Below are 72,089 nucleotides of genomic sequence, written 5' to 3'. Positions count from 1 at the left end.
CTTTCTGTCAAAATTTGACGCATATCGTACGATTAGTTTTTGTTTGGCGTTTATACAAAGAAGTTGAAAAATTTTCGTGTGGCGATTTTTATAATAGATGAAAATTTAGAACAATTTGGTCGATTGTTGTGCGGTTTCGACGTTATATTCATAGATCCACACCTCATCACCAGTTATGATGCATTCGATGAATGTGAGGTCACTATCTGCGTTGGAAATCATCTCTTTGGCCACATCAACACGACGCTGTTTTTGAATGAAACTCAGCTTTTTTGGCACCAGCCGAGAAGCGACGCGTTTCAAACCCAAAACATCAGTTAAAATGTGTTCGGCTGATCCATAAAAGATGCCCAACAACACAGCCATCTCTCTAATCGGTACAGAACCATTTTGCAACACGATTTGCTTCGCCGATTCAATGTTTTCTTCAGTAACAGATGTTGTTGATGTGGCCAAAGAGATGATTTCCAACGCAGATAGTGACCCCACATTCATCGAATGCATCATAACTGGTGATGAGGTGTGGATCTATGAATATGACGTCGAAACCGCACCACAATCGACCAAATTGTTCTAAATTTTCATCTATTATAAGAATCGCCACACGAAAATTTTTCAACTTCTTTGTATGAACGCCAAACAAAAACTAATCGTACGATATGCGTCAAATTTTGACAGAAAGTTTATAAAAGTGTTGCCAACGTTGAGAGAATTAAAGTTTACCGATTGGATAAGCGCGGGAATTTTAAAAAGAAACTTCCGGTTCTTTTTTGATCATAAGGTATACAGTTTTACAGGTTTTCTCGGAGATGACTGAACCGATTTTGACAAACTTAGATTCAAATGAACAGTCTCGCGGTATTATACGTAGTTCCTGAATTTCATCCGGATCCGACTTCTGGTTCCGGAGTTATAGGCTAAAGTGTGTTCAATATTGTACACCGTCACTAACACCGACGAAATAAAAACCGTAAAAAATGTGTTCAACTGTTCTCAAAAGTACACAAATCAATAGCCATTATTAGTTCGCAACTGAACATACCTACTTCGGCTATCCTGGGTCCCGGTCTCCGGTTCCGGAAGTACCGGAAGAAGTGGTCATATATTCCATAATTTATCTCACTCACTTTTCTCAGCGATGGTTTGACCGATTTTCACCAACTTAGATTCAAATGAAAGGTCTTACGGTCATGTATGGAATTTCTGCATTTTATCCGGATTATTAATATATCATATATGAGAAAAGCATCGTTTCACCACTAGATGGATTAGAACATGTTTTACCTTTCTCATATAGAAAGGTTATGCAATCACTTGAAAAACCGACTAGTAAAAAATGGCTCGGAGGCCCAAGTGTCATATACCATTCCACTTAGTCGTCAAGCTGAGCAATGTCTGTGTGTGTATATGTGTCAAATAATCTTACTAGGTTTTCTTGGAGATGGCTTGATCGATTTTGACAAACTTAGATTCAAATTAAAGGTCTTTCGGTCTCTTACGGAGTTCCTGAATTTTATCCGGAACTGACTTCCGGTTCCGGAGTTATAGGGTAGAATGTGTTGAATATTGTACACCGTCACTTGAACTGGCGGAACAAAAACAGTAAAAAAAATTGTAAACTGGACTCAAAACCGTCAAACTTAGGGTCAAGTGAAAGGTCTTATGGTGTCACCAAAAATTACTGCATATTTTCGGATACAACAAACATTTAAATCGTCATTTAGAGTGCGATGGCAAAATTGTATAACATCTTCAAAATTTGAATAAAAACTAGTAGAGTTTGTACGTCAAGTTAGTTGGTTCCCGTACGAACCGACTTCAATTACACCGGTTCTCGGGTTCTGGTGGCGGAAGTGCATGTAATAGTGAACCCAGTTCGTTTTCTTAAGGATATCCTAACCAATCAGGGAATTGTATCATTCTCTATGTTATACTAGTTAATGCACAAACAATCCCTTGGTTTCTTTCAAAAATCTAAAAGAAATATTTTAAATAGAATACCACAGTATTATATATGAGAAAGGCATCATTACACACATGGTGGATTGAAACAGGTTTTTTAATATCATACAATGTAGATGAATGCAGGCCCGTGCGCAGGGGGGGGGGTGTTTGGGGGTATTAACACCCCCCCCATGAAGAATTTTTTTTAAATTAAGTTTCAGTACTATATTAAAGTGCAAATAACTTGATAATTCATATTTTTTTATCAATTTTTTATCAATTTATAAACTGACATAATTTGAAAGGCCCCCCCCCCCTTCCCCCATGGATGATTCCTGCGCACGGGCCTGGATGAATGAAACTATTCAGTTTTGTTTCTAAGATTTTTAGCCGCATCAAATTAATGAATGATTGAAAAAATCCCTCTGTCAGAAAACTTCATTCTGATAGTGCTTAAACCTGCTATAAATGGTATCGACCTTTGGGGTTAACCACAAAATTTGCTCTTTGTTGGACGGGAAACCTTCCGACCTGATTCGAATGGACGTGGTAAAGTTTAAGCATACATCCCACGTCCCAACTAGCTCATCTGTATCCGATTCTTCAATCCCGTGCCAGAACTGTACAGGCTCTGGAGGGGTCAAGTGCTCAAAAACATTTCTCTCGAAAAGTTTTTCTGTTGGCAAACATTGAATCCGTCACTTGGCTTCAGCAGTAAATTTATATGACACAGACACATGCCTAGCTCCGGCATGGTAAAATACTTTTCGGAATAGGCCTCAATAGAATGGATGGAAACACGTTCGTGCGCTACTGAATGAAGGTGGAAAAACATATCCAACACAAAAGCGACTGTGAATTTGTCATCTTTTGCACGGGGTGCAATGCTGCAAAAAACCTTTTGTGATTGTTGGTCCTATAGAGTATGCTTTTTTTGTTTAATGCTGATTTCAAAAACTGAAAGAAATAGAACAAAACGAGCTTCGGTACGGTGTAATAAGTAGTCCGTCCTTGTCGCTCATATGCCGGCCGAAGTAATGATCCTCCATTCAGGTTGCGAACCGTGCGGACCCCCGGGTTTCGTTTGCATTCCCGTTCATGCCAAGCGGTGAAGATATTGTGGAAATGCATTTCACCGTGATGCAAAGAGATGCACTTTTTAGCATTTTTTTGTTTGTTTGTTTCGTGTATAGCTTTAGTCTCATTTTTCAATATCCATCTACACTTCTGACGTTGAATATAACGGAGGAAAGGTACGTACAGTAAGGGAAGCGACCGACGAAATTCGGCCAACCGTTCTTAGCAATTTGACACGGACTAATTGTGCTGACGTTACGCTGACTGCAAAAGTCACAGAAGCAACAGTTTGATGACAAACTCAGTTACATCAACATAATCAACTTTTTATAAACTATGACTAATAACTTATTTATGTTAAAATGCTAAATAAAAATTCAGGTGCAGTTTTTGGGAGCTGTGTATGTTTCATGTATGGAGTTCTATATGTTTCAAATTTGAATGCACTTAAGCGTCGCCAAATGAGGGAATTTTTAACAACTGTTCCCATTATTAATCAATGTTGATGTTTTAGTTATGCTTCCTTAAAGCGAATCAATAACTAATTAGACCAATAACCAATAACTGATCAGACCACAGAGAACAGACATCCAAACTCATACAAACTTTTGTTAAGAAACCTGCGTAAAGTATACCAGTGAAAAATCATTCAAAGGATGTTTGACATAATTATCATCCTAAAAGAGCTCTACTTTAAGATTTAAAACGAATCATTTAAAAAATCTATCGTTTTTAAGAGACTACAGCATTTTTGTCCAGTATTTCTCCATCTTGATCTACACAGATCAAAATTCTAAAGATAAACATACTTTGTAAGTTTACATCTACTTATATGCACATATTTGGAGCAGGATATTGCGTATAAAGTTACATCATAGTTAATTTTTTAATATACTATATTTAGTAGTCTTATTCATTAAAAACTCAATGTATTCCGATAAAGTTTTACATCGATTATGGTTTAAGTTTTCAAATCAACTACTCTCTATTTCAAACTAGTATTGATTTTCATGTCGTGTAAATCTCATCATTTTTTCTATTTAGAGTACAATATTTTTTTTTTTCAATTATCAACAGCAACATTTCAAACCAGCTGTTCCAGAATGACAGCAATGAATGGATCAATTATTTTTACCAAATTTAACTAATAATTGAATAAGTGAAAATAATATGTAGCATCCAATAGAACTGTTCAATTGGTTTCATGATACCAATCGATTGGCGAAATTCGGCACAAACTCTGAAAAATAGCTTCATATCTGCCTTCCAGACTGATTGTAGTGAAAGCAACCGAGCATAGCAATTGGACTTCTACAGGAAGTTTGGGATGGACCAATTAACTGTGCGCCACTGTCTAGACACACAAAGCAGAATAAGTAACTTTGCAACATGAATAGAAGAATGCTCTGCAGATAATTGATAATGATGCAAATTGCATGATTCTCTGGGTGGTTTCCTCGCATCTGGGAGCAATTCGGTGAAGGTGGAGGGTATCTCTATAATCGAATAACAATCGACGTCATGCTCGTCTTTATTCTTTTGTGATGTTTCACTTGTTCGGGTGTATTTTATTCTCCGTCGAGCATCGTTTATTTTTATTATTGCTGCTTCTAACAGGGAAATCACTACCATTGTTAAGCTCGGTTTTAACTATGGGAGTCTGTAAGAGAAGAAAAGGTAAAGTGCATCTGCTGGATACTATTATATCTGTTTTTTTGACAATTAATTATTAATTCTAACCAATACTGTTCCTTCTAACTATATACAAATTTATTGACCTACAATAAAAAATAACACAGAAAATAGCTCACGACTTTAAACCCTGAAAGTTATTGTTTTTAAATGCTTGCGAGTTAATAAAGCGTATGGCACCAAATTACTATCAAGCGAGTAAAATTCCTTTACGCGGTCTCAAGGAAAAAAGTGCTTCAACATTGATTCTTAATATTAAAATGCATCTAAATATCGAAATAGCATGCTACAACGAAGCATGTCAGATATGTTTTTTGTTGAATTTAAAGAAATATTTAGTTCTCTAATCGGATAAGTAATCGCCATTCTCTTGATTTATTTAGTTAGGTATATAATGCTTATTATCTATATAAAAGATATGCATATATGTATGGTTTAAAACACCAGGGGTCTCCTGAGCTCTGATCAAAAGTGGGTTTCTCTAACAATTCTATTATCATTTTGTAGAGAAATACAAAAACGGAAACAAATCTTCCAATTTGCGCTTAAAACTAATTCAATTTATGAGTTATGTTGATTGATGGCCATACGAACTCTGTTCATCTATACAAGTTCTCGGCTCCGTAAGTAGCGATCAAAAGCTATAAACAGAACTTACCTAAATTTCTCAGATATGGCTAGACCGATTTACACAAATATAAAATCAAATGAAAGAACCTATGCATTCTTAGGTTTCTGATGAATTCAATTCCGACCCAACTTCCATTCTTGAAATGGCAGGGTGAATGCTGTTGAATTTTTTTAAAGCGGTCACTCACAGTTACGACGCTAAAAACGTGTTCAATCCATCTAGCAATGAGATTATTATCTATCCAAATATTGTCTACATCATATGTAGGGGTTATCACTATGAATTCAATGATAATGCAAAATTTCCAATATAATGTTTAACACGTCACAGTCGAAAAATAATATTACGAAAAAATCGACAACACAATGATATCCATATCTACTTGAATAGTTGACGGATTCTTACTACCTTCGACTCGTTGATATTGCGATAAGGTATCTAAATTTAAAACGAAGGTTAAGTCTTGAAGCTGTGTTGTGACAGAAATTGTCAACAAACTGCAAATTTTGGAATCAAAGTTTGTATAACTCGGAAAATAATCATCAGATCTAAAAACAAAAACAATAGCGTTTATACTTCTTGGAAGATCTTTCATTTGCAACTAGTTGGTCAAAATCGGTCCAGTCTTCACTGAGAATCGCGCATCTTTATTTTTAACACATATGCAAGCACACACATACACACACAGACATTTGCTCAGCACGTTTTCCAAAATTTGAGCGATCTCTAAGCCTAATTTTTAAATTTTTAAAAATAGTAAAGAGGAGAAAAAAGTGAAACTACATTTTGGAGCCTGCGATAAACAATGCTTCATACCTAGACACTAAACACTTTTTAAAGAGTTCATGTGTTTGGTTTGTTTTTTTGTAATAATATGGTCTATAAATTCTCCAAAGAAATAATTGGGGACAATTCCAATCGAAATTTCTCCTGGAGGCATTTAGGCTTCAAACTAAACCTCTAAAACGCAAACAGAAAACGCGTTTTGGAATAATTCAAATGAAAAAGTTATTGAATAAAAACTGCTTTTTAAGAAGTACCCTAACTTAGGATATGTAAACCGCTCTAGTATAAAAACGGTTGAAGATACACAACCAATATCTTCGACAAAGTTGCCTTAAATTGATTATTCTGAATTATTGTGGAAGAATGCATTGTTCTATCTCATCCAGATTTTGAAATAATTTTTTAATTCATTGTTTGTTTTAGGACCACCCTAAAACCACTATGGCCGAAAAACGCAGTTTATTAAGTGCCACTAATGTGATGAAGACTTCAAATCTCTAAAGCCAATAATAAAAGTTCATACTCAATATAATTCAGTATAAACAAAATTCCTTCCTTATCCTTATATTACATTTTGGTGGGGAAAGGGTTCCAATCAGCTTTTTACAGCCCTGTCCAAAATGTATTGCCCTCCCCGTTAATTTGTATCAGGCCGAATTAGCGCATGCGCGCCATATAAACGCCTCTTTCAATATGAGGAAATTATATTATTACCCAACAGTTTCTATTATTTATTCATGTTGGTTTTCTTACCTTTGGTCATAGTTTATATTCTGTTTTACCTTGATTCCAGTGTTGTATTCAATTGTGTTTCGTAAGTGTCTTTTATTGTCCTTCTATTTTATTTCCATTCCGTACTTTTGCTGATGTTATTTTATTCCCTGAAATGTAAAAGTTAGTTGTATGCAATGGTCTTTTTATTCATACCGATGTAATTTCATCACATTTCGCTTAATTTCCACTTCACATCGGTAATAAGGGCCGGTAGTATGAAAATGAAACATAAAAAAGAGCTCAGTTAAGCCCTACCGGCCTCTCCAACCCCGGATGTTGGAGCGTAATGGAATCAACATCTTATTCAAATCGTTTCATGCCTCACTCAATAAACTCAATAATTAAACTAAAAGTTATAACACATATTCATATTAAATTGTAACAATAATTAATCGTATCTGATGATGTTTGCAATACCGTCAAGCCCATCAACCACGGAGGGAATATAATTCAGTATAAACAAAATTGTGTCAAAATACAAAACATTGTATTGAACTCCAAAGATCTTTTTGTGAATCAATTGGATTGGGTGTAAAATTATTGGTTTTTTCACGAAAATATTCTCGAGAAAGCCAACTAACGATTAAACACGATGTTGTATTTTCTTTCATCGCAACACTTGCCTACCGCCAGTCGGCTACCAAATTTTTGAAGTAAAGGTGGGATCCATCACTGCAGGTGAGCTGGAAACAAAGGCTCACGGATTAGAAATTTAGTTTATATTCACAAAAGCATAATGATCTTTACTTTTTCTTCATTACAAGCCTAAAGTATACACTAGACCCGTCGATTCATCTTACCGAGTAGGAGACGCGAAACTTTGGAACGTTTTGTTGTTATGTTGCTCAGTTCTTCATTCACTCTTCATCTATCTCTTTACTACACTGTATCTATTGTTAAAATCGCTCCATCAGCGAATAGAAAAACATGCATTCTCAGGTTAATGGTTGTATTGATTAATATTGTTCGCTTTAATTCGTACTATCTACACGAGATATGTATAACGTACGGTGCAAATCAAAATAGGAACTTGCACACAATAGCACTCAGCCTCATTATCGATACCGCTGCTGACTGGAAAGACCAGTTGAAGCAGTAGTAGCGAGAAAAAAAATAATATGCTGATGATAGCCTACCGTGGTTTGCGGATCGGTGGTTGTTGTTATCAAACATTGGAATCAAATTAATTTATTACACAACCGTCGCTGTTTTTCAACCAAATTAGTGTAAATGAGTTTCGATGCCGTTATGGAATGGGTTGAATAATTAATCATTTGCCACAAACAAATTTTGTATTTCGTTTTTCCGTCTCACATATCTCGACCCAATAATAAACGAAATAATATTTATGATCAAAATAGCAATGAAATTTCAGTGCACTTGATTTCAATAAGATTACAAAAAAGTTCGACTTGATTAATCCAATGATTACTAAATCATGGATTATAACCGCGATGTGTTCCCAGAAGCAGGTTCTCGCGTCTGTCTGTCTCTTATTCTGTAAAAGGATGGATCAGAATATGATTGAGAAATATACAATCATAGTTGTTTGAAATTTCATTAGCATAAATTTATTTCCCCCCTGATCAACCCATGGCGTGTGTAATTAGCATTAAACCAATTACGCATATATTTTTATGCTTTAGGTTATACAAGTTGGAGTGCCAATAATTATTTATTGTTAATTACGCGAGTTGAGTTTTTTCAACCGAAAAATATTCAATAAACAATTGAATTAATCCTTTTCGAAAAAAACAGGACATTAATGAATGACAGATGTGAATGTTATTGAATCTAATTATTTTCCCCGGCGAATTAAAACGAAATCTTTTAATCATCCATATGAATTATAGTTGAAATAGTGTTATGACAAGTCGGTCTAAAAGTACCTGCTCTGCCAAAGAAAACAAAACTTCTTTTTCCAAAATTCGACTTTTCCACTGAAATCTACAGCAACTGTTTCAATGGCGTTTCAACATTTCTACTATTCTTTTGAAAAAAGATTTCTGCTTAGCCTCAACAAAATGCTTCAGTCTCTGCTATAACCTCATCGTTCGAGGAAAATCTATTTCCAGTAAGCTTCTATTTTTTAAATCAGAGAATAAAAAACAATCTCTGCGGGTTAAATCTTGCGAATATGGTGGATGAGGTAGCAATTCGCTTTTCAAGTCATGGAATTTAGCCATCGTAACGGTAAGTTGTTTTTGATCAACTGTGACATTGTTTTGATATCAATACGATGCCAGTTATCTAATTAAACTACTCCTTCAAATTTTTCAAAATGATCGAATGATTTTTGAGACGATTCCTGGAATAACCACCTCATTTGGATGACCATAACGTTGTGCATCATCGCTGTGTCCCAGTTTGTGTTCGCATCTCATACGATACAGTCGAAAATGGCTTACGGTTGAGACGACAGAAACAAAGATGATACTGGGCAGTGAACAATAGAGTATAAGAAATCGGCAAACACGATTTCCAAAAACCTGAAACTTGGCCTACAAGACCAAATTCAATTGTATTGATTTCAAACGCTACAAAGTTAGACCAGCAGCCAGTGGCGTATAAAAGAGGGGGGGGCGTGATCATTTCGTTCAAGAAAATATGTCGCAGTACGAAGAAATTATTTCCATCGAAAGTGAAGTATGGCGGAATTTTTCCCCAGTATTCGGAATGGTGTGCGAGTGTTAAGTATGCGACTGCATAAGGTGATTCCATGTTATGTAATTTGTAGTCACGGTGGAAGGCACTCTTGTAAAGCGCTGGTTAGCTATGAGAATCAGCTGATTACATGTCAGTTTTAGGAACAACCTGCTCACTACGGTAAGCCCTGCACTGATACTGCGATAAGGATATCTTCAACCAAAGGCAACCTTTCAGCACGGGTATCTAGCGAGTCCAGTACAGTAGTTGGTCCAACAACAAAAATATTGCAATAACCGAATAAGCTTCCCAAGCTAAAGCATCAACTGCAACCATTGTGAAACAAAACAAACCCACTTCAGTTAACATCGGTTCGGACGGATGTTCAAGAGACGCACCAAAACAATGACAACGAAAACACTAAAAACAACAGTAACGATGAGAGCATATTTACCATTCCAATGCACCGGCGAACAATTAAATTTCTTTAAAAGCGATTTGCAAAAACTCACAAGATATCGATCGAAATTTTTCGTAATAGGGGACTTAAATGCTAAGCATGTCCAGTGGAATTGTAGGCAAAATAACAGTAATGGTAAAATACTTCATAATCAACTCTCAGCTGGTTACTTCACTGTTCTTCATCCCAGTAATCCTACTTGTTTCTCTTTCGTGAAAAACCCGTCTACAATTGATCTGGTTCTAACAGATCAAAGTCATATTTGTAGTGAACCGATTACACATGCTGACTTTGACTCAGATCATCTTCCAGTAACATTCAGACTTTCCAACGAAGCTTTAATTAATCCAATTAGTTCTATATTCAACTATCATAGAGCTAATTGGTTGGATTACAGATCTCACATTGAAAATCATGTGGATCATGAAACTATTTTAGAAAATTCTGTGGATATCGACACAGCAATTGATAATTTGAATCATTATATTATCGAAGCTAGAAATCTTTCAGTTCCCAAAGCTCAAACTAAATTAAATTCTCCTATCATCGATGACAATCTTCAACTGCTCATTCGGTTGAAGAATGTTCGTCGACGACAATATCAACGTTCTCGTGATCCTGCTATGAAAAACATAGTTAAGGAGTTACAAAAAGAAATTAAACATAGATTTACTCTTTTGCGAAATGAAAATTTCGCTAAAGAAGTTGAACAAATTAAACCAATTAATTCTAAACCTTTCTGGAAACTTTCTAAGGTTCTTAAGAAACCTCAGAAACCAATTCCTGCTCTCAAGGAAGAAAATCAAATACTTCTTACAAATGGCGAACAAGCTCAAAAACTTGCTCAGCAGTTCGAGAGTGTCCATAATTGTAATTTGAACGTTGTGAGTCCTATTGAAAATGAAGTCTCACTGAAATATGATCATATTTGAACCCAAGTATTATTACAAGATAACATTATTGAGACGAATGTTGATGAAATTAAATCAAGTATTAGGAAACTTAAAAACATGAAGGCTCCTGGTAATGATGGAATTTTTAATATTCTTATTAAAAATCTTCCCGATGTTGCCTTGAGACTCCTGGTTAAAATTTTCAACAAGTGTTTTTCATTAGCTTACTTCCCAAAAAGATGGAAAAACGCTAAAGTAATTCCTATCCTCAAACCTGATAAAAAACCAACAGAAACATCAAGTTATCGACCAATCAGCTTACTTTCTTCTATCAGTAAACTTTTTGAAAAAATTACCTTGTTGAGAATGATGTCTCATATAAATGAGAATTCAATTTTTTCACCGGAGCAGTTTGGATTTCGTCATGAACATTCAACTACTCATCAACTTGTCAGAGCTACGAACATGATAAAAGCAAATAAATCTTCTGGGTTATCCACTGGAGTTGCTCTTCTAGACATAGAAAAAGCATTCGACAGTGTTTGGCACAAAGGATTAATAGCAAAAATGTCTGATTTCCAGTTTCCTATTTATTTGATCAAAATGATTAAAAATTATTTAATTGATCGTACTCTTCAGGTTAGCTATCGAAATTGTAAATCTGAATTGCTACCCGTACGAGCCGGTGTTCCGCAGGGTTCGAGCGTAGCTCCAATCTTGTATAATATTTTCACTTCTGATCTTCCAAATCTACCCGTTGGTTGTCAGAAATCTCTATTCTGTGACGACACAAGTCTTTTAGCCACAGGTAGAAATCTAAGAGTGATCTGCAGTCACCTACAAAGAAGTTTAAATATTTTCTGTGATTATCTGTCAAAATGGAAAATTAAACCAAATGCAGCAAAAACGCAATTAATTATCTTTGCTCACAAGCCAAGAGCTTCTTTTCTTAAACCAAACAATAATCACATTTTCAAATTGAATAGCTTGGAATTGACATGGTCTGATCAAGCTAAATACTTAGGTTTAACGTATGACAAAAAACTCACTTTCAAGGATCACATTGAAGAAATCCAGGCAAAGTGTAATAAATATATTAAATGTTTATATCCTCTTATAAACAGAAATTCTAAGCTTTGTCTAAAAAACAAATTGTTAATTTATAAACAAATTTTCAGACCAGCCATGCTTTATGCAGTACCAATTTGGTCAAGTTGTTGTTCCACCAGGAAGAAAACGCTTCAAAGGATTCAGAATAAAATTCTGAAAATGATTCTGAAGCGTCCTCCCTGGTTTAGTACAAATGAGTTACACAGACTCACAAATATAGAACCATTAGATGTAATGTCACATAATATTATAAGCAAATTCCGACAAAAATCGATGCAATCTTCAATTGAATCGATTCGCTCTCTGTATTAGTTAGTATATAAGTTCCTTTTCCCCATTACACAATACAAGTAGGTTTAGAATTTTCCCTACACAAAAATCTCAGAATTGCGGAAGCAAATGATGTCCTCATGGTATCAACCAAATCATATTTATAATAGGGCTGAAAAGTCACCACTTGTGGCCGAACACCCAATTTAAATCTTAATAATTTAATCTTAACTCATATTCCAATAAATAGTTATTTAAAAAAAAACGGTAACGATGACGACGACGGTAAAATAGATGAACAGGAGACTCACAAGCCAATGGCCCTTCTACCTATGGTGGATAGAAACGAAAGTAACTCTCCCCCGAGAAGAAGGGTTACAACAATATCAAGTAAAATCGTTTTATTTTGATAATATTTAAAACCAATGTTATATGATAAACCGATTCTGTTTAGCTTTTAGGACCTTGAGCCGCATAAAATAAATGCATCAAAATGTTTCTTTTATTAATAACACCATCTGTCTGTCAGATCGGGGACTTATTAACCAACGTTGTAATTAAATGTGTAACATAGAAAAAAAAGCTTTACATTATCCACTTAGTGGAGTGTTAATGTCTTTTGAAATTCAAGTAGTCTCATCGAAACGCTTTCTGTTCATGGAGCTATTTTTCGACACTAATTTAGGTACGTCATCACCTCAGAGAAAAACTAGAATAGGAAAAGTGCGACTGGTCGGAAACGTTATTTATACGATTTTACCTTCTGAATCAAAAGTGCGAGGTCTACAAGAAAATTTCGCGCATTGGAAAAACCTGCGATCTGTCGGTTATTTATGACTGTACAGAAACCCTTTAAAAAGCTAAAGTTTATCGATATTCGTTGAGTCATTTTAGAGAAAATTCGGCGTTTAGTAAAAAAGTGCGAAATGTCGTTTACGTCACTTATACCTTCCTATGGTGAGTGGGCTTGATGGTATTGCAAACATCATCAGATACTAACAATTAGCATTACAATTTAATAAAAATATATGTTACAACTTTTAGCTTCATAATTTAATTTAATGAATTAGATATGGAACGACTTGAATAAGAGGTTGATTGCACTACACTCCAACATCCGGGGTTGGAGAGAACGGTAGGGCTTAACTGAGTTTTGTGTTTTATTTCTTTTTCATACTACCGGCCTTTATAACAAAATTGGGTATCTTTCATCGCTGGTTACTATTTTTTACCACCTCTCAGACAATGTTCGAATTCCATCCCGAAAAATTGTCTCATCTTTTGAGGTGATCCAATCATTTCACAGTTTGGTTCAGGTACGTTGTAAGATACTATTCATGTTCAAAGTAATGAGGTGAAGGGATGAGATGCAAATAGGAGTTCAGATGAAATAAGGAGCCGATACCCTATGTCTAACCTCTTGAAACTATCGGCATTAGCTGTTACTGTTCAATATTCATTGTATCCAAAGCCATCTTTTAAAATATGAACCGAACTAATTTGTACTCCCAATACTATTTCCATTATTACCATTACTTTTATATAACGATACCGACCATCACAAGAAGTGCAAAGAAACACGAGTACACAATAAACAGATCTAATACAATGCCAAAACACAGTGACCCAGTGGGCACCATAGCCTAGGAACGTCTGTGTGTTGATTTAAAATTGAAGCTCATAGAAGCAAATCTAAGTGTCCAGGGTAGAATTGAAGCAAGGGTCTGATGCCACTGTGACAATTTCCAAAAATATATGTCGGTTACGTAACTTATACTATTATTTCTTCGGTACCGCATGTGTCCGCCATTTGAACTTTATTAATAACTCAATAGTATTTTTCATCCAAATTTAGGATTCTTAAAAACAAACCATCCATCTTCTTGAAAATTGAACGAATAGAAAAAAAGTGTTCCACTAGTTTATCTCCGGAACCGGAAGTGTTAGCTATTTGATCTTACAACTGAGTCCATAACCTAACAGTAGATTTGAAATGAGCCAAAGCTTGTAAAAATTGGTATTTCATCTCTGAGAAAATTGAACGCCTAAAATAATCTGAGACAGAAATCAACCTTCGTTAGGATGTGATACAAAGAAGGTTGAGAACAATTTGTTAGGAGATCCTGTAGATTATTAGTCTTTTTTTCTTTGTCTACATAAAATATGATTGCATATACCAGAATTGTTAGAATTTTAGGACCATAAGCGGTTGCAAATAATTTAATTACTAGGAAAGATATATTTACTTTCACGGCACGATCAAAATACAAACATATTAAAAAACAAAGGATGAATGAAAAAGCGAAAATGCAAGTGATATTTGAAAATCTCAAATAGGTATATTTATTTTCGCAAACTAAAACAGCTTATCATTCAATTTTGTTTAGCACTTCAAGTCAATCCCTGCATGTAAAATATTAAAATTGTTTAGAGAATTGGCTCAATTCTCGCTGTTATGATATGACACTGGAATGGAACTTCCTAAGATCATGTATTTCAATTTACAAACCCAAATGCAGTTTGAGCTACTATTTGGCTTACCTTACATTACCTGACAATATAATATGGGGTCAAGCAATTGGTAATACATTTTCGATGTTTTTCTAACAAATTATCAGTAACGAACATGTAGTTTTAGTTATTGTTAAATCATTCATCATTAATAAGGAACGATAATTAATATATGATATGAAATCATATATTCTTAGTGATCATTACTTTATTGTTGAAGTGTTATAGTTCTATTCTGAGATAAATGGGTTAAAAAAAAGTTTAAAATTATTGGATTCATATCGGTTATTTGAAAAGAATTGTTTCTTACATTTCTATCGGAAACTTCAAATCCATTTGATCAGTGAATTAACCACAAATGATTTTGTTAGATTCAATCCAACGTTCGGAGCACAGTGTAAATAGAAGCGGCACATGGCGTCGATGGCGGAGGGGTTGCTGGTTCAGGTCAAGTGTAGATACTCAACGCTCATCGACAGGCCAGCATTCTAGGTACCTATTTATTTTGCACTCGACCGCACATTCGCGACTTCCAATTAATCTAGGTCAGTTTTATTTGCTTGCCACTTGAGTAACAGTAATAAAATTAATGCAATAATAATCTCTACGTACTCACGACCTGATGTCCCGCCGGGCGGCATTAGCACAGCACTTAGGAGTGTGCCATCGGCACGGGCCGCGGCCCACGTCTGTCAGCGTTGCAGCGCAAAGCAGTTCCGGGCGTTTAACAAGTATTCTTGTTTCAACAGCGCTGGGATTGTGCATGGCAGCTCATGACTCTCATCTCGTAGCTCAATAGTTGCTCCGCAGTCTGTATGGATTGTCAATTCTGAAAGCACCCCATTCGCATTTAGGTTTGATGTGAGGTGAGCTATTTCGTGTTCGAGTAATACTGGAAAAGTTCAAGTAGTTTTCAGTACAATTTTCAACCGCTGTGAAGTGGAGCACGATCATTCTTTTTCACTCATAATTTATTATCTGGATGGTCTTATTTTAGCAAAAATAACTTAAACAATCATCTGATTGTTTGTTCAAGAGTGCTGAATTTTTTTAAAATTTTCAATACAGATAAAATACTTCCGATTAGTCGTTATTTGCTGACAAATAACATGGCGAATTGTCGAAAGATTATTGATTACAGTGGCAGAGGAAATGTGACCTCTTACTATTTGGAAGCTCAGTATTAGGTATTGGGTTTAGAATGGCTGTCTTCACAAGACATAGTTTTTACTGAAGAGTCTACTTTCGAACGGTTGATGTGACTGAGCTCTTCACTATATCGTATCATTAATAAAAATAAAACAATTGCCAGTGAGTCCACATGGCACATACACGAAAGTCAAACAAGCGATGATCGGATCGTCCAATGTTTGCTCCTAAAGTGGAAGAGTTATGTAGACTATTAGCCACTATTCACTGGAAGCGGCTGGAATCGCGTATTGTGACTGTTAGAGGGACGCTACAAGTTCGAAGGGGTGCGGCTGCAAACTACTTCTTTATTGTTTTAAATTTATTTGACCCGTACCAGTGGAAAGTGATGGGCAGAATTGTGTTATTTTGCTGGCGTGCTGAGTTTATTGTTTCCACTTTCTTTGTTGATGATTGTTTTCTTAATGATTCTGCAAATAGTCATCAAATTAGATTGTATTGTCAGCGGAATGACCACCAGCAAAAATCGGCACGGGAGGAAGCGGCGAGATAAACAGTTTGGTCCAATTTGACCAGTGATGTTATTTCTCTCTCTCTCTCCCTATCTTGATGATTGAATACTGTTGAATGTATATGTATGGTTTATTAATAGCGAATGTGCTGCATGATTGGGTTATTCAATGTTGTTAGTTCAATTAGTCGGAATGAGTTTTGGATAAATGGTGACAACTAGGGTAGTTTGATGTATTTAGATACGATGATCATGAAATCATAAATAATGTATATCAAAATTGGCCTTACTTGTTTGTTGAATTAACAAGAACTTGAATTAATTCGAAATGTTTTTGCCACAGTTCAGTGTTCCATTCTGAACAAGTGGTAGTGCGCTCAATCCGTCCGCGTCCCACGAAATTTAAAAATTTCCCGTAAGGTAATGTGTGTACTTTTCCTGATTTGATTTATTGTTGATAACTATATTTTTAATACTTTTTCAAGAGAATATTTCAAATCTGTGAAATATTTCTTTGATGACATTGTAAGAAACGCGCCAAAAAAGTCTTCATACCTTCCTACTAAACATATGGAAAGATTATTACTTTCTGGGTGACAATCTGCTGATTTTTCCATACGCGTTGGTCATACTGATGTAGAAACGGATAGACTTTTGCGTCGATTGGTAAAGCTGATGAAACCTGGATTCACAATGGATTAAAGCCGGTACGATTGCTCTGAAAAACCTTGGGATCAATCAGCCATGAGATTTTCATAGCATACTTTCCATGGAAAATTCGAATGAGGATAAAAACATCAACTGCTCATTAAAGGAGTGATTTATTTCTAAAATCGCTACGAAATTGCCTCACATGGAGCGCAACAAAATATGTTTTTACAAGACAATGCGTCGCTTGATAATCGCAACCATGGCTCCTACGTTTTAGACCACGATAGTTTCATAGTATAATTTATTCGGCCGATTTGGCTCTCTCGGGCTATCATCTTTACCCAAACCGCAGAAGATGTCTTATCAATTCAATAGTTAGTTCACACGAGAAGAACACATGTCGGTGGATTTGCAAAAAACTGACGAAACAGAAAAGAAAATTCGCAAAAAAATACCGCAGAGACAGGAGTCTAACCTGTAACTTTTCTATACCTTCCATCATACCCTGCCATATCATGCAGAAATTGATCTAGCTCAACAAAACAGCTGTATATGTTCGTTTGTGTACAGTCGTTACGCAGTTCAATCAGAAGTCTTGCCCATCAGAACTCCAGATAACGTTATCGTCAGTTTGGTTCAGCCTCTGCTCCTGAATAATGTCCCAGGTTGGCGGTTCAATGCATAGGGCACTGGCCTTACAAACCAGTTGTTTGAGCCCTGACCTGGAAGGATTAGTAATGTCAGTAGAATCGTAGCACCAGGCATGCAATGGTTCTGTACACTCTGAATCGGCTGCGAAGTCTGTTGAAACAGAAGGTCAAATTCCACTGCAGGAATGTGTGATATACCAAGGCTTTGTTTTTTATGTAGAATTTAAAAGAATTTTTCCTTATTTTGCATCGTCACACTAAATGATTATTTCCGGTATTTTTGTAGGCTAGTAAAGCTATATTAGTAAGTAACTAATATAGTCTACAAATTAAATTTAAGACCTAGAAATAATTTACCCTTTTTTGCATCGCCTTTCACATATAGAAAAGCTATGCAATCACTTGAAAACCCGACTAGTGTAAAATAGCCCAGAGGGCCAACTGTCATATACCATTCGACTCAGTTCATCGAGCTGAGCAATGTCTGTGTGTATGTGTCAAATAATCTCACTAGGTTTTCTCGTAGACGGCTGAATCGATTTTGACAAACTCAGATTCAAATGACAGGTCTCGTGGTCCAATACGGAATTCCTGAATTTCATCCGGATCCGAATTCCGGTTCCGGAGTTATAGGGTAAAGTGTGTTACATATTGTACACCGTCACTTAAACCAGCGAAACAAAAAACCGAAAAAAATTTATAAACTGGTCTCAAAACTACTCAAATTGATATTCATTATCAGTAGGCAACTAAACAAACCGATTTCGGCTATTATGGTTCCAGGTATCCGGTTTCGGAAGTTCCGGAAATAGTGGTCATATGTACCAAAATGGATCTCACTCACTTTTCTCAGTGATGGTTTAACCCATTTCCACCAACTTAGATTCAAATGAAAGGTCTTGTGGTCCCATACGGAAATTCCTGAATTTCATTCGGATCCGACGTCCAGTTCCGGAGTTATAAGGTAAAGTGTGTTCAATATTGTACACCGTCACTTAAACGGGCGAAACAAAAAACGTTAAAAAATGTCTAAACTGGTCTCAAAACTACACAAATTTATATTCATTATCAGTAGGCAACTAAACAAACCGATTCCGACTATCGTGGTACCGGAAGTAGTAGTCATATATACCAAAATGAATCTCACTCACTTTTCTCAGCGATGGTTTGACCGATTTCTAAAAACTTTAATTCAAACGATAGGTTCCAAACACGGTTCCATACGGAATTCCTGAATTTTATAAGGATCCGGCTTCCGGTTCCGGAGTTATAGGGTAAAGTGTGTTTAATATTGTACACCGTCATTTAAACTGGCGGAACAATAATCTTAAAACATGTTATAAACTGGACTCTAAACCCAATCTCAGGGTCAATTGAGGGTCTTATGGTTCTACCTAAAATGACTGCATATTTTCAGATGCAACAAACATTTAAATCGTCATTCAGAGTGCGTACTAGTAGAGTTTGTATGTCATGTTATTTGGTGGCCGTACGAACAGACTTTGATTATACCGGTTCTCGGGTTCCGGTGCCCGAAGTGCATATAATAGTGAACCCACTTCGTTTTCCCAAATCAAAGCACTGTTTTATTCTGTATGTTATGCACAAGCAATCTCTTGGTTTCTTTCAAAAATCGAAGAGAAAAATTTTGAATAGAATACCACAATATTATATGTACATGAGATAGGCATCATTACACCACTAGGTGGATCAAAACAGGTTTTTATTTTTGTTATCATTTTCATATACAGATTTTCAATGCAGAAATTGGATCCCACAATACAGATTTACAGATGTTTCTCCTGAAAAATATAGATTTAAATGTGGAAACGCTTCATGTAACACGAAATTGAACAAAGCACGTTGTGTGATTCGTTTGAAAGGCGGTGATGTTCTTCCGAACCGCCACGTAGCAGTTTTGCATCGTCATTTTGTATGATGGTTAGAAAGTTTTGATACTCATCGCCCTATAATTTCGGAACCCGAAGTCGGGTCTGGATGAAATTGCACAGTATCGTTTAAGATGATGAGATCTTTAATTTAAATCATAAATAGTGAAACGTTTTTGGAGTATTTCTTCACTATTAACCTAGGACTAGTAGTCATAAAGTAGTAGTCATCCGTAGGTCCATCAAATACTGTTGGAAACAAGGCCCAAGAACGATGGATATATATATATATATATATATATATATATATATATATATATATATATATATATATATATATATATATATATATATATATATATATATATTTATGAATATATTGGGTTAAAGCTAGTTCGGTCCGTTTTCGAAAGATTGCTGATTGCTCTGACTCTTATGAATATTGATCAATGAAAGCTGATGTCGATTTTTTCAAGAGGTTAGACATCTGTCATTAGTATTCAGTTCATAATGCTTAGAATTAAAAAAAACTGTTTTAATTCACCTAGTGGTGTAATGATGCCTTTCTCATATTATTTATATTTCCAAAAATATCACTAGAGGATTCTGTGAAGACATTTTTTTTTCAATCTTGAATAAAATAGGAAACTTTTTTTTGGGTATAAACTAACATAACCTTTTCAAATTGTGAACAGATATATCAAGTCCATAAGATTTTTTCTTTATTTTAAATCGTCGCACTGAATGATTAAACACATTTTACCCTATAGTACTGGAACCGGAAGTCGGACCCGGATGAAATTAAACAGCATCCCATAAGATTATAGGAACTTTTGTGAAAATCGATCAAATCATCTCTGAGAAAATTGGATGAGTCTCGTTTTAAACTTTTTAACCACTATTTCCGGTACTTCTGGAATCGGGAACTTGGAACCAGTATAGCTGAAGTCGGTTCGTTTAGTAAGTAACTAATATAGCCTACAAATTTAATCAGTTTTAAGTCAAATCTAGAATAATTTTACTGTTTTTTGCATCGTCGCTCTAAATGACGGTGTGAAATTCAATAGCAACCTGTGGAAATTCGAGATTTTTTTATTTTATGAGTGACAATATTTGATACGTACTCACACACAGACAAATACATTGCTCATCTCGATGAACTGTGTCAAATAATATAGAACACTTGACCCTCTGGGAAAATTTTCACTAGTTAATTTGAAGTTTTGATTTCATAAACTTTCTATATAATAAGTGTACTTTCATAGGAAAGCATCGTTATCATGATCTTGTAATAACACTAACAATTAGATACAAATTGAATAAAAGAATTAAAAGTTAACTTTTTCTTCACCTGAAAAATATTTAAATTTTCATATGGCAACCCTGTACGCTATACGAAATTGAACAAAGCACCCTGCGAACGGAGCAAAGCCCCACGTACCGTCGCGTACTAGTTTGCATCGTCGTTTTGAATGACGATTTGAATGTTTTGACCCTATAATTTCGGAACCGGAAGTTGGATGAGGATGAAATTACACAGTATATTTAAAGACAATGAGAGTTTTAATTTAAACCATGATTTGTGAAAATCGGTTTAACCATTGCTGAGAAATCGAAGTGAGTTCCGTTTTATGAGATTTTCTTAATTATTATCGGTGCTTTCGGAAGCGGAAACTGGAGACTAGTAGTCCCAAAGTAGTTTTATATATTCACTAAATAACAAGATCTGCCAACTAGATGAATTTAGCAGAAAGTTTTTAAAAAAAGTGCACCTCGTTTCGCTATCACTTGTGAAAAAATGTCATGAAATTGTAAATTTTCACTAATCGCACTTTAATACCGGAACCGGAAGTTGGATCTGGATCAACTTTTTGGGGACTTTTTAAAGACTTTTAAATCTATTTATTGGTTTCTTAGTTTGTGAAAATCGGTTAGGAAATGTCTTGGAAAATTGAGTGCGCATTTATTAATAAATTTGTTCATATTTCCCTATAATTCCAGAACCGGAAGTCAGATTCATTGAAATTCATGAAATTTATATAAGGACATAAGACCTTTCGTTTGAATCTAAGTTTGTGAAAATCGGTCACGTAATCTCTGAGAAACGTGTGTGACTATTTTTTTCCTTTTTTTGGTGCATATCACCCTGTAATTCCGGAACCGAAAGTCGTATCCAAATGAAACTCAGGAACTTTGTATGGGATTTAAACACTTTTTATTTGAATCTAAGTTTGCGAAAATCGTTTCAGCCGAATTGAGTGACATTATTTGTCACATACACACACATACATTTTTTGATCTCGACGAACTGAGTCGAATGGTATATGACACTCGGCCCTCCGGGCCTTGGTTGTAAAGTCGGCTTTCACAGCGATTGCATAGCCTTTCTATATGAGAAAGGCAAAACCTTGTTATTCACTGTGTTAATCATGAACATTTTTGTTTTAACTAAGTAGCATTTGCGAGTAGTTTTGGTTTCGTATTTTGATTGGAAGCAAAGTGCAGCTGAAACGCATCAAGTGCTTGTGGATGTTTATGGATGTTTATGGTGATAATCAGGTAGGGAATGGTTCCGACGTGGCAAAAATGAAGATTTCTGCGTTGGAGACAGGCCTCGCTCTAGACAACCAAAAAAAATCGAAGACAAACAATTGGAGGCATTACCCGACGATGATCCGAGTCAAACACAAGAGGAGCTTGCAGAATCTTTGGAAGTGACTCAACAAGCAGTTTCTGGACTTTTAAAACCCATGGGAATGATTCAAAATCAAGATAGTTTGGTGCCTCACCAAACTTCTCAATGGTAGAAATTAACATCATTTAGTTTGAAATAAGAGTTAAAATTTCAAAAACCATAACAAAATCTGCATGCGAAAATAGCAACGAAATATATAAATCTGTCGTTGTATCATCAGAGCAAGAAAACAATATTTATATGACACGAATTTTTTAGTAATTTCATATTCTAACGTCGAGAATAGTATAGTATAATAAGAATTTCTCTTATCTGTTTCTGATACTGTTCATTCAATTGTATTTCATTTAAAAATAGAACAATTGTGCTTAATGAAATTATCCTTATCATGCCTCATCAATAACGCCTCATCAATAACGAAATAAGATATTATAACTAATTTTGATGCTTAAGAAATACTTCAAGAAACTTCAAGATATGATGATAAAGTTTGTTATATATATATATATATATATATATATATATATATATATATATATATATATATATATATATATATATATATATATATATATATATATATATACATATATATATATATATATATATATATATGTATATATATATATATATATATATATATATATATATATATATATATATATATATATATATATATATATATATATATATATATATATATATATATATATATATATATATATATATATATATATACCACAAAAGGTTAATTTTATTTACGCGTCGACGTCGAGCTGCCCGATGCTACGTTCGTTCTACTCTCCATTTTGAATATAACTGTCTTGTTCGTCTCTCGAAAAGAGTTTAGTAACTTTGCACACCACAATTGTCCGGCAGCAACGGTCTAAATTAATATGAAAATTTATAATCTAATACTTGCATGGTAAATCATACAGTGAATCCAGCCGAGGGTAGAGAAAAAAATAATACGGTAGCCTGATTCTTCCTAAGCATAGATACCACGTGATTCAAATCAATGTTTCTCGGCATGACTCTCCAAAAGGGGGAATCAGAGAATCATCCATTCAAGCGTGCCAAATCGTATCAATCAAACGTCGACCGGAACCACAGCACTAAACAGTACAGGGCTTTCGAAATATCGTTTCGGTTTTCCATGGTCAAACACTCGAACAAAAAGGGCGTCCAATCACTCAAACATGAGAGCACCCGTAGCTAACTAAAATCTGTCGATGGTTGCGGAGTCTCTTACAGTGAAACGCACCGATCTCTTTACGAGTTGGTCGATTTTACACTTGGGCACACTACGAAACTGGCTTGTAGTCTTTCAAATGTCAATGCAAAAGTAATGCCCCTCGACTTGGTTCGTTACATTCTACACACCTTATATTGTTCATTATTAATTAAATAGCAGTTGCATTTTAATGTTCCATTACCTCTCGACATTTTTTTCGAAATTGCTACTCGCTCAGAGTTTAACGTATAAATTGAGTGGAACTAAGTAAATTGAAATTTTACCCTTGAATCTGGCACTCTTGATTAACAGCACATATTACAAACATTCAGTCTGTATTTTCTTCTTTCAAGTTAAATCACAAAGTTGTGCATTAGCTCTCTGGGTGGTTTCAATTTAATTTGGTTAGGTCATCTGTTATTTGTGACAAATTATTTTTATGCTTTAATTCGGTGACTTTATATACTTTTACTTCTTCGCGATCGCTTCCTAAGTGAGACGCAATCAAGAAGAGGCATTTGAAGTCCATCTGATTAGTAAATATGTACACTCAGATGAGGGTGCGGGGACAACATTCAGTATCTCATTGAGTCAATCAGGCGTATTAAGCTACTTCCCACATCAGTCTATCGGTCCTAGTATGACGTACCACGAAAATTGCTGCCAGAAGTTTCTCATCGTAACACTACTATCCGGTTTGACTAAATACTCCGGGCTTGTTTTCAATCGATTTGGTTGCAGTGTCAATGTCGGGTAATAGCCTCATGTTAATTTGATAATCTGGACGGTCATTAGATTCCAACAGATCATAGAAAACAGAAACATAAATTTCACTTTGTCCTGAGTCTTTGTGCAGTACACCTAAATTATTGAAGGTATAAACTACAGTGTATTTAAATCAATCTCAATACATAACATTGACTAACACTCGTCTTTCACTACACACACACACTCTTTGGAAATTAATTTAAATGTATTTAAATGTAGAAAAAGTTCTTCTTGCGCTTGCCTATGTCTTTATATGAGTAAACGTAAGCTGCTGAACGAATAAAGTTTACAATCACTCCGGGAGTCGAATTTTAAATTATTTCCACGATGGGCCGAAAGCACTAGGAATATAATCCTGAATAATCCTGATCGATATTTGATCAACTTTGTACGCAAATTGTGTGTTATATTCAACTAAAATTCCATCCCAAATTTAAATATTCTGTATAATTAGAACAATTTCCGCTGCTGGTTTTCGACCGATGCCAGTGGAATGTTTGAGTTCCGTCCCTAGTGGGTGGCCGACCGTGCCTTCGTTCACTTTAATTAAACGAAATATTACGTTTACAGGCCAAACAGGAAAAAAACAACATTCCATCCGAGAAAGCCTAAGGTTAGCCTCGTTGTCCCTTTTCCGGTGGTTTCCATTTGATTTTTCTCGCTGTTCCAAGCGATGGACCTAATTAGGATAAATTGAACTTGAAAGGTTGGTATGCCTTTTTTCAGTGGAAGTGATTATGGAATCACCCATTGTAAGGAGGGTTTAGTAACGGTTCTTCATTTAACCCAATGCAGTCAGTAATCCTGACGGTTGCCAAGGAAGTACTGAAATCGCCGAAAGGGAGCGTTTTTCACAATTAATTCAAAATGCTTTTCGTTCGCGCTACGTACTAACAGAATAGAGTGTGCCGATTCCGTCAATGTAAAAGAAATGCCAGTATACTCGGATTTATTTGTGAGTAACGTTGCTTGATAGGATTATTAGTTATTTCTGGAGTTTCAATTAATCTGGTCGTGTAGTATTTTCACCGAATGCTTTCTTGAGATAATCGATTTATATCACACTGAATAGTAAGGACTTATCCGACATGAAAATATATTTGATAAATTGCTTATAGTTTACATATGAAATGTCATTTTTGTACACCTCATAAAATTCTCTGATTTCATTAAAGTGATCATAAAGAAAGTGAGGAAATTTCATCCAAAATAAAGACAGCAACACAAAAAAGTTATTCAAAATATGAGCAATCATATTGGATTAGACATCGTTCAATTGGGATGACACTGACCCAAAATGTTTTATACAAACGAGTTCTTCTTACAGCCACTACAATAAGCACACTTACTGCCTCACAACAACGACAACCTAATGAAACTTCGCTTTTTCGTGATTCTCATATAGAAAGGTCATGCAATCACTGTGAAAATCGACTTTCGAACCGAGGCCCGGAGGGCCGAGTGTCGTGGACCATTTGACTCAGTTCGTCGAGTACGCAAAATGTCTGTATGTGTGTGTATGTGTATGTATGTTTATATGTAACATTTTTTGCACACACATTTCTCAGAGATGACTGAATCGATTTTCACAAATTAAGATTCAACTCTGAACTTTATTCGAATCCAATTTCCGGTTCCGGAATTACATGATGATATGTGCAAAAAAAATGAAAACAAGTGCACTAAGTTTTCTCACAGTTGGCTGAACCGATTCTCTCAAACTTAGACTCAAATAAAAGGTATAAACGTCTTATACAAAATTCCTGAATTTCATTTTGATCCAACTTCCGGTTCCGGAGTTACAGAATGATTAGTGAAAAAGTTACAATTTCAAATTATTTCATCACTTATCGCAGAGATGGCGTGACCGATTTTACCAAAATCCATTACAAAACTCCAAAGTTTTATCCGGATGCGACTTCCGGTTCTGGAATTATTGGGTAAAGTGTTTTAAAAATGCAATACCCTCACCTAAAGTAGCGAAACAAAAAACATAAAAGAATTCTAAACTAACCTCGTGACTATTCCAATCGGTAGCCATTATCAGTGGACAAATAAAATAAACCGATTCTGGCTATCCTGATTCCCGCTATCCGATTCCAGAAGCATCGGAAATTGTGGTCATATACTCCAAATGAATATAGGTTCAAATGAAAGGTCTCGTGGTCCCATATTGACTTCCTGGATTTCATGAATGAAAAAATTTATTAGAATTTTTTCTTGAAAGTAAAGTGAGTAATTTCTGTGACCGCCATCAAAATTTCGTCAGAATTATTTGCCTAATTAAGAAGAAAAAAGAACTTTTTTTTACGACGGCAATGTAAACTTTTGATTTTAAGACTCTTTATCGTTAAATTAACAGAATGAAAGTTTGTTTCCTTTTGCTTTGCAGAGAATAATGAAATTCTGTATCAGAGAATATGGAAAAATCTGTTTGCAAAAAATCACTATGAAGATAAGGAGGTATACTAAATTGCCAGAGTACTAAAATTTTTGAATACCTTTCATCACTTAGGACAGACATCCAAGCTAGTACAAACTTTTTCAAAAAAACTGTGCAAAGCATACAAGTAAAAATCCGTTAAAAATCATCGTTGCGCACTGCTTTACACGCATGAATTACCATTGTATACAAGCTCCAACACAAGAGCCCATAAGGGATTACTGGGCTGCTCGAAGCGCCTCTACAGGAGTATTAGTACTTGGTTATTGCTTTTATAAACAACCGTTAAACTTCTTACACAAATTGAAATCTCTATTTGGATGTCTGTTCTCTGTGCTTTCATTTGCAATTATACACAGAAAGAAATTATGATTTTTAAATGTGACATAATTCTACAAACGATACAATTCATAACTACTTAATTTTTTAAATGACGCAATATTCTACAATGATACAACGCTGTACGCGTACAACGATGAGGTTCGCCAATGGCTTTGGTAGCAGTAAACAGTGATGTTATTTTGCAAAGTACAACGATAAATGACCGTAGTACGGAAATCACCGTTGTATCATGATGCTCGCGTAATGCCACCTTGATTCAGGGTGACAGACATGTGATTTCATGGTGTACAGTGGAATCACATGTCTGTCATAAGCATAATAAATTTGATGGTTGTTTCAAAAAGCAATCACCAAGTTGCAATTCTCCTGTAGAGGCGCTTCGAGCAGCCCAGTAATCCCTTATGGGCCCTTGCATTCAGGCCTTTTTACTAGCTTGGATACCTGTTCTTTGTCCTATTAGGTTGTGAATCTAGCTCGAAGATCAAGTGGCCGTCTCTTCCGGTTCAATAGATATATTGGTATGAGTGACGCAACCGACAAAACGTCTCTGTCACTTTAGATTCTTAAGATAAAATTGTATATGGGACGTAACCGACAAAACGCGCTTATTCCTATCCACATTTATCAGAAAGTAACAAATAATCAACTTCAAATATTTTATTGCTGGTTCTTTTGGTTTCGTGTATGTTGTCGAATATGCGACGTGAACGTTGAGTCACACTCTCCTGAACTAACCGAAACTGTCTGAATGAATTTGTGTTAAAAATCAACCGAAACAAGAGAAAGAATTTTCGTTCGGTACGTCAGATAAGACATTGCACTCCGTTGCAAAACAAGAAGTGTTCTGTAAATAGCGGAAACTTTACGTCTGCTTAGCGGTTCAAATTGAACTGTCGAGTTTAGCACTAAGCAGTTCAATTTGAACTGCTCTGCACTGATGAGTCAAAGACGAAACGTAAAAATAATAAGAGAAAGACATTATCACGCCACTAGGGGGATTAAGGAGAGGTTTTCATATTTGTTTCTATTGATCGGTATATCTCCGAAAATATTCTGTGTAAGGACTTCAAAAATTTTTAAAAGATTGTTCCTCTTTAAATAAACTAGCTGAACCAATCTGAATGAGCTTGTGTCTAAAATTTGCAATCTTGAATAGCATTATCACGCCGCAAGGTAGATTATGGTACAGAGAACAGATATCTAAATAGAGATTTCGATTTGTTTAAAAAATTTAACGGTTGTTTTAAAAAGCAATCACCAAGTAATAATTCTCCTGTAGAAATGCTTCAAGTAACCCAGTAATCCCTTATGGGCGTTCGAGCATGTATACAATGGTAATTCATGCATGCAAAGCCATACGCACCGTGATTTTTACGGATTTTTCCTTGTATGCTTTACACAGATTTTTTGAAAAAGTTTGTACTAGCTTGGAGCTTCTCTGTGATTATGGGGAGCTTATCCTGTAAACCAACTCGTTTCTTCAATTCGAACGTGGATAAAAAATAAACAACACTCCAAAAAAAAATTGAATTTTACAGGTGACTTAATCCGTCATACGATGTAATTCATGAAAATTTTATTTGTTATCTCTTAATGTTAGATGAGCTTGAATTTTACTGGTTTCGACTGTAACTTGCGTTCTGCTCGCAGGTGCGACTGTATGAATTTAAATGCACCTTTTACCAGCCAAGCAGATGCATGCTTCTGTGGCTCAGTCGATTAACATACGTACTTGCGATTCAATGATTCTTGGTTCAAATCGCGGCGGTTGCTATCAGTATTCTTTTATTTTATTTATTTCAATGAATTTCATGTCATGGTGTTTTAGACACAACATTAAATGTTCTTCCACGTAAATTTGCGTGAGCTGCTACGCTCCATTTATGCGCATCTAATAAGATGTAAAATCACAGGGTTTTTTTTAAGTGTGAAACTATGGGTTACCTTTTTCTTCAATTTTTATGTCCTGATGGGCACATGGATTTTCTCTTATAAGCCCCAAACTAAACAACAGTCGACTTTATGGGTATTCAAAGTAAAGTAAAAGTTGTTTGCGCTCGGAGCTCTTAAAAGGAAATGGTGGCTTGTTTTTTTCGAAATAAACGGTATTGTTGCTTTAGAGGATCATAGGACCGTCAATTCTGATTAGTATACCACCTAACAAATGACCCTAAGTTTTTCGTGAAATAAGCAAAAAAAAACGCAAGACGCAAAATCATTCTTCGTCGCCATAATGCAAGCTCTCACACATCGCCTCAAACAACCAAATATTTGAGCCCCCAAAAGGTCGCATTGATGAACCACCCGCCCTATAGTCCTGACTTGGCACCTAACGACATTTATTTGTACTCTCCCGTGAAGAATAAACTGCATAGAGGAAGAAGCTGTTGAAGCCCTCAATCTCAACTAGATTGGAAAAAATGTTATGAAATTTTGTTCAAACGTATGCAAAAGTGTATTGAATATTTTGAAAAACAATAAAACCATTTCCTATCAAATACAATATTATATTAACTTTTAGGCTAAATACATTTAAGTAACAACCCTCGTATCATGCGATATTCAAAGAAAATCATGTCGAAGAATCCTTCAAAATTTTTTTGTTTTTTTTTGTAATAAAATTTTTATTCTGTCCTTTTTGTGTACAAGCTTTACGTGGCCGATTGGCTTACATTTTGGTTACTTAAAATTTTTTTTCTGCTATTGGTTTCGTTGTCATCCTTTTTCTAGGGGGAGATGAGTTTCCATTTCCATCCAACGAGGATCAGGGGTCACTTCGTCCGCGGCTTATCTCATCATCCATTGCTTCATCGTCGGTGTTGTGTGTGATTTCCGTTTTCTTTTCGTTGTCCTTGTTGATCGTAGTCTTGGGCTCGTTGAGAGTTGCTGTAGATGCGCCTTGTTGTTCATTGGTTTCAGTTGCTGGTTGGTTGGAGGGTAAGTTGTTAACTGCAGCTGGTGTACTTTGTTCTATAGAGGATACTGATGGTTTCGTTGAAGGGAATGCTTCATTGTTGTTGTAGCTGTCACAGGTGTACTGGAGTTACTTGGGGTTGGTGTGAAGGAAGCACCGTTGTCCTTTGGTGTAGTTGTCTCCTTGTCCAGTTTATCACATGGCTTACTGTAGTGAACAGCTTTTTGGCAATATTGACATGTGGCCATCTGATTGTCATAGATAACAAGTGATTTGCATGGAATTTTTGTATCTTGACCGAAAATCACATTAGAAGGTATTGGCCTCTTCAAGTATATGCGTAACAAACGTACGCCATTTAGAATACCGGGGAAAAAGTTCTTCCACTTTTCTTTTTCGATAGAGAGAATCTCTCCTTATTTAGACATAGTTTTGCGAATATTTGTATCGGTGACGATTGAGGGAAGATCATGCATACCCACTTCTATACACAGAAAGAAATAATGAAATTTACACGAGATGTAAATCAATAGTAACATGGAATAGACATAGGTTGAATCGAAATTTTGATTGAAAACCTTCATCGATGCAAAACTGAATTGAATTGCATTGAATTTTCAATGAATATAACTGTATCTTTCAATTAACGCTTATTTTGCGATTAAATTGTACTGAAACGTACAGAATTGTAAAGTAATTTTATGTTTAATTACCTGCTCCAAATATGTGCATGAAAATAGATGTAAATTCACAAAATATTTTTATCTGTGTAGAACTATCTTTCATATATACTGCAATGTTGTACTTAATGTTCAAGTGCTTCACATAGTGCACATTGTTATTGTCTTTTGCGAATTGAATTGCATCCAACTCTTTATAAAACTGGATATAAACAAAATTATTCGTCTTATTGCATTGAAGTAAATGCACACGTTTAATGTCAAGAAGCATTTGCTCCTTAAGGAAACCTTCAAGTTCTCGTATCGACGATCGAATGTTGCACTACCTGAAGTCAATAATAATTGTATTCCTTCGTAGCGGCGGTAGCTTTTGTTCGTGTGGTTCACTCATTTCGAGGTCGTTCTATTGTTCACTACACAATACTGTACTTGGATTCTTCCGTCCCGAACGTAAGCGGTTTTGTTATATCGACTGCCTTGGAAGAGATGTGAAAGCGAACTGAATCCTTCAGAAATGTTTATGATAATAAGAGTAATAGGAGAAATGGCTTCAATGTTTTCAATTTTTTTGTTCAATATTTATTGTGAGTTTAAAGTGCATAAAGTTATCCATTTTGAAGGTTACAGATTTCAGAATGATAATGAATCCTTGAAGTGAACTAAAACAGTCTGTTCAACTGAATTCAAAGGCGAACTAGACACAAAAAACTGTTTTTAATGAATGTAATATTCTATTATAATCCAAGAAAATACGGCATGCTTAAGTTTACGTCGTTACGTGTAATTTTTTTTTTCGAAGAGTGTATATGACCACCATACCATAAATTCAGCTTTGTGACTCTTGAATCTAAAACCTTGTACAGTTTTTGTGCCGCTCATCACGACGAATAGTTTCACTTGCATTGAGGTTCCGTTTCACATCGGTATCTACAACCAGTGACACTGAACATCCAGAATCTGACTTTCACGTCTCGATACGCCAAACAACGAGGTAATTGTTTTGTTTGTTTGCATTCAACGAGAGACTGTCGTGCAACGCTACTCCGAGAGACGGCTTGGTTTTCGAATGTAGGTCTGCGTTGATTGCGTTCGTTTTATTTATTTATTTTTTATTTTGTGTATAAAACCGCTCTCATCAGCTTGTTGCAGTTAGCTAGTTCCATGTCCATTTATCATCATCAATTTCGATGTCTGACCCCATTGGAGCAGATCTGCTAACACGGGTTTCTGCTCTCTGTTGTTCTTTGATTAGCAGAAAAAAACTCGCACACACTCGCACTGAGCCGAGTAATAAACAGTTGCAATGCAATAAAGTTTTGTAAGATAATGACTTTTTCGATTCACAGATCAGTTTTACAAGAATAAACCTGTTTTAATCCACCTAGTGATGTAATGATGCGCTTCTCATGTATAATATTGTGGTATTCTGTTTAAAATTTTTCTCTTCGATTTTTGAAAAAAAACAAGGGATTGCTTGTGCATGAACTAGTATAACATACAGAATGAAACAGTGCTTTGCTTGCGTCATCCTTAAGAAAACGAAGTGGGTCCACTATTATATGTACTTCCGGCACCGGAACCCAAGAACCGGTATACTCTTTGGCCACTATTTCCGGTGCTTCCGGAATCGGATACCGGGAACCATAATAGTAACTATCGATTCGTGCAGTTTTAAGACCAGTTTAGAACATTTTTGAAGTTTTTTGTTTCGCCGGTTTAAGTGACGGTGTACAATATTGAACACACTTTACCCTATAACTCCGGAACCGGAAGTCGGATACGGATGAAATTCAGGAATTACGTATGTGACTGAAAGACCTTTCATTTGAATCTAAGTTTGTGGAAATCGGTCAATCCATCGCTGAGAAAAGTGAGTGAGATCCATTTTGGTATAGATGACCACTATTTCCGGTGCTTCCGGAACCGGATACCGGGAACCAGGTTAGTCGATATCGGTTTGTTTAGTTGTCTATTGATGACTATCAATTTGTGTAGTTTTGAGAAGAGTTTGGAAAATTTTTTACGTGTTTTGTTTCGCCGGTTTAAGTGACGGTGTACAATATTGTACACACTTTACGCTATAACTCCAGAACCGGATGTCAGATCCGGATGAAATTCAGAAATTCCGTATGGGACTATGAGACCTTTCATTTGAATCTAAATTTATCAAAATCGGTTCAGCCATCTCCGGAAAACCTAGTGAGATTATTTGACACATACACACACATACATTGCTCAGCTCGATGAACTGAGTCGAATGGTACACCCTCCGGGCCAATTTTTACTTGTCGGGTTTTCAAGTATTTGCATATCCTTTCTATATGAGAAAGGCAAAAAATGTCCTGGCGATACACAAGCGAAACAAACATGAGATAGGGTAAGAATTTATTAATTGTCCCTCTTGGAAAATGTATATGTATTTCTATATTTATATTTAAAGAACAAAAAAATGTTAATGTTGAGAAACCTGTTGTTTCATGTTTTATGTAGACAAAATAAGCAATGGTACAATATGGTTAATGAAATGACAAAACAACGCAGACCAACTTTGTTATGAAAATGTCACGTTTGATCTAACGGTCAATAAGTCTCCTAACCACATCCACATTGAAGAATGGCATGCAAACCATTGTAATTTTATGTACATTGTAACAGACGAAACGAAATAGAAAACTTTTCTTTTTCGTAAAGTATCTCTCAGCGAGTACCGAATTCTTCAGATGTTTACTTCGAACTGAATGTTAACATAGAAAAACTGTTTTTGAAAATATGTTGAATATTGAAAATAGTTTCCACATTTTTTTTTTCTAACTTTTAAATGGAAGCTCTGCATTGGTGAAAAAGAAATGATTCCAGAGTACCAACCTACTGAACAACATTTTATTCGGATTAAATGCTTATTTGAATTCCAAATCGAAATGCTTATATCTTCCATGCTATTTTACATCAGGTGCAAGTTGCCATAGAAAATTTTTTACTGCTTTACCCTATCACAAGACTGTCAGAAAATTTATCACCTTACTGTCGTGTGCAACGATGATTTTTAAAGGATTTTCACTTGTATGCTTTACACAGCTTTTTAAAAAAGTTTGTACTAGCTTGGATGTCTGTTCTATGTAGTTATATTATATTATATCATGTTATATTGAATTATATTATGTTATATTATTTTATATCATATTATATTGTATTGTATAATATTATATTTTTTTATATTAATTTATATTATATTATATCATACTATATTGTATCACGATCAATTATATCGACAACGGAGAGGGGCAGGGAGTGCATCAGGGTATCTTACAAGTGCTTGACTGGATGATGGAGTGGATTGCCAACCTGAGTCACGTGGGGGAAGCTTTTTGTTTCTCCCTGAAGGTCTGAAATGAGTAAGACGCACTCTTCTAACAAACAAACCATTAGGCGGGTTTAAGCTGGTACAGCGAAATTCTTTATTATATGGCCGGATGTTCTTGCTGGAAGGTGCCGGGTCCTCAAAACCCCATTTGGTCTTCATAACAGCAATTATATGAAAGCTATCTGATAATCAAATTCGGATCTACTGTAAGTCTACCTGCATACACTGTGGCTTCACACAAACATACATACATACATACATACATACATACATACATACATACATACATACATACATACATACATACATACATACATACATACATACATACATACATACATACATACATACATACATACATACATACATACATACATACATACATACATACATACATACATACATACATACATACATACATACATACATACATACATACATACATACATACATACATACATACATACATACATACATACATACATACATACATACATACATACATACATACATACATACATACATACATACATACATACATACATACATACATACATACATACATACATACATACATACATACATACATACATACATACATACATACATACATACATACATACATACATACATACATACATACATACATACATACATACATACATACATACATACATACAGCAGGGACTAGTCCAAGGGCTTAACGACCCCTCCCCATGGCCACTGCGAGTTAGGGGGCCTGCCTAGGATGTGGTGGGGTTCGGCAGTGGGCTCTGTTGAACTTCTATAAAAAGCTGCATGTATCCGCAAGTAGGCCCTAGCAAAGCGACTGTGTACCGCTCAAAGCACACAAGCCCAGCAGGAGTGCCAACCGGCACATCAGGTTCGATACCAGTAAGACCCTGATTATTATATACTGGCCACGGCGAACAACAACGGACATGATGCGGATAACGGATCGGATGACGATGATGGGCTGACATTCGTGCTGTTCTGTTCCCTGAGTAAGGAAGGGTGATACCGACTTGAAACGGCGAGCGGGCCAACAGTACGTCTGCCTCCGTCCCGTTAAAACCTTGGCAGGCCTCCGGGTACGTTCAATACTCGCACCAATTAAGGTGGGTAGTAGGCCCAGTTGAGAGCACTCCTGGCTTACGCTGATCCGGCTCTGGACACGAACCCTATGAAGGTACGTGTTCAACCCTCGCTAGGCCTCCCTGCTCGCAAAGATAACCTAGGGATCATAAGCGACTACTACAACGAGTGGAGATAGCGGCCCGGAGTGGGGACCCTAAAGAATGGAAGTAATCGAAATCGAAGTTGAGAAAGAAGTGACAAATCCGTTTGTCAAGAGTGGCTTGGTGAGGACACCGCCGCCGCAAACCCAGCAGGTGCAAAAGCAGCACACGAACGAGCAGCAGGCTCAGCAGCAGGGTCAGCAGCAGTATAGCGCGTGGACGAAACCACCACAACCACCGAGGGTAGAGGCAGCGAAAAAGTTGGTGGACGAGCTGCACGAATATGTGGATAAGAGAAGTAACGTGCACAAAGACATCAAGGCGTTGGTGATTAAGCTCCAAGGCGCTCTTGGTTCTGCTGTAAAGGAGTGGAAAAACGTAGTGCAGAGAGCAGAAGCTGGGGAGAAGGAGTTGTTAGCGGCGAAAACTGCTTTAGAGGCACGTCGCGCAGCGCAAATGCAAAGGGCAGAAGCCGACACAGTTACGAGGGAGGTCAACACGGCGAGTAGTGTTCACCCTGGGGTGCAGTCCACGCCCTTCTTCACACCAAAGAGGCCAAGGGCATCGCCTGGAGATGTTAGACCAGGTGGTCCCAAGAGACACAAGGATGCCCGTGTCACTGGAGCTAAACTACCACCAGAAGCAACCGACGCGGTAAACAGCCGCACTGAAAGGCAGGTCGTCGGCAAAAAAAAGGAGAAAGCGAGCAAAAAAAACCCGCCCAAAAAACGTAAGGTCGTCAGGACGAGGAATAAGAGCGAGGCTCTCATCGTCAAAGCGAGCGACGACTCGTACGCCGAAGTCCTACGCGCTATGCGGATGAACCCGGATCTTAAGGAGCTAGGGGAAGACGTGCAAAAGGTCAGGCGCACTCGTAATGGTGAGATGCTTCTAGAGCTGAAAAGAAACCCCAAAACAGGCAGCATCTCGTACAAGGAGCTTACCGAGAAAGCCCTCGGAAACAAGGTGGAAGTAAGAGCCTTGTGCCCGGAAGCGACTCTCCGGTGTAAAGATCTGGACGAGATTACTACGGAGGAGGAGGTAAAATTAGCCCTGAAGGAGCAATGCGAGCTAGGAGAGGTCCAGATGACCATCCGTATCAGGAATGGACCTGACGGCACCAAGGTAGCCTTAATTAAGCTGCCAGTAGATGCAGCTAATAAAGCGTTGAAAGTGGAGAAAATATGTGTGGGTTGGTCTGTGTGTCCACTGAGCGTTTCCCAGCTACCGGACGTGTGCTTCAAGTGTCTGGGTTTTGGTCACTTCGCACGGAACTGTCAAGGGCCGGATAGGAGCAAACTATGCAGAAGGTGTGGCGAGGAAGGTCACAAGGCAAAGGATTGCACGAAGCCTCCGAAATGCCTAATTTGCGCTGCCACGGGGGATAACAAACATCCTACAGGCGGTAGCAGATGCCCGGCCTTCAAACGAGCGAGTGCAACGAAGTCCCAGTGGAGGTAGTGCAAATTAACCTCAACCACTGTGATACGGCACAACATCTTCTGCGGCAATCTGTTGCGGAACATAGATGCGATGTTGCGATAATTTCGGAGCCATACCAAATTCCACCCGGAGATGGAAACTGGACATCAGACGGAGCCAAAACAGCAGCGATATGGGCAGTGGGAAAATACCCCATTCAAGAAGTGGTGCACTGCGCAGATGAAGGGTTTGTTATAGCCAAAATCAACGGAGTCTTCATATGTAGTTGTTATGCACCTCCACGATGGACGATCGAACAGTTCAACCGGATGTTGGACAAACTAACGGAAGAGCTAACCGACCGAAGACCAGTAGTAGTAGCTGGTGACTTCAATGCCTGGGCGGTCGAATGGGGCAGCCGCCTCACGAACTCAAGGGGAAGCAGTCTTCTGGAGGCCCTAGCTAAGCTGAACGTAGATCTTGCCAACGACGGTACCACTACCACCTACCGTAAGGATGGTAGAGAGTCCATCATAGATGTCACTTTCTGCAGCCCGGGTATGATAAGGAGCATGCACTGGAGAGTGTGCGAAGAATACACCCACAGCGATCACCAAGCGATCCGGTATTGTGTTGGACGCGACTCGCAGGTGGAATCAAGCAGAACGCAGTTTGGTGAGCGAAAGTGGAAAACAGCGAACTTTAACAAGGACGTATTTGTGGAAGCACTGAGGCTCGAGCGCAACACAATAAACCTCAGCGCGGAAGAGCTGACTGCAACACTATCACGTGCGTGTGATGCAACCATGCCTAGAATGGGAAAACCCAGAAATGGGCGACGTCCGGCGTACTGGTGGAATTCGACGATCGCTGACCTGCGGACACGTTGTCTACATGCCAGGAGAAGGATGCAGAGAGCTAGAAACAGCGGCGAAAGGGAGGAAAGAAGGTTGCCCTATAGAATAGCAAGAGCCGCACTCAACAAGGCAATCAGGCTCAGCAAGAAAGAGTGTTTAGAAGAGCTGAACAACAACGCCAACGAGAATCCGTGGGGTAATGCCTATAAGATGGCCATGGCAAAGATGAAAGGTCCAGCAGTTCCACCGGATAGGTGCCCGGAAAGGATGAAAACTATTATCGAGACCCTGTTCCCGAAGCATGAGCCTACGATATGGCCGCCAGTACTGTACGACGTACAGGATGTCCGCGGCGACGAAATCCGAGTATCAAACGAGGAGCTGATTGCTGTAGCGAAAGCCTTACCGGTGAAGAAGGCTCCAGGCCCGGACGGGGTTCCAAATGTGGCCCTTAAAGCTGCGATTCTGGAGAATCCAGACATGTTCAGGACTACATTCCAAAAATGCATGGAGGATGGTAGTTTCCCTGACATCTGGAAGCGGCAGAAGCTGGTGCTGCTACCAAAGCCAGGCAAACCACCCGGCGATCCGTCAGCATATAGGCCTATATGCTTGTTGGACACAGTCGGAAAACTGCTGGAGAGAGTGATCCTTAACAGGCTCACGAAGTACACTGAGAGCGAGAACGGTCTGTCGAACATGCAGTTCGGATTCCGGAAAGGCAGGTCCACTGTAGAAGCCATACGAGTGGTCATGGAAACCATGGAAAAGGCCCAGAAGCAGCAGAAAAGGGGAAACCGCTACTGTGCGGTGGTCACATTGGACGTGAAAAACGCTTTCAACAGTGCCAGCTGGGTAGAAATAGCCGACTCTCTGCACAGGTTGAGGATACCAGAGTACCTATGTCAGATTCTGAAAAGTTATTTTCAGAACCGGACGCTGATATACGAGACAGACGCCGGATACGTAAATATGTCTGTCACGGCTGGCGTTCCACAGGGATCCATACTGGGTCCCACGTTGTGGAACATTATGTACGACGAAGTGCTGAAGCTAAATCTGCCCAGGGGAGTTAGGATTGTCGGCTTTGCGGATGATGTGGCGCTCCTAGTAATCGGCGAGTCTCGAGAAGAGGTGGAGGTTCTCGCCATGGAGGCAGTAGACGTCGTTGAGAATTGGATGCGGGAAAAGAAGCTTGTGCTGGCACATGAAAAGACTGAAATGGTCATCATCAGCAACCGAAAGGCGGTGCAACATGCGAGCATCTCGGTCGGTGAATGCATCATCAATTCGAAGCGTGAGGTCAAGCATCTGGGCGCTATACTGGACGATCGACTGAACTTTAATAGTCACGTTGACTACATATGCAAGAAGGCAATGAAGGTGATATTGGCGTTATCTCGGATTATGCCCAATAATTCCGCGATTGTCAGTAGCAAGAGGAGGTTACTGGCGAGCGTGTCATCATCGATCGTACGATACGCAGCTCCAGCGTGGTCGATGGCATTGACAACAGCAAGGAACCGAGCCCAGTTGAACCGCACTTTCAGACTGATGGCAATGCGCGTGACAAGTTCGTACCGAACAATATCGTCAGACGCTGTACACGTGATAGCCGGAATGATCCCCATCTGTCTGCTACTGGAAGAGGATAGCCTATGCTACAGGGATCAAGGCACAGGAAGAGCCCGGAGCAGAGAGAGAGCCAATACGCTCACTAAATGGCAACAGCAGTGGGACAACGCGGAGAAGGGAAGGTGGACGCATCGATTAATTCCTAACCTGTCGGTTTGGACAACCCGAGTGCACGGCGAGGTAAACTTTCAACTGACGCAATTCCTGTCTGGACATGGCTGTTTTATGCAATATTTGCACAGATTTGGCCACGCAAGGTCGCCGTTGTGTGTTGAGTGCCAGGAAACAGAAGAAACGCCGGAGCACGTAATATTCAGCTGTCCACGGTTTATCCAACCGCGTAGCGAAATGACTGCCATCGTTTGCGCCGATGTCAGTGTGGAGAACATCGTTCAAAGGATGTGCAGTGACGAAGGAAAATGGAACGCGGTGAACCGGACAGTTGTTCAGATTATGTCCACACTGCAGAGGAGTTGGCGAGAAGAGCAGCGTCAAATGACCTAGGTCCAAAGACGAAAAATGCCGGACTGTTTTCGGCACCCTAAGAAGACGGACGAAGCGTGTGGAATGTGGCTCGGTTTTCTGGACAGGTTTCTTCGCCGGGAAACTCTCCGTCGGGTAGGCTAGACCTACCACCGTGGGCTAGTTGAGTAGGCTCGTCGTAAACCGGTTTCGGAACGTCGGTTTCGAGAGAACTTCCAGCGTCGGGAAACTCTCTGTCGCGGTAGGCTAGATCCTTCGGCGGGGACTAGTCGAGTAGCCACCACAACACCGACTTGTGTCGTCGGGGCGCCAGCCAACCAGAATCTATGCTCCAACTGGAATCGCTGGACCGACCTCGGCACTCTCTCGTGTGTCCCGAGTGGTGCAACAGGGTACTCGGTGTCGGGAGAGCCTCTTTCGCCGGGGAACTCTCCGTCGGTGTAGTCTAGATCTTTCATCGGGGACTAGACGAGTAGATCGTGGCGTAGCACCGTTAAGATAGTCGGGGCACCAGTGAACCGGAAGCCATCCTCCAACCGGCATCACTGGATCGACCCAGGCATTCTTACGGTCGGGCCGTAGACGGGTATCGAAAACGTCGGTTTCGGGAGAACTTCCATCGTCGGGGAACTCTCTGTCGGTGTAGGCTAGATCCATCACCGGGGACTAGTCGAGCTGACGCCACAACACCGATTCGAGTCGTCGGGGCATCAGCGAACCGGACGCCATGCTCCAACCGGAATCGCAGAGCAGACCTCGGCACTCCTTCGGGTGTCCCGCGTGGCGTAAAAGGGGAAACTCTCAGTCGGTGTAGGCTAGATCCATCGTCGGGGATCAGTTGAGTAGTGCGGCGCGACGTAGCGGCGTTGGGCTGTCGAGGCGCCAAAGGTGGATCGAGAGGGATAAAGATAGAAACTCAGGAGCTCATTTTCTCCCAAACGAAGAAGTGCATGAGCACAGCCGAGATGTATATAGAGAGCAGGAGCTCATTTTCTCCCAAACGAAGAAGTGCATGAGCACAGCCTCCTCCGAAGTATTGAGCTTAGCTTAGTTCCGGGGGGATCAAGGCAAGATGTCCAAGGTGTTTTAGTGGGTAAGGTTCAGCCAGTCCCACTCGCTGGTTCACAATAGCGGTAGCTTGACAACTACTGAGCGCGTGAACTGGGAAAGTACATAAGTAGGTATTTCACCTTGTAAAAAAAAAAAAAAAAAAAAAAAAAAAAAATACATACATACATACATACAGACATACATACATACATACATACATACATACATACATACATACATACATACATACATACATACATACATACATACATACATACATACATACATACATACATACATACATACATACATACATACATACATACATACATACATACATACATACATACATACATACATACATACATACATACATACATACATACATACATACTTATTTATTTATTTATTTATTTATTTGTCGTCAATCAAAAGTAGACCATAAGGATAATTACAATAATCGTCTTAAATTAGTAAACTATTCTAAATAGATCACTAAATAATGTATAATTTATTATGAGTTAAATAATTATAATTGGCTTACCGAATAGAACTGAAATATTGCTTTAGTTTGTTTTTTGACATAGTGAAATCGACTGCTTCTGAATGCTTGTTGTATACAGCCATCAATTGATTTATTGGCCCATTTTTTGCATAGTTTGTTCGCTGGTGGTTTGTAATAAAAATATTTCGATTTCTTAAAGGCCGAGATGGTATGTAAAAATTTAGTTTGGACAGGAGTTGACTGGAATCTACGCGATTCGAGACAATGTCATTTACAAATGAGACCATTGAAAATTCTCTGCGTTCTTTTAATGTTTGAATACTGATCAGCATACAGCGAGCTTTATAGGATGGAAGAGGAAGTCTTGTCCAACCTAATTTACGAAGTGCAAATAACAAAAATTGTTTTTGAACTGATTCAATTCGATCTTCCCATGTGATTAAGCAAGGTGACCAAACTAAGCTACAGTATTCTAGTACTGACCGAACATAGGCAATGTATAATGTTTTAATTGTATACGGATCGTGAAAACAGTAACAAAATCGTTTTATGAATCCTAGCATGTTATTGGCTCTGTTTATGATTGTATTATAATGGTCAACAAAAGTCATTTTAGAATCTAGTATTATTCCTAAGTCCCTAATTCTTTCGCATTTTTGAACTGTTTGACTTCCAAGAGTAAGTATCAAGTCAGGTGTATTTCGTTTTTTACTGAATGTTATTCTACTGCATTTTTTCACATTTAGTTGAAGAAGACTTTTGTTACACCATGTATAAAAAGAAAGAATTTCTTCTTGATAAACCTTGGCATCCATCTATTATGTCTAGCACTTCGATTTGATTTACATTAATATCTTCAGTAAACTCTGGAAAGAAATTAAAATATTCACGATCGCGGTCATCTTCAGAAAACTTCGTATAGATTTGTTGAAAAAATTTAGCGAAAAGATTACAAATTTCTTGTGAGTTATTACCAATGTTTTCCTGTAAATACATTCTTGACGGAAAGTTTTCTGATTTCAATTTGTTTCTAACATAACTAAAGAATTTTTTTGGGCAAGACTTTATTTCCTGTTCAGTTCTTGAGTTATACTCTTTGAATGCAGTATCAATTGCTAAACTTAGTTGGTCACAGATGTGTATGTAATTCGATAAATTGTCACTATTATTTTCTCTTTTGTACTTTTTATGAGCTTTTTGTTTTCGATTTCTTAAATTTCTAATATGCTCGTTATACCAAACAGGATACTTTGAATTATTTTGTCGCCTAATTTTCTTTAATGGGACATGTTCATTTATTATGTCGTACAGCCGTGCGTAGAAAATATCGACTGAAATTTCGACATTTCCTTCGTTTCTAAGGAGTTCTTGCCAATCTATTTCTCGTAGCTTACGACTAATACTATCATAATTTGCTGAGTGGTAATCGAAAATCTCCTCATACTCGTAGTCGTCGGGTCTATTAATCTGATGTATAAATATTGAGAATTCGATTGCTGTATGAAAAACTTCATTTTTCCACAATGGAGTTGTTGATTCTATTACACAAAAATCATCGTGAATATTAGTAAATAAAAAATCTAAATAACAGTTTTGCTGATTTTTTACATGATTAATTTGATTAAGACCTAAACCAGATATTTTGTCGAATAAGTAATGAAGTGTTTCATTCTCCCCAACGAGAGGTAGTAAAATGCTATCATTTTCAGCGTCTTGAATAAAGTCGATATTGCGCTGATTAAAGTCTCCATATATATGAACTTTAACTTCCGATGGAAGCTTAGTAATTATTTCATCAGCAACATGCAAAAACTTTTCATATGTGGCTTTTTGGGCATTGTTAGGAGGAAAATATACTGAAACAAAAATATGTGTTTCACCTGCTAAATGAATTCTTACCCATACGTGTTCAAATTCTTTAAATTTCGTAGTGGTTATCATTTCGGCGTCAAATTCTGCTAAAACAGCAATGAGAACACCTCCCCCCGATTTTTTATCAGATGTATGGAGCTCACGATCGTTTCTAAAAACGTTGTAAATGTTTCCGAAGACTTCCGTGCTGTTACATACATACATACATACATACATACATACATACATACATACATACATACATACATACATACATACATACATACATACATACATACATACATACATACATACATACATACATACATACATACATACATACATGCATACATACATACATACATACATACATACATACATACATACATACATACATACATACATACATACATACATACATACATACATACATACATACATACATACATACATTATTGGTATTTGAATTATTCGATTTGTTTCATGCAGGAAATAACTTAAATCTAACTGCTGATATATCTGTAGCAATGTGAGAATTTCAATATATCATAAAAAAGACTACATCAGTGAAAATTAAGATGCTTACCTCAAACATTTTCGTTTTCAACAAATCGATTTCTATTCGAAAATGAGGTCAATCAACGTATTGAGAAATTTCCGTAGAAAAACTGATTGATGTAGGTCTGGCATCGAAAATAACTAGGTTACATTTTTTGGTTTGCCGTGCATGAAATGGCGTCTACAAACATATTGTAGATGCTTCATCACAAATAAATATTTGCACGTAACATCCCGCTACGTGTAATTAAATCCCTAAAGTAATAAAGTCTAAAGTAATCTATGATAGAGGGTTTTCGAATACGAAAGTAAAAAAAAATCTGCAACAAAAACTTATTCGAAAATTGAACATTCTAGCCAAATTAGCAGGTTACAGTTTGATGATTTCACCTTCATAGAAAAAATCTATATTACTTGACGTAAAACGTGTTTCTATGTAATCATTTTCTAAGTGACGTATTTTGTGTAGCCTTCGAAGCAATGAATCTTATATTTCAGACTTCATCACGATTTTGTATGCATCATACGAAATCAACAAAACATAAGCTATCTCGCAAGAGTCAACATTACGATACAATTTAAAATTTTCATCTCACCTCTCACCCACCCCGAAAACAACTACAACTCCCACCAGTCACTGAATAACACGTAATCCAATTGAGGATAATTTTAGCATTTTCCAGAACAAAGATTTGTTCAATGTGCTGCATAAATGAGCCCATTTGAAAGTTAATTTTCTTCGTTTGAGCTTTTCACCAGTTTTTTCGTCGGGAAAATTCCAATTGACGGCTGCTAACATTGCATTCTTGGGCTTTGCAAACGCCAGCAGACCAATCAAACACGCGGGCCGAAAAATTTATTATAAAAATGACTACAAATCACTCACGACATACAAGTGGGAAAATTATGCCTAAACGCCTTGTGCACTGTTGTTTGCCACCTTCTATCCTCTTCACTTTTCCGACCAACGCTATACCACCGCTGGAAAATCGGACTGTATTTATCACACGAATCTCCTTCGTGTGATGTGAAATGCAAAACCTTTGTGAGCCTTTGTGCAGTTCGTGTATCTGGATCAGACTGAGTAAAGTAAAATCAACCAATTTTCAGCACGAGCAGTAGGAGTTGGGGAGATTGCATGTTAGAAAGCTTAAAAAGAGGTACAAGTTTTATGTTTACGCGCGCGATGTTCATAAATTATTGTTTAAACAGCTAAATAATTCAACCCTTCATGGTATGTCGTAGTTTGCTGTCTGCTTCGCTCAAGCTTTCAAAGGCTCTGTTTCCTTGCATGGTATGCCACTTTTCAAATTATGTTTTTCGTTCCTGTCGTGAAAATTATATTGCTATTTGTTCAACTAATTCAACAATAGAAACATAATTTATTTAATCCACTTAGTAGTGTAATGATGTCTTCCTCATATTACTTATATTTCTGACAAAAAGATTCTGTAAAGAAAATTGGAAGATTAGGAAACTATAGGACCATAAGGCCTTTTAATTGAATCTAAGTTTGAGAAAATCGATTCACCCATCTCTGAGAAAAGTGAGTGACAAGTCGATGGAATCGTGTTCGTTACCGCAGGTCACAACATCTTGGTGCTATCATATATTGCAACAGAATTTGTCGACGAGAAACGAACAATAAACCGCGGCTATTCTTGGAACAAAATCAATTACTTCAATCATTTTAAATTACGTATTTTGTTAATCATATTTTCAGACTTACAACGGAAAAGGGAATCGTTACGGTTGTAGATGAGTCAAGACTCTCAAGTCAAGACGGGAGCAGGAATCGAGACATCGCATAGTTAATTTTTGCTTGCTGTTTACTTTTATTTCCGTTTCGTCCCTCAAGATTTCGTTTTGTCCTTTTTAGTATTTAATATAATTTTGTACTAGTCATGATAAATGAGAAAAATTCACTTTGGTACTACACCAACAAGCAGGATATGGTTTTAATGCGGTTAAATAAATACGGGGAAAGGAATAAACTTTATTAATTTGTCCATGAACCTTTCTTTCTTGAAGAGGCAAAATGTCACAAGCCGGAAAGCCACTGCATGGGTGGATCGCTTGGTAAGCGCTTTCCATGTTTATATCAGAATAAAAATCAGCAAGTTGCGAAGAAGTAAGAGCTCGGCACACAGGCCGAAGACTTCTGCTACGATTGACTGAAAAACTTGGCAAAGATTCTTGAAATGATTCATTATAACAAATTATAAAAGAAAAAATATGATGTTTTGAAAATATATAACCCTTGAGTAATAAATTGTTTCCATTGATTTTATAGACAAAAACCACTAGGTGGATTAGTGGTGTAATGATACCTTTCTCATTTTTATTTTCTCCTGTATATTACAGTAGAAATTCCCCTAAATACTACAATTTAAAAAGTTAAGAAAATAGTTTTGAAGATTTCTGTTGTAAAATACAGCTACATTAATATATTAGGTATACAACTTTGCCTCCGCCTTTTTTCCAAAATTTAAAGCTTTATTGCGAAAAAGTGCTTACAGATGTATTCTTCAAAGTATTGTCCGTCGCTAGCGACAACTTTCTCCCATCTTTCCGGAAATTTTCGGAGCCCGGCTCGAAAAAAGGATTCCTTTTTGCCTTTCTCATATAGAAATAGAAAGGCTATGCAATCACTGTGAAAATCGACTTTTTAACCGAGGCCCGGAGGGCCGAATGTCATATACCATTCGACTCAGCTCGATGAACTGAGCAAATGTCTGTGTGTGTGTCCGTCCGTGTGTATGTGTATGTAACAAAAATATGCACTCACTTTTTTCAGAGATGGCTGAACCGATTGTCACAAATTAAGATTCAAATGAAAGGTATTATGTTCCCAAAGCTTGCTATTGAATTTCATTTGAATGTGACTTCCGGTTCCGGAGTTATATGGCAATATGTGAAAATTTGAGAAAAAGTTTACACTCAATTATCTCTGGAACAACTCAACCGATTTTTGCAAACTAAGATTCAAATGAAAGGTCTTATAATATCCTGAAAATTTGTGGAACATTTTATCAGGATCCGACTTCCGGTTTCTGAACTAAAGCGTGATAAGTGGAAAATTACCAATTTTATTAGTATTTTTCCACGAACGATGGTTAAAAACAGGTACAAATTCTTCTAGTTTGCGCAGCTTGTTAGTTTGTGGGCATGAAAACTTAATTCGGCACTACTGATCCCCTCTTTTCCTGTTCCAAGAGCACCGAAAGTGGAGAAGAAAAAACTCCTAAAACTAAATTCACTTCGATTTCTCTGCGATGCTTGAACCGATTTTCACAAATCTTGATTTGAATTAAAGTTCATACTGTCTTTAAACCTACTATGAAATTTCATCCGGATCCGACTTCTGGTTCCGCAGTTGCAGGGCGATGAGTATCATAGTTTTAAAATCGCCATATAGAGTGACAATATGTACAACACCGAAAGAAGAAGAAAACACAAAACGAACAAGGCGTGCTTTGTTCTACGTTGTGTAGTGATGTCATTAATAATAATAATAATAATAATAATAATAATAATAATAATAATAATAATAATAATAATAATAATAATAATAATAATAATAATAATAATAATAATAATAATAATAATAATAATAATAATAATAATAAATAATAATAATGATAATAATAACATTAATAATAATAATAATAATAATCCTACTTCATGTTTTATACTGCTGATTCATGCTGTTTAGCTTAACTTACATATGCAGAAGTAACAGATACGCGGGTTCGCTTCGTCTGTTAGATTTCGTTTAATTGGTTTAATCGAAATAGAGTATGAGATAGTAAGTATAGGTTTAACTACGTTCAAAACTGTTCCAATTTGTAGGTTCTATTTATTGGTAGCAAACGAACCAACTTCGGCTATTCCGTTTATCTGAATCCGGTTTCGGAAGAATTGGAAATAGTGATTAAAAACTGCAAAAAGGATCTCACTCACTTTTCTTGGAGATGGTCAAATCGATTTTCACAAACTTATTCTTTAATTTGTTGTGGATACTACTATCGGTTCCGGAACTACAGGTTAAACAGGATTTGTAGAGTTTGTGAGATTAGGTCCGAACAAATTTTCCTATTTCTATTCAAGAAATAGCTGTTTTTGCGAATTTCACAGTTATATTTATGATGTAATGAGTAATATGAGAAAGGCATCATTATACCACTAGGTGGATTAAAATAGGTTTTTGACGCTATCAATGAAGCAGTCCATTTTTCCAACTCTTCGAAGGATTGAAAATGTTGATCTGCCAGGCCGTGTGCCATCGAACGAAATAGGTGGAAGTCAGAAGGGGCGACATCTGGGGAATACGGCGTGTGGGGCAAGACATCCCATTTCAGCGTTTCCAGGTACTTTTTGACCACTTTTGCGACGTAAGGCATTGTCGTGTTGGAGGATGACTTTGCCATGTCGCTCTTGAAACTGTGGCCGCTTTTCTTTTAGCGCGCGATTAAGGCGCATCAGTTGCTTTCGGTAGCGATCTCCTGTGATGGTTTCACCCGGTTTTAAGAGCTCGTAGTAAATTGTTATTCATCTTTGAAGTTTTTTTTTTCTTCCACCATCATGTTTGTCTTTGACATCGAAATCACCATTTTTAAAACGTTGAAACCACTCCCGACACGTTCTTTCACTCAGAGCAGCATCACCGTAAGTTTCTGAAAGCATTCGATGCGGTTCAGTTGCATTTTTTTCGAATTGTAACAGAAAAGTAAAACTTCCCGCAAATGGCGAGAATTGGGCACATAAACAGACATTTTCGAGCGTGAATAATACGAAAACAAGAACAACTGTCACTGAAACGGCGATGACAATTCGTTAGGCTCTGTAAACACTCACTTTAAAGGCATCTATGTATTTTAACCAGCCTCAGCCGGTACAGCCACCTATCGAAAACGGCGAAAGCAAAGTTGTACACCTGATAAATACTGTTAATTTCCATCATTGAGATGTTTGGTATGCGAATTACTTCTACCCGAGATGGTCCCAGATCGACAATTTTTCTTATAATTTAAAAAAGAACAAGACTTTACGACAGGGCTTTTGCGAATCATACCAGCGTAAATGCATAAATTTCGCTCGTCACTGGTCGGTGAAATTCTCGAAATGGAACTACTATTTTGAAGATCTGTGATCGTGTTATTATAAGAAACCGTTACCAACGCAAAAAGAAACTATATCCAGTATTATTCAACTGGTCATTTGTATTTGTGTAAAATTCAAACCGAATTGATATACATCGAAAAGTTTAAATTTCCAGCGATTATAAATAATTATTTGCACAACCTTTTGTCAGAGAAATGCATGTATTTTTTACATGGCGATTTGGCAACATTCAGGATTAGTTATATGGGTCTCCCACAAGGCACATGCCTCAGTCCGCTCCTCTATAATTTTTACGTAAATGACTTTGAAAGCTGTCTAGTAACCCCATGTACACTAGGACAATTGGCAGATGATGACATGGTTTCAGTTACTGGATCCAAAGCTATTGATCCGCGAAAACCATTGCAAGATACCTCAGATAACTTGTCTGTTTGGGCTGTTCATTTGGGTATCGAACTCTCTACGGAGAAAGCAGAGCTGGTCGTCTTTTCAAGAAAGCATGATCCCGCGCAGTTTCAGCTTCATATGATGGAAAGAATGATCCAACAGGTTTTGACTTTCAAATACCTCGTGGAAGTGGGGAGGACACATTAGATATCTGATAGCAAAATGCCAACAAAGAGTTAATTTTCTTTGAACAGTAATTGGATCTAATAAAATTGTATCAGACAACGATACTTTCAGTGACGGAATATGGGTGCGTTTGTTTTTGTTCCGCTGCAAACTCTCATATTATCAAACTTGAACGAATTCAGTATCGTTGTTTGCGAATTACCTTAGGTTGCATGCATTCGACACATACAATGAGTCTCGATGTTCTGGCGGGAATTCTTCCCTTGAAAGATCGTTTTTGGGAGCTTTCATCGCGACTGCTAATAAGATGTGAGGTACTGAATCCCCTAGTCATCAATAACTTCGAAAGGCTAGTTGAGCTTCAATCTCAAACAAGATTCATGACAGTATATTTTAACCATATGTCACAGGAAATCAAACCTTCAAGATATATTCCTATCCGTGACACCCTCCTAAATGTCCCTGACTCAACTCTATTTTTTGACACATCCATGCAGCGCGAAGTGCGTGGAATTTCGGAACACCTACGCTCGATGGAGATCCCAAAAATATTTACAAGAAAGTTCAGTTATATTCACTCTGAGAAAATATTTTACACGGACGGATCACGAATTGAAGAGGCTACTGGGTCGTGTATATTCAACAATAATGTTTCGGCTTCATTTAGGCTTCGAGAACCAGCATCTGTTTATATAGCAGATTATTAATTTTTAGTTGGTTTGACGTAAGGCCGCCATAACTACGTTCAGTTTTTGCAATGACTGAGCGGAAACATATATTGGAGAAGCCAAATGAATGGAAAACTAACAAAAAAGACGATTTATTGGAAAAAGATTCGCTCAGAGACAGGGCTCGAACCTGCGTTTTTATGCATTCCGTGCATACGCGCTACCATTTCGTCACTCTGAATCTTGTTTTAGTCACTCTAAAACGCCAGTCAGACACAGTAGAACGTACATCGAACATGATCTACATCCTGGTCGTCACCCGACTGATGCCTTACAAAAAAACTTTCACTTTATCTCCAAACCATTATTTTCTCTTCACAGATAGTCTGAGTGCAATTGAAGCCATTCGCTCAAACGCTGTTGGCGAAAATGAACCGTTTTTCTTAAGCAAAATAAAACAGTAACTGAACGACATATTGAATAATAATTACAAAATCACAATAGTTTGGGTACCGGCTCATTGCTCCATTACAGGCAATGGAAGAGCCGAGCATGCTAAAGGTAGGTTGTTACTGGACAGCATGACAAAAAGTGCCTTCAAACGATTTGAAGCTGGTATGCTCTGATCTTGTGTCATGCAAGCTCTGATGAAATTCCATGTTATGTCGTTTCGCCTGAGAAATTGGCAACTTCCCCAGGATACATTTTTGAGTGCTTAAGATTAATTTCTAAGTTATATAAGATTAACTCGATTGATAATTAGAAAAAGTTTATCGCTTCAACCGCAATCGCAGAATGGCAGAGAAACAACGCTATAAAATATTTGTTGTATGCTTGCATACAAAACTTGAACACAGGCTTGTCGAAGAGAAGCTTAAATATCAAAATCCAAGTATCGGAAGTATGTACAAAGATATAATTGCATACATTTGGGATATTGATGTAATTTCGTCGGCTACAAAACAAATACAAATCTAAACAAACAGAGTCTATATTCGGAGTTCACGTGTTCGGTGTTGGTTCCTAATAAAGATCACTCTAAGAACACTCTTGTGCAATTGCGGATTCAAAAGTATGACGATTGATTCAAAATGTCGATCATTAGAAATTTTGATTGCCTTGTTCCACATCAATGGCTCGAACAACCCTATGGGGCTGATCCTAGTAGTTTTTAAAATAATAAATCATTAATATGATTTTCCCATCATAATTTTTTTTTTCTGAATTGAATATTTGCAATATTTTTAATATTTTGTTTCTCTGACGTTTTCAAAGGCATAAACGTATCAACGCGTTCTTTTCAAAAGATTTATAAAATTTAATGATTGTCTGTATAAAGCAATTTATGCAGACATCAAAATTTGTTCTTTATACTCAAGTGTAAAATTACTCACTGTACTTAGTGCTACATTCTCATAAATGGTAACTACGACAATAGCAGAACCCTTTCAGCGTAGTTTTGTTCAATCTTTTGAAAAGTTTAAGCCATGATATTTTGTCTTTTCTTAGCACCGATGGTTAATTATATCAAAATCATAAACATCAACAACGTTTAATACCTATAAAAAAAATAATTTTCAAGTTGTTGTAAACTGGTTTTCAAACAACAGTTCAGAATCACAAAAAAAGACTTGATTACTATAATTTTCACTTAATGGTTTGCTCTTGGGTCCCAGTACATTTGCACTACATAATAAGTCAATGTCTCAAATTTTGTATAACTAATTAATTCAATACAAGGAGATCAAAGTTCTACTGCAGAGCCATTTCCCTAAGCTCTTCACAATTAACCAAACTTGCAATTAAAAGTTTACGTAATGGTCTGCATCCACCTAAACATTTTCTAGAATCTAACATCCCATGATTTAGTGAATCTTCCCAACGGTGACAAACTGTCTGCCCATACTGCCCAGTGAAATCGCCGGCATAAATTAGCCTGTAATGAATTTAAATATAGCTACATATTGCAATACCCCCCATTTCAATGTAAAGACAGCCGCTGGGTGCACAGTACATTCAACAGTACATCTATTCAATTATTCCACATCAGAACCAGTCCCGCACACAGTTGGCTATAATCCTATCCTCCTCCCACCCTCTTTGGCCATCGTTTTCCGTTTAAGGCCCATACATCATCGTTGCCCAACAACAAACGTTTGTTGAAAAAACGTGAGTGCGCACGCTGACCGCTGGTATATAGATCCCAACGTCAGTACGCCAACCATCTCACGCGAATAACCGACCGAGAAACCCTACCGGATGAGCTCGATGGAGCTGTTTGGAGGTGGATGAAAAACACACAACTACACGGAAAAAACCATTTGCCGGTATCGTTTCGTTTTATGTACTGTTTATATGTACGCGATTTGCCGGTCGCTGTATACATTTGACAGTTCTCAGCTGATGTTATTTACCCGGCAAACCCGGCTGTTCGGTTACGTGGACACGAAGCTAGCTCAGCAACAGTTCGGCTGACACAGACCGCATATACATATACATACACGTATATGGTGTTAGAGATAGGAAAAAGCGAGAAAATCGCCTTACTCATTGGGAAAACTGGTCTCCGCTCGCGGGTCGCTTCCGAAGGTCGCTGCACACACAACACTCTGCCAAGGAAAGAGAAGGCAGACATCGAACGTGTTCACAGTAGGGAAACAGCCGATCCAGTCGGTGGGAGGTGGCGATGGAAACGACCGGTCGCTCATATGGTTGCACCGTTGGGTATACTGCTTTTCAGTTGCGGAACCCAACGCATCCCCATAGCAACAGGAAAATTTATTCCGAAACCAGTAAAACTATGATATTTTTCCGATTTTTTTAAAACATGATAGAAACTGATTGATGAAGCGCCCATTGAGAAAAAAAAACTGGTAATTTTCTTATCAATATATAGTTTTTCTGTTCTTTGTTCTCGACTGAATTCATTCGATGCGATGAAAAAGACTTCACTTTTCCAAGGAAAGCTGATATCACGAGTGCATCTACTTCGTGTTCATATACTGCAGAGGTATTGGCTCTCGCAGGGGGGAGAAGGATACCGGTTGCAAGTTTATTGCTGCGACCGGCTTTCATATGTACATGCTGCATTATAGGCAAAGGGACATGAATCCGCTGGATAAAAGGAGAAAGGGAAGAAGGGGGTGCTTGCTTTGTATCGAACCGGTTATGTATGCATTCACATGCTGTTTCTATTTACTCAGTCGAATCAGTTGCATTTCTTGTCTTCTTCCACTCGCTCGATCTCACTCGGTTCGAATCAGCTCAGCTGGAAGCGTTCTATAAACAATGTAGCATAAATATGAATGTTGCATAAAAAGCTAACTAACCAACGGAGAGCATGACCGAACTCGCCGTGTCGCTGGAGGAGTGGGTGCAGTGCGTGCCGGGTAACAGCGCGAGAGGTGCAAAATGCAGAGTGAAAATTGGCACTGCCAATCATTCCGCATTTGCAAGCCAATGAAGGCAAAATAATCTGGTGTTGATTAAAATTGTAATTGAAAGGCGAACTTACATTGTCAATTCAAATAAATAGCAGACAATGTTTCACGAATGAAATGGCTGCAGCATTAAATTAATTCTATGAACTGTTAACGTTATATTATTCAAGCTCGGGGTGTGTTTCATACAATGTTACACTTTCTGATTTTCACCAGAGTTGTGGTTAGTTTTAAAGTGACTGCCTGTATTTGATGGAATTAAAAATTCAAAATTAATACAGAATAAAGTCTAGACTGACTGGGAGAAAACATACTGAGCTGATAAAATTAACACATTTGAAAAATCATTTATTTTTGCTTTGAATTTTCTAATAGTAAAACATTTCTTGAATATTTTGTCAAATTTTCAAGCCTATCCAAACAAAACTCTGGAAGTCAAGAGTTCTGCTTCGATTGTCTTGAAAATTTGACAAAAAATTCATGAAATGTTTTTTTTTGACAAAATGCAAATGAAAAGCTAGACCCTGCGCGCCCTTTAAACAAATTAATTGTTATCTTCGATTTCATGGACAATAAACTTTGAACGCATTTTTATCGAAATCAGGTTTCAAAATTCCATTTCTATCGGCATTCAAAAACTACTACAAATTTTGCACATACTTTCTTCATGTAAATTACTAGACCCCAACGTTATCTTTTTCGTTGTTTGTTACTTTGGGGAGGTTTTGCAGCTACAAAATTACGGTTTTTTTTGCACAAAATCGTAATTTTTATTTTAAGCAATCACTAAAAATTGAAAAAATGTAAAAAAAATCAAACAGAAACGTTGGGGTCTACAAAAACATCTACTGTAACTATGCTGCTTTGATTTGTTGTCTTCTGATAAGTCTGCGCTGAGATACAGTTCTAAGGTTGCTGTCAGAGTGAAAGCGTCACGCGAAGCGTCTGGACCGCGCGTGTGAGCTAGTTACATTCGATCAAAGCAAACCTGAGTGAATGCGATGCGAAAACAGTACATTTTTATAATTTTCATCCATTATAAAAAACGCCACACGAAAATGTTTCAACTTCTTTGTATAGACGCCAAACAAAAACTAATCGTACGATATGCGTCAAAATTTGACAGAATGTGTATAAAAGTGTTGCCAACGTTGAGAGAATAAAAGTTTACCGATTGGACAAGCGCGGGAATTTTAAAATGAAAATTCCAGTTCTTTCCTGATCATAAGGCATTGAAATATTGATTAATAGCAAGCAGTGTCCAATTTCGCCCGCAAAAAATCTCCGGCATACCGGATTTCCCTGCCATAGTCGACGGTTTTGAAGGACTAGGTGATATATCAAAGGGGAAACATCGCTCTGATTGGTCAATCGATGTAAAAACGAAGCTGTTGGTAGCACGCGAAGCTATAAATATAAGCAAAATTATAGCTAACGTTCCAGTCCTACGTGTAGCATGCTAGAGGTAGGTTGCTGCTAGACAGCAAGACAAAACGTGCCATAAAATGATTAGAAGCTTTGATTGGTATGCTCTGATTTTGTGTCATGTAAGATCGGATGAAATTCCATATTATGTCGTTTCGCCTGAGAAATTGACAACTACCCCGGGGTAAAGTTTGAGTGCATAAGATTAATTTCTAATTAATATAAGATGAACTCGATTGATAATGAGGATTAAATATCTATATCCGTATCGTAAGCATGTACAAACATATAATTGCATACATTTGGGCTATTGATGTAATTTCGTCGGCTACAAAACAAATACAAATCACGACAAATAGAGTCTATATTCAGGGTTCGCATGTTCGGTGTTGGTTCAAATAAAGATCAATGTAAGCAGACTCTCGTGCATTTGCGGATTCAAAAATGTGACGATTAATTGAAAATGTCGATCATTACAAATTTTGGATGCCTTGTTCCACATCAATGGCTCGAACAACCCCATGGGGCTGATCCTTGTAGTTTTTTTTGGTTGGGTCGCATCGAAATTCCATGCTTCATGTCGTATTTAAAATTTACTAAGCAATACCGTGTTGGTATAGTGATATGATCAATAAAAACAGCAATTAATATTCAAATATATACTGTGAATGATAATAAACTTACTGATAAGAAAAACATGTTCAATTACAAAGCATGTTATGCAGCTGATTAATTTAACCTATTCAGCTTGAATGTCATACACATATGTAACAGGAGGATTTTGCTACACCAATTCTAACGTTCCATTCGCACGCTGCGTTTGCTGTGTGTTTGGAGCATGCCAAACTCTTCGCTCCTGTTACTTCTATAAATTAAATTCAGATAATCGTTCGTGTTAGCTTGTGTGAATTTTGCCACCTCCATTGCTTCGCTTCCAGAGTTTTGACAGTGCATCTGTACTACAATCCCAGGTGATATTATTAGACACATGTTGAAAAATTGCCTTTTTGCCAGTTTAAACAAAAAATGTTCATTACTAGTTGTTTTTTAGTTTTAGTTTTAGAAGCCCATATTAGTTACTTTATTTTAGGGATTTTTTACAGTACCTTCAATCATTTAATTTAACGAAAATAACCAAATGAACATTTTACGATATTCAGAATTCTGTATGGCTTGTTCTCAGCCATGGTATAACGTGATGTGTAAGTCGATACCTTTCACGCAACCCACCTTTGTTCGATTCCCCAATCCGCACATAGGGTAAGAAAGTTTTTTCTGGCTCTGGGAGGCGATTGACCCTAAAGTTAAAACATCTATAATCGAAATAAAAAGGCGGGTGGGTAATGTCACAGACATAACTGGAGGACATGAATACGACTAAAACTGACATGTTTCTTTCTCACTTCCGGATAAAGATAATCATTCGTATAAGATTGTGTATATTTTGCAACTTTCATTGCTTCGCTTCCAGAATTTTAACGATGCATCTGTACTACAGCACGAATAATTGACTACAAACACATTCTACCATACAATTAAATAACACGGGACAAATACAGTTTTGTAGATTTAGATACTAGTAGAAATAAACTTCTAAAAATCCTTTGAAAATATTTTAGTAGTTCTAAAAAACCGCTTTGCGTAATTTGTCCAATGTTTATAACTGGTAAAATGTAAGAACTAATATAGAAATCTGGGACACCCTCCAAACTCCAAACTGCAAATTTTCGGAATCTAGATCATAAATTCAGGTCATAAATTTAGTTCTAAGAGTAATATAATAGTTTAATATAGGAACTGAATTCAGTTCCAGCATCTAGTTCTAGAAATCATGTTAACAATTTAGTTCCAACATGTAGGTTCTGAATTCTGGAAACGAATGCTGAAACTGAATTGATGAATTAAATTTTGAAACTTAATTCAGGAATTAAACTCTGGTTTTGAATTCAGTTTTTAAATGAAGGTTCGGTGTTCAGACCTAATATTTAGTGTCAGAATACAGATCTAAAATTCATATCCTGAATTGTGTTAATGAATTCTGATGATAAAATCCTAAATAATATCTCTGGATTCGAATCCCTGATTAAGGAACTAAATTTGAAACCAGTTTCAAAATCCAGAAACAGGATTCAGTTCTAGTCATAGTTTTAAATTCTGAACCTGTAATCTGGAACTAAATTTTGAAATAGAAGTATGAAACTAAATTCGGAACTTAACACTAACTTCAGAATACAGGTGGACCAGAATTTAGGTTCTGAGATTAGTTCTTGAATTTAACTAAAAATTCAGTTCTCTGCTACTGCTAGCCACGACGTCCGAATGCGAAGGAGAGCACCACCTGAGCAATTGAGATTTTTACCATCTCATTATTACTGATGTTGGTGGAAGAACCTTAGTACGATATCCAGTTCCGTCTAACGTACTAGAAAAATGAACAATTCTCGCCCAAGATTCACCTATTGCACTCGGCCAATAGAACATTGGAACTGATATGTGTCTGACTACCTCGAAACCGTCGTCCTGGTGCGAAAAAGGCAAGCAAATGTGATGAGTTTTCCTCGTTGTTTCCAAAAGTCTGAAAAAACATAGTTTTTGAGTTATTTTTGGTAATTTTACACTGTTGAAAATTTAATAACAAATTTCTGATTATATTTCTGATAGCATGGAGAAAAAATTATGTTGTTGCGTTAAGTATAACAAGAGATATTCACGATCAAAAACTTATCACTCGCCCCATAGTAAAGTAAGTCGTATTCACGACAAAAAAAATGTATGAACGTCTTTAATAGCCAACACGGCTGCTATACGACGAGACATATGGTCGTTTCAATTCTCAAACTTTTTCCTTATCCTGCTTGGTTGTAAAAGCATTCTTAGAAACTTTGCATTTCACGAAGAGTCAAACATTCTCTAGAGGATTTATGTCTGGAGAATCTTCCGATCAGTCAAGAACAGTGACTTTTTTCGTTTCTAAATACGTTGATAAGCGTTTAAAATGGTGGTGGTTATTATACCCACTAGGGTGCATTTTGAACATTTCATAACACGAAAGTGTAACGAAATTTGTTTTCTTAAAAATGTTTTCTTTGTTTGAGCTTGAGCGAACACCCCTGGTTACTACTTCGTTACTGATCGGGATTAGCTGAAATTGTACAGGGAGTTTCTAGATCATCCAACCTGGGACATCCTTCAATGTACATCTTCTGGTAATCCCAGAATTCATTGATCAGTACCGGCGCCGGCCAGGCCCAAACGTAGATCGTCTAAGAAATGGGAAGGGATGTTAGTCCAACACTTGTTGTTACTAGAGGCCGTATGTCCTACTGGATATTTGTTAGTAAAAATTTCAGTATTGGTATTATTCGCCCGCGGCTCAGAATATTCCGATATCAAGATGCTCAGATGCACCACTAAACTCACTGACTTCCCGAATGAACGTTTCAACAATATCCTATATTGAAGTCCCGGGAAGTCTTGATTCACAGCTCTTATTCGAGGAAACTGAAGAAAAATTTTGCAATACTATCGCTTAAAGATTAAAAACTTCCCTATTTTTTTATAAATGAAATTACGTGATACAAAATAAACGAGTGAATAGGATTTAGACGAAATAGTTGATTCATTGCGTTGACACATTCTAAACAGTTGTTATAAAATCATTTTAAATCACCAAATAAAGGTCAATAGATTTCACGCGCGTCTTGATGCTTTATTATTTCCGCTTTATTATTTTAATTATTTATTAAAATTATTAATTGGTTGTATTGGTTGATCTGGGCAGCCGGCTACCGAGAAAAAATATTAATTTATTGTTTGAAATAATAATATCAAATGTTTTTTTTACTATGTATACAATATACCGATATTTGTTACCTCTGTTAATAACTTTGTAATATCAACGGATTTTAGCAATAGTTGATTTTTATCATTCAATTTATAATCCTGAAAGACAATCAATAACATGCAAGAAGAAATCATTCCAAATAAAACTTTTCTTCGTAGCTAGACGGAAATTGATAGGTTGAATGAAGAGATAATTTAGTAAAATAGAGTAATCAGAAGTGAAACGTTGAAAATATCTGATAACTGAAAGGAAAAAGAAACTCCTGCAATTGTCGCCTTTTACGACATGGAAGCAGGAACCCAGTGGATCTATTCTTAGTTCATTTTTTTACGCCAGATTTCACACGGCATCTACGCTGGTACTGTCCGGAGAGAGCTAATAGGTACTATCAATCTCCTAGTGGACCCCAGCCCCTATTGAAAGTATTTTCCCTGTTTGAGTATTTTTACTAATTCTTTCACGAAATAAATGGAAAAAGATGTAAGATTGATGTTAATACTACGTTTGTTATGCGTACATTTTGTGAAATAAAATTGTGAAAAAATAGGTCCAAACACGAAACAATGAAATCAACCGAATCTATAAATAGACCCTGTTGCACGTTTGCTAGCTTCAATCTATGATAATCCATGAGATCGTTGTTGGTTTCCGTTTTTTCTTCGTTTTCCTTGTAATTCGCATTCTTGGGTTGGTTGTTAGTTGCTGTAGACGCGCCTTGTTGTGCATTAATTGCAGTTGCTGGTGGGTTTGATGGTACAACAGGAGTACTGCTCTCACTAGTTTCCGTTGTTGGGCGGTTGTCCTTATTTGTGTTTGAAGATGTCCTTTTTGCAGTTTCAGTGCAAGGTTTGCCGTAGTGTGCAGGTTGTTCACAAAACTGACATGTAACCAGTTGATTTTCATACGTAATCAGCGTTTTGCACGGATGTATCCCGTCTTGATCACAAATGATGTAAGATGGAATTGCTTTACGTAGTTGCATACGTACCACTCGCACGCCATTCCGGATACCCGGAAAACTTCCCTTTCGACGGAAAGAACTTCACCGTACTGCAACATACTTTCCCGAACGAACTCATCCCTGATCTGCGGGGGAAGGTCATGCACGCGTACTTCTATGGCATTGTCCACCATGTACACAGGGATTTTATATTTAACATTATCATGATCAACACTGTACACACCGTTATTAACCGAAGCAAATGCAATTGCATCCTTTTCACATTTGAACATAATGTACACACAGTTAGACGCCTTGTTGAATTGAATCTCACTTACATCAGTAACGTTTAGATGCATTCGTTCCTTAAGCAAGATTTCAATTTCGGTTGCTGCTGGTCTAACTTTGCAGCGCTTGAAATCAATACAAATTGAATTTGGCCTTGTAGGCCAAGTTTCAGGCTTTGTTAAATCGTATTTGCCCATTTCGTACAATCTATTGTTCACTAAACTGTATTGTCTTTGTTTCTATCGTCTCGACCGTAAGCAACTGTCGACTGTGTCTGATGACATGCAAGCACGAACTGGCAGAATACTTTCTGTTTTGCAGAATACTTTTTGTTTTGCAACTAAATGCCATGTTTAAACTGACGAGCCGAAAGAAAATGGACTTTCGACTTAAACTGGCCGATTCATGTTTGGTCACTAAGGGGTTAAATTGTGTTCTCGAAAGAGCAGAAACTTTACGTCTGTTTAGCGGTTCAGATTGAACAGCCGAGTTTTGAAGTCAGACCTGCATAATTCTTTTTATGCTTATTGCTCAGTTAACAAATGTTGAACAAGTGGAGTAACTTTTTGAACTATTCCAGTGAAATTATAAATACAACTACAAATGCTAATATAAAGAAAGTTGAGCATTAAAGCAAAGAAAAAAGGCTGTTTTGAGTATTCCCAAATCATTTACGATATTCATATTTATCACATTATACTGAAAATTAGCATTTGCCAGATGCAAATATTCTATATTATTTACGTCATAACTATTATGAATTTCATTATCGTGCTATTTAACTTCCTCTTCTGGCGCTTAACTTTGCATAATCTTTAGGGAATATTTTATTGGTTCTAAAAAACGATTTGCAAAATCTATCGAATTTTTACAAAAGTTGAGTTAAGGCTTTGCCGTTATTTATTTACACCAGAAATAAATTTCTGGGTCAGAACAGAATTCAAAAACTTGGTTCAAGATCAAAATTCGAGATCTGAATTTTGCTTATGAATTCTGGATTCGAGTTCTGAACATTAAGGAACTAAATTCAGCTCCGAAATCTAGTGAAGCAACCAGTTCTAGACTCCAGAATCCAGAATTAGGATTTAGTTCCAGAGTCATAGTTTTCAATTCTGAACCTGTAATCTGAAATCAAATTCTGGAATTGTAGTCTTAATCAAAAATCCTAGGTTGAAATGATGCTCAAAATTCAGGTGGACCAGAATCCAGGTTTTGAATTCAGTTCTACAATGTAAATAAAAAATACAGTTTCCTTCTTTTGCTGGTTGAAGGCAACTGCTAGTCATGAGGTCCGAAATGTGAATGAGAGCTGCGACCTGATTGTTTTAGGCTTTGTACCAAGCAGAAGGTTTGTTGGTGACAGATCCTTACCACGACATCCAGTTCCGTCTAAAGCACTAGATGAAATGAACGATTCTTGACTACGCCACATTACACTACTCTAATCTAAGAGAATTCACAAAATCTACTCATATATATATATATATGTTAATTAAAACTGGCATCATCCACTTAAAAATTTAATCATGAGAAGTATAGTTGTAGGATAGGATAGGAACTTTTAGACGCTGTCTATAGCCTGGACGATATAACTTCAAATGTTTAAGTTTTTTCAATGCTCTGATGAATCTAGTGAACAGTGAAAGTTATTTTAAATATCTGAAAATAGTTTTTCCTCAAAGACAAATCAAATTGCTGAAATTCCGTGGATATTAATGAGATCATTCAATGGCCATACTCACGGAAACCACTCAATCCCAGTGAATCAAATACCGTTCATGCAAAACAAATAATATGATATGCATTCGTTGTTTGAACACCGGTGCTAGAAAACGAAATCCCGTCGATCGAACTGTTTCCCTACCATCGAACAAAGCGCTGCTTCTTTCAAAGTAGGAAAAAATACGATTCCCTGTGTCGGATATTCAACAAAGAGAAGCCGAATCCGAAACAAAGGAAAAAAGCTCTTCCAATCCATAACACTCAAAGCTTTTACACGCTGCGTGGGTGAGCTATATAACAAAGAACGAAACGCGATTTCCAAAAATACCGCTGCACAGAACATTAACACGACGTCTCAGGAAGGATACGTTCTCACTCTCGCTTTTCTCTCTCCCTCCGGCTTCAAACCAAAATCTTTCCTAGTTCCGGTTCTATTTCGAGCGATTGTTGGTAGTGGTGTTGGTAGGTAGATATACGATGCGATTCGGACTACATCGATTTTTCTGCCGTCAGCTGTAGTTATGTTTGAACCGTGGAAGAGCGACCGAGAGAGTAAAGTTTTGGGCTAACGCTAAAGGACGTACGTTGCTGGAAAATGAACAATTTCAGACAAAGAGTTCTGATAAAAATTCGTTATAAATTCTAATGTTTTGAAATAGCAAATTTGTAAACATATTATCACAGCTATGGTTGTTTCCGATGGAATCATATCGTGAAAACTGCACGCTATTAAAATAAATTTACAATCAACGGATTGCCGACCGTATGTCTGTTATCAATTAAGAGAAAATTTTGCTTGGATCAATATCCGCCAACTTTCGCTTTTTATTACAGCTGTAACCTTTAACAAATCGCGACCAAAATTTTTGCGTTATGTTTTTATGGCGTGTCTTCCTACAAATATTGTGTCCTTCAAATGTTCCATGTTTTCCTTAACATATGAGAAGATTTTACTTTCTTGGAGATACGTCAAATAGATAAGCAAATTTATAGGTGCAATCAATTTGCGAAAATCAGTCCCAACACATTGAATATCAAAGCATCTAGCATTGATTGAGCTGAAGCTTTTTTTAAAATACGGAATTGACTTTCCGATAGATATACATTTTTTCACTGTTTTCACTGCCGGTTGCACCAACCTCCCGGCCAATGTAGCAATGTAGCCACTTTTTTCTTGGAACTTCTTGTCACTGTCCTTTGGAACTTCTTGTCACTCAGGGTCGTCGGTCGGTCGGACTTTCTTTCGATGCTCCAATTGTTGTCTAATAGTATCAAGATCTTATAGATGCCGGAACGGGTGTATCAATCGATCACAAAGTACCGCACGATGACCGTTTTGTACGCGGTGGAGTGCCGTTCATTGAACGCGCACTTTTCTGAACGGAGTTGCTTCACTGTTTTTGCCATCGCGGTTAGAGTAATTATGATTGGGTCTTTAGTTCGTCTACTTCTGTCTAGTTTTGCTGTTTTCCTGCTGCGTGCATCTCGCTAACAACAATTTTTCTATTGGGTAGAGCTCTGGCGTGTTAGTGAGCACTTGGGAATTACCAGGACCTTGTTCAGGATTTCAATGCTCATTTACCGTACCGATAAGATGCCAAATCCGCTCAAAACATATTCATTTCGAGACAGTATTCCTGGCTGTCGACAAACATTCTCCGAATACTAAGGCTTGTTCGCAACAAAATCTGGGCAGAATAAATTTGGAACAAAACAAATTTGCTGTTAGTTTAATACAAGATGCATTTTTATTCATTTAATTGTGCATAAGCCATCTTAAAACTATCTAGTAAAGTCTTGGCATTACATTCCTTTTGTGCAATTTGATCTTTCTGTTTCAACAGACTTCGCAGCCAATTCTTCGTGTCAGAAACATTGCATGGCTAGTACAGGGTGATTTTTTAAGAGCTTGAGAACTTTTTTAAACAATAAAACGCATAAAATTTGCAAAATCTCATCAATTCTTTATTTTAAACGTTAGATTGGTACATGACATTTACTTTTTGAAGATAATTTCATTTAAATGTTGACCGCGGCTGGAATAGTTACTGGCTTATTTCTGTAGACTTTAGACTTGACGTAGCCCCACAAAAAATAGTCTAAAGGCGTCAAATCGCATGATCTTGGTGGCCAACTTACCGGTCCATTTCTTGAGATGAATTGTTCTCCGAAGTTTTCCCTCAAAATGGCCATAGAATCGCGAGCTGTGTGGCATGTAGCGCCATCTTGTTGAAACCACATGTCAACCAAGTTCAGTTCTTCCATTTTTGGCAACAAAAAGTTTGTTAGCATCGAACGATAGCGTTCGCCATTCACTGTAACGTTGCGTCCAACAGCATCTTTGAAAAAATACGGTCCAATGATTCCACCAGCGTACAAACCACACCAAACAGTGCATTTTTCGGGATGCATGGGCAGTTCTTGAACGGCTTCTGGTTGCTCTTCACTCCAAATGCGGCAATTTTGCTTATTTACGTAGCCATTCAACCAGAAATGAGCCTCATCGCTGAACAAAATTTGTCGATAAAAAAGCGGATTTTCCGAATGGACCACCTAAGACGCAGCCGCGGTCAACATTTAAATGAAATTATCTTCAAAAAGTAAATGTCATGTACCAATCTAACGTTTAAAATAAAGAACCGATGAGATTTTGCAAATTTTATGCGTTTTATTGTTTAAAAAAGTTCTCAAGCTCTTAAAAAATCACCCTATACTACGATTCTACTGACAATAAGAATACTTCAAGGTCGGTCTTAAAACTAACAACAGTTACTTATGTGGGCTGCATGAAGAAATCAAGAATTTTTCAGTTTACTCCAGTCTGTGCCATCTTCTCTGCAATCGATTTGACTGCTTTTGTTCAAGATTGTGTGTGTGTGTGTGTGTGTATGTGTGTGTATGTGACAAATAATTTCACTCAATTTTCTCAGGGACGGCTGTACCGATTTTCACAAACTTGAATTCAAATGAAAGGTCTTAAGGTCCCGTACAAAGTTCCTGAGTTTCATATGGATCAGACTTCCGGTTCCAGAATTACAGGGTGATGCACCATAGAAAGGAAAAAAATAGTCACACACGTTTCTCAGAGATGGCTGAACCGATTTTCACAAACTAAGAAGAAAATGAAGGGCCTTAAAATTCTTTGAAAAGTCCTCGAATAGTTGATCCAGATACGACTTCCAGTTCCGGTATTAAAGTGCGATTAGTGAAAATTTTCAATTTCATGAGTATTTTTTCACAAGTGATGGTGAAACGAGGTTCACATTTTTATAAAACTTACTGCTAAATTCATCTAAATGACAGATATTGTTAGTTAGTGAATACATAAAACTACTAGGCCCCAAATTCCGTTTCTAAAAGCACCGATAAAAGTAAAGAAAATCTCCAAAAACGGAACTTCCGTCGATTGCTCAGCAACGGTTAAACCGATCTTGACGAATCATGATTCAAATTTAAGTTCTCATTGTCTTTAAATATACTGTGCAATTTCATCTTGATCAGTCTTCCGGTTCCGAAATTATAGAGCGATGAGTGTCAAAACATTTAAATTCAAAATAATGATGCAAAACTGGTACACGTCGGTACGTGCAGCTTTGTTCCGTTCGCAGCGTGCTTTTTTCAATTTCGTATTGCGTGCAGGATTGCCACATTAAAATTTATATTTTCAGGCTAAAGACATGTAAATTTCTAATTCTTTTTATCAATTTGTATTTACTTGTTAGTGTTAGTTCAAGATCATGATAGCGATGCTTTTCTATAAAAGTCCACTTATTACCTTTCTCATATAGATAGTTTATTCAATCACTTGAAAAATTGGCAAGAAGGACTAAGTGTTCTATATCATTCAGCACAGCTCATCGAGCTGAGCAATGTATGTGGCTGTGTGTATGTGTGTGAGTATTGACTGTCACTCATAGAATAAAAAATCTCGTAGTCCCATAGTTAGTAATTGTGTATATAGCAGAGTTAGCTGCTGCTAACAAATGCAGGTTCTTGAAGTCTAAATGTGACCGAAACATTATTGTTGAACATAAAAAACCCAGTAGTCTCTTCAATTCGTGATCCGTCCGTGTAAAACATTTTCTGATACATTTGATAATACATTTGTTACTGCTAATTGAGATGATGATTGGTAAATGATCGCTACCGTGTAAATCAGGAAATGCTTTCCAGGAGCAATTTAATCTAATTGAAGTCGAGCAAAGAGATAAATCTAATGCACTTGGACGTGCAGAAGGTCTTGGGATCCGTGTTATGCAACCCATATTCAATACTGTCATGTTGAAATTGTCGCAAATATTATATATTAAGGATGCTCTGTTATTATTGTAAACCAACATAATTCCGTGCGAAATGAAATCTCCCAGAATTAATCATGGAGCAGAGAGGGCTTCGACCATTTCATTAGGCTGTCGTTACCCAACTTGAGCTCTTGGAGGAACATGTACCGAAGCAATGCAAATATCATTTCCTTTAATGTATATTTGACAAGCAACAACTTTTATACTAGAAGTCGAAGCAATGTTTAATCTATAAAAAGAATAACATTTTTTAATTCCTAAAAGCACTCCGCCATACGGAAAGTCTCTATCGATACGTATAATGTTAAAGTCATTAAAATTTAAAGCTTTGTTTGATGTAAGCCATGTTTCGCACAAAGCAAATACATCACATTTTTCACTATGTAATAAAACTTTAAATGAATCAATTTTTGGCGTGATGCTTCGACAATTCCACTGCAGGACAGTGATTGAATCATTTGCGGAGGATGATAAATTATCCATCAAATGATACAAAACCTGAGAGAACTGGCCATTAAGCTGACAACTGTTAAAAAAAATTCTACCTACAGGGAGGAATGCCATTATGATGGTATTTAGAGGTTCAGAAATATAGAATGCTGCGAAAATGCATTTTATAAATTCTGAAAACATCAGTAATTCTGTTGATGAATGTGAAACGGAGCCCTCTGGATTATTGTCTTTTCTTGTGCTAGGTCCTGGATTGGTTTATGAATTTGACAAACTAGGAGGCACAGTTTTTAGTTTTAAATTTGGCTCTTTAGATTTATCACGGGGATCTTTTATGTGTCTTTTTGGTAATTTGAAGGAGGGCTTCGTCCTCTTAACAGAACCTTGAGGAGTGATTTCACTATTTTCATCAGAGTCAGATTCCTCTGTCTCTAGATTCGAAAAACCGTTTTCTGTTCCGAGTGGGGGGACACCAATATTTGTTTTAAGCATTTCTGCATATGTGCGCTTAGACCGTGCTTTTAAAGGAAGCTTCATTTTGTGTTTACGCAACTTAAATGCATCGCAAAGCTTATCCTTATGGGGCTCTAGACATTTTATGCATTTAGACTTGTTACTACAATAAGAAGCTGTATGTCCGAATTTTTTACAGTTCGTGCATTTCATAACATGCGGTACGAAAAGACGAACAGAAAGACGAATTTTATCGATATAGACGCAGATCCGACAAATGTTACTCGAAACGAATCTGAGGGACGATATAACATATTTTCATCGACAATAGATGCTGAGCACAATTGCTTGCGCTCGAGTTACCTAATTCCCTTAAGCATGGAGTTTTTGAAACGACCAACTACATTTTTGCCTTTCTCATATAGAAAGGTTATGCAATCACTTGAAAAACCGACTAGTGAAAAGTGTCATATACCATTCGACTCAGTTCATCGAGCTGAGCAATGTGTGTGTGTGTGTGTGTGTGTGTGTGTGTGTGTGTGTGTGTCAAATAATCTCACTAGGTTTTCTCGGAGATTACTGAACCGATTTTGACAAACTTAGATTCAAATGAAAGGTCTTCCGGTTCTATACGGAATTCCTGAATTTCATCTGGATCCGACTTCCGGTTCCGGAGTTATAGGGTAAAGTGTGTTCAATATTGTACACCTTCACTTATACTGGCGGAACAAAAACCGTTAAAAATATTATAAACTGGACTCTAAACCGTTATTTCCAATTTTAGGGTCAATTGGAAGGTTTTATGGTCTTACCAAAAATTACTGCATATTTTCGGATAGAACAAACATTTAAATCATCATTTTGAGTGCGATGGCAAAATTGTATAAAATCTTCAAAATTCGAATAAAAACTAGTAGCGTTTGTACGTCATGTTAGTTGGTGGCCGTACGAACCGACTTTGATTATACCGGTTTTCGGGTTCCGGTGCCGGAAGTGCATATAATAGTGAACCCACTTCGTTTGACCTACGCAATCGAAGCACTGTTTTTTTCTGTATGTTATACTAGTTAATGCACAAACAATCTCTTGGTTTCTTTCAAAAATCGAAGAGAAAATTTTTGAATAGAATACCACAATATTATATGTACATGAGATAGGCATCATTACACCACTCGAAGCACCCCTTCGTCTTCGCACCTTTATGCGATGGCACCTTTGTGACTCGTCACTTTTATGCGCTCGCACCTATGTGTCTCTACAATTCTGAGCGTATGAACAGGATGGCCTTCGTTGCTAGCGTTTCCAATCGGGAAACGCCCCGAATATTGCCTTTGCGATTAGCACCGACTGTTTTAACTACCTGCAGCTTAGAGTAGCAGCCGTTAACTTACGAGCCAGTATTATCGAAACACAACCTCTTCGCTTGAATGGTTTTTACTGAATGAAAGAATGAGGTTTAGAGAGGCCTTTTTCGTTTGTGAATGGCTAGGGGGCCTTTTGCATCGTAATATAACCGTTAATGGTTTCATTGTAAATGGTGTAGCATCTAAAGTTAGATATTATGTGGTAATTAAAAATAGTAGACAAGATGGTCAAATTTTAATCGAGAATACTACAGCACCGCAGCAGAATTTTACTTCGAAACAACAGAAAAATGATTACGATAATGATCATGTTGGTTGCAAAATATGCCTTTTAAATGGTTGTCACGAAACCCACGTGAATTGTTTCCAATTGCAATTCACACAAATCCCATCCCATCTCCAGAGAAAATTCCGAGCATCGGTCCGGGACGGTAATGTTTCTAACCAGAACCAATTAATCTTGAAAGCTCTGTCCTCTCCAGAAATCAGTCAAGCAGTAATATTCCAACATTGCAAGATTCTGATGGACGGGTAAGACGCAAACTACTTCCTGTCACTGCAGCTGCTTGATGCTGCATGAAATGCCGTAGCCCCATGTTCTGCAGTTGTAACATCAAAATTTTGTGCAGCTCATTCTATGCCCAAATGATTCCAAGCAATTGCTTGGGAGTGTGGGGGCTCACATTGAAAAGCAACGACAAATGGGCATTACTTACCTGCGCGTAGTCACTCAGGATTGCTGTTGAATCAGACTACACATTTCTACCCAGAGATATGCTAGAAAATGAACACAGGCTCGAGACACGGCAATGGCAAATTTTCTCAAGATTGGAAAAAGGATGACGATAAATGTTCAGCGTTCGGCTGATGGATGGTAGGGCGTTAATCACTGCTTCTAGACGACTGCCTAACTGTGTAGAGGTGCTGCTTTTCGGTTAGTGGTGCTGTATGGGATGGAAATGGTACATTCCGGAACTAGCTCTTAGCTCCAGTGATAAAGTTGATGATGATGACGATGGCGATGGGGGTTGTGAAGTGGATTGTGGAGAATTTACGGCAGCCAAGGAATGATGTTTGTTTGGTTTTAGTTTGTGTACTAGAAGAACTGTAGCAAGAAGCAATTGGAGGAAATCGTTTGTTGATACTATCACTTACTAACGAAAGCCAGAGAACTGTGCTGAATGGTTGCAGAAGTTTGAACTCAGTAGACAGCAGAAGAAAATTTTGCTCTCAAAGCACTCCTCCCATTGTCCCGGCCTTACCAATCTATTTCCTAACCAACGAACGAAGTACTGATTTCGGGAACGGGAAATGCCTGACTAGTAAAGACGTTGATAAATGAACGAAATTAAGGATCAAAGTTTTATCTCTAAATGTGAAATCTTGGTTTGTTATTGCAATACTAATGTTCGCAGGATGAGATATGCTCGAATTTCCGAACTTCATTTCTTTTTCGTCATTTGATTTAGACAGGATGCTGAATAGCGATAAGATATTTCGTACATTTACTGAATCGGATTTTTTTAAATGTTTTATGTAAAGGTAATTTGATTAATGCAAATTCTTCTATCAAGCCCTTAACATTTCTATTGCACCTCCACGAATGGAAAGAGTCTCTACGGTGGTCTAATATTAAACTATTGGACGAAGCTCGGGAGTACTTTGGGACCACCTAAACGTTGTTTGCAGCATACCATCCTATGCCTTTTTTTCGATAGTGACAGTTGATTCGGTGACATTTAGCAATGTGACTAACTTGACAGGCGAATAGTTCAAATTTTCGCGTCACATGAGCAAAAAAGACTCACGTAGCTCCTCTTGTTTTGATATCATTTTTAATAATTGAAGAGTAATTGTTAATTTAAAAAAAAAATTTATCCATCTAGTGGTGTAATGTTGATTATTACTTATATTTTCAAAAATATCATTAGAAGATTTTGTGAAGAACTTTCTTTGGGTATAAACTAACATAATCTTTTCAATTTGTGGACAGTTATGTCAAGTTAATAAGAGTTTTTTTTTATTTTGCATCGTAGCAATAAATGATTAAACACACTTTACCATATAGTTCTGGAACCGGAAGTAGGATGCGGATGAAATTAAACAGCAACCTATGAGACTACAGGAATTTTTATTTGAGCCTGTTCGTGAAAATCGATCAAATCATCTCTGAGAAAATTGAGTGCGTTTTATTTTAAACTATTTCCGGTACTTCTGGAACCGCGAACTTGGAGCAAGTATAGCCGAAGTCGGTTCGTTTAGTATATTTATTTTAGTAATATTACCTACAAATTGAATCAGTTTTAGGCCAAAATCCAGAAGAATTTTACCCTTTTTGCATCGACACATACACAACACATACTAACACCCATACACGCACAGACACATACACTGCTCGGCTTGATGAACTGTATCGAATGTTATAGATCCCTCTGTGTCAATTCGTACTAGTCAATTTTTCAAGAGATTGCATAAACTTTCTATAAGAGAAAGGCAATAAGTGTAAAGCATCGTTATCATGATCTTGTAGTAACACTAACAAGTAGGTACAAATTGGACAAAAGAATTAAAAATTTACAAAAATATAAATTTTAACGTGGCAACCCTACACGCTAAACGAAATTGAACAAAGCACGCTGCGTACGGAGCAAAGCCGCACATACCGTCGCGTACTAGTTTTGCATCGTCATTTTGAATGTCGATTGGAATGTTTTGACACTCATCGCCCTATAATTTCGGAAGCGGAAGTCTGATCAAGATGAAATACCACAGTATATTTAAAAACAATAAGAGATTTAATTTGAATCATGATTCGTGAAAATCTGTTTAACCGTTGCTGAGAAATCGAAGTGAGTTCCTTTTTTGTCGCTTTTCTTCACTTTTATCGGTGCTTTCGGAAGCGGAAACCGGAGACTAGTAATACCAAAGTAGTTTTATGTATTCACTCACTAACAAGAACAGCCAACTAGATAAAATTAGCAGAAAGTTTTATAAAAAATTGAATCCCGTTTCGCCATCGCTTGTGCAAAAAATGCTCATGAAATAGAAAATTTTTCAAGACCTTTTATTTGCTTCTTAGTTTGTGAAAGTCGGTTAAAAAATTTCCGAGAAAATCGAGTGTGCATTTTTTAATTAGTTTGCACATATTTCCTTATAATTCCGGGACCGGTAGTTGGATCCAAATGAAATTCAGGAGAATTGTATGAGAGCATAAGATTTGAATCATTCCAGTTGAATCTAAGTTTGTGAAAATCGGTACAGCCATCTCTGAGAAACATGTGTGATAATTTTTTTCCTTTTTTTGGTTCATGTCACCCTGTAATTCCGAAACCGGAAGTCGGAACGAAATGAAACTCAGGAACTTTGTATGAGATCTTAAGATCTTTTATTTGAATCTAAGTTTGTGAAAATCGGTTGAGCCATCTCTGAGAAAATTGAGTGACATTATTTGTCACATACACACATACATACACGGATAAAAATCTATTACCGGTATCATGATGTTTTAATCATGAATTCAAGAACCATGCCTTCTCATGAAATTTCATAAGCAAAAAGGGCCTTGGTTGTAAAGTCGGTATTCACAGCGATTGCATAGCCTTTCTATATGAGAAAGGCCAAAAGACATGATGCTACATACACAAATCTTGAGGGCTTTTTTATAGATTCACGATGAAAATAAATGTTTTGTTTTTTGTTTCGGTTATAGAGTTTTTAACCTTAAAATCATTTGACACTTCGGACTAGAAAATTTTTTTTGACCCTATATGCGGGGTTGGGAATCGAACCCAGGTGGGCTGCGTGAAAGGCATCAACT

General features: G+C 37.2%; 1 protein-coding gene across 1 annotated transcript; it reads left to right on the top strand.

The window, feature by feature from the left end:
• Positions 1-35,379: 35,379 nt before the first annotated feature.
• Positions 35,380-39,737, top strand: LOC131439166 (uncharacterized). Its single transcript, XM_058609863.1, has 4 exons — positions 35,380-36,776; positions 36,848-38,243; positions 39,035-39,171; positions 39,476-39,737. Exons 1-4 carry the CDS (start codon positions 35,380-35,382, stop codon positions 39,735-39,737), a joined length of 3,192 nt encoding a protein of 1,063 aa, XP_058465846.1.
• The last annotated feature ends 32,352 nt before the right edge of the window (positions 39,738-72,089 follow it).

The sequence above is a fragment of the Malaya genurostris genome, chromosome 3 (assembly GCF_030247185.1).
Source record: "Malaya genurostris strain Urasoe2022 chromosome 3, Malgen_1.1, whole genome shotgun sequence".
Taxonomy (NCBI): domain Eukaryota; kingdom Metazoa; phylum Arthropoda; class Insecta; order Diptera; family Culicidae; genus Malaya; species Malaya genurostris.
The sequence above is the reverse complement of the archived record's forward strand: the minus strand, read 5'-3'. Positions and strand labels throughout refer to the sequence as shown.

What these genes read in the sequence shown, in the direction of transcription:
- LOC131439166 (XM_058609863.1), top strand. Translation starts at nt 35,380, where the DNA reads ATGGAAGTAATCGAAATCGAAGTTGAGAAAGAAGTGACAAATCCGTTT. An exon ending in GCAACGAAGTCCCAGTGGAG is followed by an intron (nt 36,777 to 36,847) that starts GTAGTGCAAATT and finishes TGCGGAACATAG; the next exon opens with ATGCGATGTTGCGATAATTT. An exon ending in TCGGAAAACTGCTGGAGAGA is followed by an intron (nt 38,244 to 39,034) that starts GTGATCCTTAAC and finishes GATTGTCAGTAG; the next exon opens with CAAGAGGAGGTTACTGGCGA.